Here is a 72,089-nt window from a genome sequence, read left to right as displayed (position 1 = left end):
GGAGAGTCCCGTCGTGTCTCCCGGTGTCACAGGCTTGTCTTAACCCCTGCTGGAATTGCTGGACTGTTTAATGTTGAGTTCTACAGCCTTTAACCCTCCCGAGCTTTGCCTTTATTTTAATGCACCAGCGGAAGAGCAGGCTGACAGTCTCTCCTCTGCATTGTCTGTGCTCCAGCCCATGCTGCAGCCGAGGAGAGGAAATTTCAGCAGAATGAACAGCCCCTGGCATCCAGTCTCACCGGGGCTCTCGTACTTGAAGTAAAAGGCACCTCATTCTTGGTATCTTTAGCCTCCTCGTGCTTCAGTTTCCCCCATGTACCATGCAGGCAACGATGCTTCTTCCTCATGAGGCGCTTCATGTGCTTAATGCCAGGAAGCCTGCAGGTATTAGGAAACGGGGCTGGTAGTCCGGCTGGATTTTTAAACAGCACTTGCAGGCTAAGACGACTGAGGAAATTTCTTTAGTATTAATTTCTCTGGCATATAAAGGAAAGTCTACACATATTAAATAGTTGTAGCTGCTTTGAACTTTCTCTTCTAGAAAACTGTAAATGAAAGTAGGGCTTATAAAAACAAAGATAGGTACCATCTGGGCAGGTGCTGGTAACTGCTCTCAGGCTCTGCCAATTTACCAGACCGTATACTGCAATCTCAGTCTGCAACTACTTGAATTTGGATTCAGGAGGATTTTATCAGATGGCTGCATGGGTTTTGAGGGCCAGACCAATAGTCTCTTTCTTGTGCAAGTTTATCGCCTTTCCTTTGATCATGCTTTATTTTAACATTTAACTGATGAATAGTTTATCGAGGATTAATAAACAACTAACACAAGCTAAACATGTTACAGACCAGAGTGTTATGGGTTATACGTAATGAGAGGAAAAACAGGAGACAGTGATAGGATGGTGTTAAGCAAGTTATGGTTACAGGATTCTGTAATAATCCTGTATTTATTAGAATATATATTAGGAAATAATTATTTATACATCCTGTACAAATGCAATGTAGCTATGCTGCATTTACTTGTGCCCTAAATGGGATTGTGTAGCTAGAAAAACTAATCGCTTTTTCCTGGGCTGCTGAGGGGACACTTCCCTGCCTGCACTTCCATCGGCCCCATGCCAAACCCTGCTGCGCAGTTCCTGTCCTGCCCATGCAGGCTCCGTGGAGGTGGTTGCACACCTGCCTGCACACCTCCCACGAGTCAGCGATGAAAGGCCGGAGTGTATTCACCAACCCCATCGTAAACCCAAGCCCTGTGCTCTGTACTTAGGAGACAGAGCTATTGTAAACAAAATGCTGCATGGAAGAGGGGACCTGCAGGCAGTGTCATTACAAGAGTGGAAGACCAGAGATTTAATAAGATTTCATTATCCCACTACTCAGCATCTGTGGAATTTATTTACCTTTGTGTCAAAGTCCTAAGTGAAGTGTCCAGCGTAAACTCCCTACGATTAATAACACACATAATTAACTTTAAAGCCCCACTAACATAACTACATGCAAACAGCTACACTTAGTGTAGAGTTAGGGTGGAAATTTTTACATGACCGACATCTTGACGGTCAGGTCTGTGCTTCCCCCAGCATCTGTGGCTTCACCCTTTCACACCAACATATTACTTCCTAGGGCTGGAGGGAGTAATAGTAATTCTTCTGTTAGGATGCCTGTGAGTGTGTGGAAGGGAGGATGTGCAGGGAAATCATGTTACAAGCACAAATGCATTCAGTTGTGCATTAGTAGAACCACACGAATGGTCCCACATTAAAACAAATTCAAAGAGCCTGACATTATAGAAGCTGAGAACAAATGTTTTGCCATGTAATCCATAAAGAAAATTCATATAATATATAAAATAATCCAGATCAACTGAAAATATTTATGGACCAGCCATGCAGCTGGTGTAAATCAGCATAGCTCCACTGAAGTCGAGGGAGCGACACCGGTTTTAGGCATATGAAGATTTGGCACCCAAGTAATTTGGATTTTCAGCAAGAAAACCCAGAGCTACTTCTCCTGTGGATTTGATGATTGAACTCCTGTTTAAAAGGTTGTGTTTTGAAATTCTGAATCAAGAAAATCGTATATTACATTCTGGGTTTTGAACAGCTTTTGCTGGCTGTGGAAACATTTAATTCATCACAGTTGGCACTGAGAATTATCTGAGATAGTGTAATGGAAACTTTCAAGGATTGATGAGGTTTTTAACATTTTACATGTGTATTTACCCTTTCTATTTTTTAATACAGGAACAGGATTGTAAGGCATTGGAGTCTGATCCATATTCCATCACATTCAAGAACAGTCTTTTCATTGGCGTCCAAGCACTTTGGGTCATTCCCTTGGTCAGCCAGACTCTTCTAAGCTGAACATATATGTATATCTCATGTATTGTCTATATTTATTTTGTGAGATGGGAAAAATTAACATGCCTACCATTTACTGAGATGTTTGCACATGAACATTACATCACACATTTAAATAAATACAGATGCATTTATTTCAGCATGTGAATATCCAGACGTCTATGCTTGCCTGGCATACATCTGGATAACTGAAGCATACTATTTCCACTTGTTTATAACTCCTTTCTTTCTGAACCAATTTTTTTTCCAACTTATCCAAGCCCACATTTCTCACTGGAGACTCCATGCCAAGTTTGAACTGTTTTCAGTTACCCAAGCACAAGTAAAACATCTGAAACAATTCTTTAAGCATGCTCAAAACCAACCATATGGATTTTTACCAAACTTTCCAAAAGCTACAAAAGTATCAGCCTAAAGGAGGTGGGTTTTTTTTGTGTGTGTATGTTTTTGTGTGTGTGTGTGTGTTTTGTTTGCTTGTTTTTCTGGAAACTTATATAGGGGCTTAGAAAGGAAGTACTTCTTTAACTAGTAAGGAACCCTTAAGTACCAAGTAAGTGTATTCAGAAGTTCTAAAGGTCTGTTTCTGGGTAAACTCATGCCATGCACTGTCTGCTCATGTCAGCCAGGTTGAGTAAATTTTGATCCGAATTCCATCATAGATAAGATTCAGAAAAGTGTCTTTGAAATGTTATGTGGAAACTATAAGTTGGGAATTTGGTCTCAACTTTTGCCAGTCTCTCAGAAGGATTTTCTGACCTGGGAATCCCCACCACCAGTCCAGTGATGTGTCCAATTCGTGCTCCTGAAAGAGCAAGGTGAGGACACATGGACTTCTAGTCCAGCTGAAATTTGGAATGAGACATCAGATCTGCCGTAGCAGGAAATTTATGTTACAGGCTGGTGCGATAGTATCCTGCAGCTGAGGATGGAAAAAGTTATTTGTGTTCAGGCCCAGCTAACGGAAAGTGCAAGCAGAGGACCCTGAGCAGACAAGCCTGTTAACCTAAGCACATCCGCTAGATCCTAAAAAAAAAAATAAAAAAAAAAAAGTAGATAATTTCCATATGCTATGTTTTATGTTTTTATTCTAACAGACTTTGGGTGTCGAAATTTTGGACCTCTCTTTTCTGTTAAGATACGAGACCTTTTTTCAATCAAATAGCAGAAATAAGGTTACCTTTTTCTTTAACATGTAACAGCTGCAGATAGTGCAGTCATCAGGAAGCACTAGTAAAGAACACCTTATGGCCAGGGCTTGGGCTGCACCACTGCTCCTGTCCAAACAGGTCACAGCTGGTGAAATTCAAATCCAGAACTTGCAGCTTCTCTTCTATTTAATTTTGCTTATTTTGCATATTTTGTCAGAACAATAATTTTTAAAAAATCTATTACTACAGCTGGAGGGGAAATTTCCTGCAAGTCACATCAGCATCTCTCACAATTTCTGAGTCATATTTTTGGTCATTCTTAATCTTGGTCATACATGCCCTGCCAAAGGACACTAAAATTTCTGGGATTTGTACTGCTGATCATGAGAAAGGATGACACACAGTCCTCCCTTGTTGAAGCATATTCTAAACTGGTGATGATCAGGCATGATAATGGTACCACAGGGCTCTGCTCTCAGCATAGCTTTTCATGGCTTTACTTCTGTGATCCTAAAATCATGAGAGTTCCCATGAGAAACTACATAGACAGCAAATGTAACAGCAAGTGTAAGCAGTATTTTAAGGACATAGGTGACAGTGAAACACTATCCTGACTCTCCTCCCCATTTAGTCATGCCTTTCAGTCTGCCCTTGCTTGCTGGTGACATGAATTTGATTATCCCAGCTACTCAGCCACCCAGAGAAAAACAGCGGCTCCCATCCAGAAACAAATCGGCATGAAATCAGGCAGTTGACAGTGGTTTCTCAAAAACTGCCTTTAATGTAGTTACACTGGGGACCGGGTTACCTATTTAAACCAAGCTGATCTGTCACATCTGACGTGCAACTGTGCCTGTGTTCATCTCATCCAGTCCTTGCATGTTTTCAGTGCAGTGGGAGGCAAACCTGAGGTGTTTAATGAATACTATTATTTTATAAGCTTCTGTTAAATAGTTAGACAAATATTCTGTAATCCTTCAGGCTCATCTTAGGTCAACCACATAGTTAATGAACAATGATAACAAATAAGTTGAAATTGAAGCTTTGGGGAAAATGCCCCATCCCTTCATCACACGCATGCGTGCACACATGCACAGAGTCTGTTAAGCATTTACATTTTAGTTCAAACTTATTTGCCACACTCAAGAAAAGTAAAATTTCTGCTATTAACAAGAGGATTGAAACCAAAGATCATTTAATCTTTTATGATCAACAAGAATATTTAAATGCTAGAATATATTAAATCTACTCATAGCAATCCCTTGTTACATGAGCTCTGTTTTCTCTGCTAATGATCTGGATGCTTAAAAATAAATTGGTACAAAAATGTTTGCAAAAATATGCTTTATTTCTGAAATGTTTTACAGTTTAAACTGCAGGCATTTCCTATTTTTTACAGCTCAACCTTTCACATGATGCAATTACATCTTAGCTGAAACACAAAATTTCTGCATTCAGAATTGCAATACGATCACAGCATTGTCTCTATTTTTCTATAACCATTGTTTTTCCCAACAAAGGCTAAAATTTATGTCAAAGTATTTAAGCAGAGTGTGATGGAGACACCAAATAGCCTACCTCTTGATGCACTGATTAAACAATACCTAGAAAATGCAAATGATGGGATTTTCATGCTGGAATTGTAATGATTTGCTCTTGTTTTATACCACGCTCAAAAGAATGACAGGCACAGTACAGAAGAAATACAAGCATTTGTCATTAATATCTTACAAAAGCTCCAGTCCTGCAGATGCAATTGGAAATTCTTCAGCTTTATTCAGGTGAGTCCTTTCACATACTGTCTTCCAAAAAAACCTGAATGTATATCCTGACAGCAGAAGCACCAGAGAAACCTGCGGGGTCATCATTTCAAGAAGCTGTGAGTGACAAGCGGTTGGTTTTGGTTTTGGTTTTTCCTTCCTTTAGATTTTTCCTTTATCATTTTTGCATATTGACTTGGTATCCTCTCAAGCAGATGGGATCTTTTTTTTTTTTTTTTCCTAGAATTGTTTAGGATTTTAGGTACCTAAACTTTTACCATCTTCCTGTCATCTTTTCATTGTCAAGAGACAAAGCCCTATGCAGCACTGAAGAAGTTTAAGGAAAATATTTCTCAGCGAGGTCCTGCTGCTGTAAGGTGCTTAGCATCAGATAGAACTGGGCCTTCAGACAGAATCTATTCTGTTTTTAAGTGGTCTGCGAGGGACGCACTTTGCCTGAAATTCATTCCAGCCCAAGATTGTGAACATAGCGTACAATAGATGGATTGGTGTAAAACTATCCCAGATAACTGCTCATACATCTTTCCTCTGTCAGTGAAATTTGCCATGATGTGTTCAAAGCCAAGAGGCATTATTTGTGCTGTCCTGGATCTGTTAAGGAATGGCAGGGGGAGGACAGAGATACTTAGGGATTTAAAAGCAGAGAGAACTCTATGAAAGAGATAAAAGGAGTCAAATGCACAAACCCTATTTGAAGTCCTTAAAGCATAAGAAAAGAAAGTATTAGACTTACCACATAGGGAGAGCTGGAATTTGTGTAGCTCTGGCCCCTGTGAACTGTAGCTGCTATTTTAGGGGTGGTCTGAATGTTTGAAAAGATATCTTGAATTCACAAAACTTTTCCCTGGTACTTATAATGCTCTTTTTATTTTTTTGATAAAAGTTGGTTCTTTTTACTGTTGTTGCGTTTATGAAATATATCCTAGCTGATGTATCTGTTTTCATGTTAGATATCAAAACCGGGAAGTCTACGGAAGCTGGACAATGGAAACGAGTGAAATATATTTTATACTGTAGCTATCTGCATGTAGAAGTATTTTCTTCATCATGCCACCACACTAGGTCTCAGACAGCCATGGCTGACATAATTTTCCCTGCAAGCATTCTTCGTGTTTACTACCTCCTCTCTCATATAATATATTTTTATCATTAAACCTTCTTTTTCTTTCTCCTCTTTTTTTTTTTTTTTTACCAATTTTCTCTCCTAAGCAATAACTAGCCCAACATCAATCAAGTCAGTTTTCAAAACCAGTGTGTTCCTGTGAATATCTACTTTGGTAATTTCTCTTTTATTCAATGGCTTTAATATTTACAGGGTCTTTTTTTGGTTTAATATCCACACTGAGGTCCTCACTACACTATTGTTCATTTCAAGTTGCCAGCAGCAAAGATCAGGGAAGAGCTCAAAAGATATTGTTTGCTGAGCTGCCTTTCAGAGGCCTGTCTTAGCCCTACAATTGTATAATAAGGGAAATCCAAATTATTCTGCTCATTGGACTTCGAACATTGTGCTGGAAATCTCACGATAAGATGCTGACCAAGTAGATTCTGTGTGTTTCCTATCTCCTGTCAGCTACAAATATGGTGGGGAAAGACCCTTAATTTACCATAGTTTGTCAAGTGTACTGTGTATCCCAGAACACAGTGTTGGAAAAGCTGCAGAGATGAAAATAAGAGGTGAGAGGGATGTCCTTCAGGCATGCCACATATTCCAAGTGAGGGTTTCTCTAAGTGTCAGAAGGATGATGCTGTGAATATCTTCTGACTAGAAAATCAGCGTCTGTGTTCCTAATGACTTTCAGCATTGCACAAAAAAAAGAGCCAAATTCATGAGGTTCTTTTCCAAATCTGAACAGCCAGTTCCTAAGATAATTCATACCTGTAGCCCTTTCACAATCATCTTCTGTGTGCCTGTTTTGTACCAGTACTATAAGAACGGTGAAAAACCAAGAGTGACAAAGACTTCGTTGTAGGATTGGTGTTAGGAGTATAGTTTCAGGACATACACCAGCAAATCAGGCAGATCTTCAGAATTTTGACACCTGCAATATGATAACTATGTTTCAGGAGAGATGGCTATCCAAAGGAAAAAAAAAAAAAAAAAGAGGTTTGGCAATAGTCATCTTGCAGAGATGTCATCTGAAGTCCGCAGGTGCACTTGCTGTGACTCTGGATGTGCAAAACAAGAAGCTGAGAGCTTTGTTAATGGCACCAAGAGCTTGTCTGTCTGTGTCTGAACTCATTACAGCCCCAGGCTGTCCATGACCAGAGCAAGCTCTACAACTCATGACCAGAACTATTTGCAAATATCACACATGAAGATATTCTCCTTTGGGAAGACTTGGTTTCGAGAAGATCACTCATGAAGCTCACTGCAATCTGTCTAAGTGTAGATCTAAGAGTCAGGCCCACATGTTCTTAGCACGCCTTCAAAAGTGACTTAAATGAATCATTTGAGTAATTGAACCATGTGAATTTAAAAAATCAAAGAACAAGGACATTCTTCCTTTACACCTGCTTTATGTCTCTTGACATATTTTTGTGTGGAAAATCCAATAGTAGGGCTGTAAATCCAGTCAGATCCTTATGCAACTTCAGCAATGAACAGGGTCGCCCCTGGGAAGACCAACAAGAAGAGCAGTTGTCTATCAGGCCCACCACAAAGAGAAGGTGTCAGCAGAGATACCACACAGTTGCTGCCCTTGACTGATGCCTGCTGTTCCTCAGCCAAAGGTCAGAACTGCTCTGGTGATGGCATTCACTCCATTCAGACAGACTTGCTTAAATCTCTTCCAGAGATCTTGTTTAATGTGGCTAGGCAGGTAGTTACCATTGGTCTGAAGTAGCTTCTCTTCAGCGCATAGTCAAATTAATAATAATGTGTAGATGTGAAATTGGTGGATGAATATAAGCCCAAATTTAGACAGGAAAAAAACATTTACTTTTCTGAATTTTAGCACTTCTGTAGATGCTCAATTATATCTCATTAGCATCATTCACCACTAGACATGTTTCATCTAAGATTCAGAGAAACTCTTTTCTAATGATTAATCTGAGATCAAGCAATTTGTAAAAGAGAGAAATAATTGAGAATCCTATTTAATTTCTGGGGACATGTGGTTTGCAGGAAGGTCCCGATCCTGAGACACAATTTCGTTGAGTGATCACACTGGAATCCCACATCTTCTCAGCTGGGCAGTATATGTCAAGGAACATAGCCATAACCGCAGATGCTTCCTTACAGGCATAATGTTCAAGTTCCAGCTTTGTCTCCTTCATTTACCAGAGACTGCACCGTGTGGAAGTCAATGCACAGGGACAACTAGTGAACGAACACTATATCCAAGTAAATCTGCCATATGAGCCTTTTGACATTCAATCTCATAGTGTTTTTTTGTTGTGAGTGCTACTCAACAGGTATCATGAGTCAAGCTTGAGTCTTTGCCCTTTTGGTTTCCATGAGCAGGACCAATAAAAGGTTCTACAAAACACTAGATTATAGGCTGAGTATGTTGGATGCAGAAGCCAAATTAACAACCTGCCATGGTGTAGAAAGCTGCAGATTTGCTCTGATGAATGGAGCTCATAGTAATTTTTTTTTTTTGAGTGCGAATTGAAACATTATTGTACAACCATTAGTTTCCAGGAAAAAAATGTAATTGCTTCTAGATGCTGCTCGCTGTTTTCAAGAGCTCTTTAACCTTTAACTTTTTCAGTACAAAGGAAGCCTTGCTGTGCAGTGAATCTAACAAGACCATCATTTATAGTTGGCAGAGTTCATTAGTCAGTCGTAACAGTTTAATTATTAGCATTTTAATGCATGAGTGTTTAACTAGACAGAACAACAGTCTTTTAGGTACAGCATGAGACTTCTTAAAAGAAAACAAATTAATTGGTGCTGTTGTTTATACTGTGGCTCATTACTAAAATTAGACGAATAAAATTCAGGAAATTTTGAGTTAGATTTTGTCACCAATTAAATTAACGTTGTATTTGATGGACTTTTCAGTACATTTCAGCTTTAATGAAAATATTTCTCTTTATGAGAATAAAAACTCTTTTGTGTTTTAAGTCTTAAAATATAGTTGTGGTGAACTGGATGAAGCCAATTTCTTCACTTCTGTCCCTGCCTCAGAGTCTGTTTTTGCTGTAAGTTGGTTTCTCTCTGAGCTACCTCTGCTTCAGAGCTGCTAATGAAGCCAGTGTGTCAGCCATGAGACAGGTCACTAGATGCCTGATGTAAATGAATAGTCTAAAAATTGAAAAGCTTAACATTATACAAAGAATAGACATTTTCATTAAAAAATTTACATCAGACCATTTTCACTTTTTAGAAAAGATTTGATTACAACTTTCTCCTCTCCAATTTTAAATGATTCTCTAGGATTTTATTAATTTTCTAGATTATAATTTTAATCCATGTAGGAGCTTTTTTTTTTGCCTTTTTTTTTTTTTTTAATAGATTGCTGAAAATAACAGCTGTGTGGGAGCTAGAGGTCTGAAGGCAGATCTTTGGGAAACGGTTGGATTGCTTGGGAGATCAAAGGAAGAGAATTAAAAATATGTGGATGCTTATCAGAACAGCATTTCCGGACTGTCAAAGAATCTAATTTCTAACTGTGGACCAAAGGAAAGTATGTGAACGTGGGTTATCTTCACTATCTTGGCATGGCAAGCTAATGGTGCTGGCAGAATACGCACTAAGAAATCCCATAGTGTTAAATCATCCCATGGTGATGATGCTACTAAACAGTGTTCCCTGACACACTCTTTTTATAGTTTTTACAGCCTGCATGTGCTGAGGGATAACTTCTATTAATGCTTCTCAACCTCTTGTGCCCTATGACCAGCAAATGAGGTATGACACAGCTCCCTCCCTTCATCCAGACTTGTTCTGCTTCCCCTCTGATCCTTCCTTTCTCCTTCCTCTCCCTCTGCCTTCTGGAGTATGATGTCCTTCATGGATTAAAGCAAGATTTGGACTAAAAAGCCCGAGGAACATTGGCTTGGAGCATTTTGATGGGGAAGAAAGAAGCACATCTTACACTGAGGATGGTGACTGGCTTCTGCAAATTAAGGAATGCTCTGAGTGCTAGTAAAGTACGTGATTTTAGGAGCCTGCCCCTCAGTCACTTGCTTCTCCATAATCTGAAAAGTGATAGTGGAGGTCAAGAAAACTTTTGCAGAGTCTTAGTGGAACTGTTAGGAGATGCTACCGGCGATTTTTATTTATTTTTTTTTAAGATTTCCTGTAAAACTGACTGTCTCTCTGTGGCATTCCTGTATTTTTCAGATGATGAAATGTGTTGCAACAAGACTTAACGATAATTTTAAAATTGACACTTCTTACAATTTATTGCAAGCAGAAGTGTTACATCATACTTACGATGCTAATTTAGAAGGCTTTATTTAAGCAAGAAATACCTATTTGGGTCTAGAGTATAATGATGCCTACCCAGTTTCAGTATTATTCTCTTTGTACTCATTAATTTTAGCAGGATATTTATAATCAGGAATAAACATTTGATGTGGAAATGCCTTTTCCTCAACATTTCCAGACACAGTATGTCTTTAGCCAGACAAAGGGTTTTTATTTTCAAGGAATGGTATTTCTGAGCTGGAAATGCCAGCTCCCTGGTGCTGAGATGTAGTTTCTGGAAGTCTCTTCCAGATGTGAAGCTTTAAGGAATTAAGTTATATTGGGAAAATGGATTATCCCTAGTGGAGAGCATTTTATCGCCTTGTTAGGTTTAGGAAGCCCAAGTGATATGGAAGAGTGGGGAAAAGAGATGCTAGTACAAAATGCTTCAAATCACAGAACAACTGCCACTGATAACATCCTGATACCGCTGTAAAGTCTTTCTGAGAGCTATTGCATGCTTAATATGTTATCATTCAATCAGGTGTATGGAGAAGAACAAAAAGACAGAGCAAGTCTGGACTGTCCCTGTGCAGCACACTGGAGTTGCCAAACAAATGGAAATGTTTGGATGGAAGAGTGCCTCTGTATATCCGGCCAGCTTGCTGACAAAGGAATGCCACCTGATCTCTCAGAAGTGCATTTTTTACACTATTTCTGTAGCTGTTTTTCTCTTGATTTCTGCTTGCACTGCCCGTCTGACTCTGTTTTGCTTCTCTGTGTGTGTGTGTGAGAGTGTGTGTTTTGTACATATCATCAGATTTGAGCTTGCCCTCTGAGGATATCAGTGCCCTAATTAGCACATCAGTATTATGCAAAAGCTAGCAGCACTTCTGGTTCCCTTTAGATGCAGAGGGCTTGCTTATCCTACACAGCCTTGTCTCAGAACAAGGGAAGTTTGTTTCTGGTGCACCTCTTTGGTGTCCTCTCCCTGTGAATGGGACGCGAATTCCTCCCGGGAATCCCTCTCGAGTTTTAAATAAAGTGGCAGCCTGTTTTTTTATAACCCTATTTACATCTGTGGCATCACTCGCTTGCTGCTGGAGTCAAGGGCTACAGGTAACACAGGAACACAGACTCCGGTGCACTAAGATTTTTGAAATATACTGCTTATCCATCACATTTACCTGTGCACAAGGGTGAGCTGGGGGTGTCTGCACTGGAGTCCCTCATTTAAAACATGGTTAAAGCTTGTTAGGGTTGTACAGCACAACGCTCAGAAATCAAGGAATGTCAAAGCCACAGCTCGTTTATAAATTCATCCCTCTTTAAAATATGAATAACAGTGTAGGCAGCTTTTAATTACATAGCCATGTTCTGTTTTTCCTGGATTTATGCATGAGCGAGAGAGCACCTCGGTGTGCACATATATAGAGCTATGTAGTCTGGGAGAGCATATATTAAGCCGCTTTTTCTTACCCATAAATAGAGATGATTCCAACCCAAAGCCCTAGCTTCAAGCTAGCTACGGACCTTAGGGAGTTCAAAATCAGAATCTGGATTTGGATCTGAATTTAGCAGCTTAGGCCCATCTGCAATAAATACATACAGGATGAAATGTAGATAACTGAGATATAAGGCTATATAGACTTCAAAGTGCCTCTGATAAAATCATGATAACCACAAGAAAGAAGTGGTATGTGATCTCAGATGAGATATCCCCAAGATGTCTATACAGCTTAATTTTCCCACATTGTGTCCTTTTATCTTCAATGGATAAAAGGTGAATTATTATTATTATAGGCAGAGGAGTAGTAACGCCTGTTATTCAGGTTGTCTAACACTTTCCATTGTTCCTCCTCTCGTCATTCACTTACAACTTTTGCAGACTTGAACCCTTAGAGACAAAGTTTCCCATACTTGATGCTTGCCTCAGGTCGAATTTGATCAAGAATAGGTATTCCACCTTCAAGACTGTAGCAATAGTGCTGGCAATAAATCATGTCAACATTTGCTTCTGCATTTGTAAACTGTCATTTTAAGGTAGCTGGAGAGCGGACAGGAGAGCAAGCAAACAGACAGCTTTAAAAGCCTGCACTGTCATACTCACCTTATCAACTGAGCGATCATGTTAAATCTCAAATGACAGAAAGTCAGACAGCAGGTGGGCGTGCAATGGAAAAGAAAATGGCATTTCTCACATGATGGTACCTGTGCTTTCCTTCTCACAGGAGCAGCCCCTGCCTGAATACAGCAATCCACCTGCTTCAATATCTGCAGGACTCAGTTTTCACATAGCAATGGAAAAAATAAAAGAGGCCTAAGTATGTGAAATCCGCGCACCCCAAGAGCTGTCCCACATTCCCCACCCAATCAGCAGATAGGAGCTCTGCTCAGCGAACCTGCCATGGTAGCTGATAATTATTGTTGTATTAATTGGTGCTGTCCAGACTAGACAGAATGTAAAAGATCCCACTGTGTCCAATAATTAATGTTTTTCCCTCACTGCAATGTCATTAATAAGGGGTTCCTCCAAGAAACGAGTAATTGGATGGTTCAGCTTCATTAGGGTATTTTTAGATAAGGTTTGGTCTAGAGACACATAGGAAAGCTTATTATGTTTATTTAGACTGTATTATCTATTGCTAATGTGTTATACTGATTTTGTATCTTCCACATTCTCTGGGATTGTAATGATAAAAGGAATGCACAAATTATGATTTAAATGAACAGAAATACCACCTTTAATTCTGTTATATTACAGTGATGAAAAAATGTCATCTCAAAATAAATATCACCAATATCCTATAAATCTCCCCTTCTCTCAGAGACACACAAAGCTATTGTCACAGGAAGACAAAAGTCAGATTTTACTAATTAGAGATGAGTGTAGTGGAGCGTTCTTGTTTTGGCAATTATCTGAGCAGCTTTTGAAAATGGAATGTGTAAATCTGGTTTTGGAAATAACTTTGAAAAGAAGACTAAGGGGCTTTTTCAGGGGTATCGTTTACACGGTCATGTATGACTTTATTATTCTGCAAAGATGCCTTGGGAATCTGACTTACATGAAAACTTGATATGCAAGTGAGCTATAGACCAGGATGTGGCGGATTTACACAGGAAACATATATGGCTAGTCAAAACAGCTCTGTTTTACCACAAAGGAGCTTTGCACATGCTTTGCGAGGATTTTATGTGGGAGCTTATTCTTGAACACAGCACATAGCCAGTTTTTCACAACCCATAGTTACTCTAGTTAAATTTTTAGGGCAACGTAGCCAAACTGGTCCCTTTCACAGCTGCATCCTCTTAATCTCATCACAAGACACAGATCTCCCACTAGGAAATGATAATCCACAGTTTAGTGTCTGTATTATACTTATTGCAAACACAAGAGACCACATTCATCCCCAAGTAATTCTCTAAATGTGAGAGATCTTGTTACAACAGGGATGCACTTGGCCCACAGGGTGTCAGTGAAATGGACTCATCACACCACGCTAAATAAAAGTGAAGAAAAACATCATCAGGGAAAGTACTCGGAGAGCTAGGTAATTTTAGTTGATCCTTATTAAACTATTGTGTAAGTCAATGTTTTCAGTAGGTTCTTGCTGGAGAAGGGATGCTGAGCCAGAATCTGATCTCAGGTATTTACAAATCTAGAGAAAAGAATATGCCTCCTCCCTCCTCCTCCCAGATACTTCTCTGCCACAAATCCTGCATATTGACAGCTTTATGCAAACTGCTAGCATTACTACTATTTTAAAAACAAGAATTCCTATGAAAAACATGCAGGACACGTTCAGACAAATGTCTAGATGTGCCACACTAAGTTCATCTCAAGTAAAAGTTAATATGGCTCCAGAAAAATCACATTGTAAAATACTTTTCTAATATTTGCAATTTTAAGTAACATATCTCTTTAGAATAAATGATCTTAAATAGATACACAGAATTTTGTTTCCGGTTCGTTTCCTATCACAATGCCACAGGACCCATGTCTACTCTAGGATAGCACAGAGTAAATCACACATAATTCTGCTGAAGTCAGGGGTGTTACACCAGCATAAGTCATAGTACAATAACATCCTCGGTGTCCCAGGTTCCTCAATAAGATTCACAAAAGTAAATTCCATTAGCATGTGTAGAAATGTATCTTTCTCGTAATGATATGACTATAAACTTTTGTACTTGAGAATAGTAGTAGAGAGACCCCTCAAAAGCCAGATATTGATAGCTTGCTTTATGTTTAAAGATGTCAACAGAATACAATGGTTCTCAGCATCCATATTAGTTATCTTTAGTAAGAGAGAAGAAGATTTAAAGTAGGGGAATGAGGTTTGCAATGTAACAAGATAAAGTCATCTCCAGCAGCCTAGAGGATTTCTTTAATCTTATTTTTAGAGGAGAGCTGAGGAGCTTTTGCAAAACCGCCTTGTTTGGATTCAGTTTCTATTTTATCTCATCCACGAAAGTTTAGAGTTGAAGAGGGAAACAGATAAAAGTTTTGAGCAAACTGAGATGGTTTTACATTGGTCTCATCAACCTTTCTAATCTAGGTTTGATTTTGCAAAACCTGTCTTAATCCAGATCTCTCATTATCAGCCTACCAAAACACACACAAAAATAGAAGTTTCAAATTAAGAAGCATTTTTAAATGTCGTATTTTCTTCTAGCTTGCATTTAGATAATTGCCACCTTTTTTTTTCCTTTTTTTTTTCCATTGACAATACTGTATGTCCGCAACAAGGGTTTGATAATTGTAAGTAGAAATATTTCATCTAATTTCTTTCATGAGGACATTTCTCCAAAATTATCTTTGCCCAAGGAAAATTTCAGCATTAGACAAGGCCCTCTTTTTCTTTACATGATTTTTTTTTTTTTAATCTTAAAATATTATCCAATACTATACCAATCTGAATACTCTGAATGTAAACAAGAAAAGACATTTTCAGGGTTCAAGAGTGTGCCTGTATTTTGCTTTTCAGTCTCATGATCTTGATAGACACATTCAGTCCACAGAAATAATATAAACGACAACCAGGATACATTATTTTGACTCCGTGTCATGTATGTGTCCACCAACATAATAAAAGTTTTATCACTGAAAATATCTTCTTGCATGAAGTAATTAGTTATCTGCTCTGAAATATGCAATAGTCCTATCAGCAGAACAACAAAAAAGATCACTTGATATATATATATATATATATTTTTCTGAATTGCCAATTCCTGGTTGCCAGTGTTATGGTTCCTCACAGTCAGCCTGATCAAATTTGCAATAGGGAACATTATTCCACGCTCCTGGAACTAGCAGAGAATACTAAACCTCTGCGTTTTCCACCAGGCATCAGAACTGCCACATGAAACACAAAAGATCATCCGTTTTACTGCAGTCATTCACCATGGCCTTTGAGCTGGATCAAAGTTTAGATTAAATAAATAAATAAATAACCAACTAACTAGTCATTTTCCTTGGGTGTCCCCTCCTTCTCTTCAGGTAAAAAGCAGATAAAAGACCTATTTTTCTGGAGTGTTTTGCAGCATTTGATTCATTCAATACTGACAAATATTTTTGTCCTGTCTCCAAAAAGCTTCTGGGGATAAACATTAAAGTCCTGAAAGACCTCAGGCATTTCCCTAAAGACTGAGCATTCTTATCATTTGTCCCTACATCTCTAAAGTTCCTGCAGGTAAATATTTACAAGCTCTGTCCTTTGCCTCATATTGCTTAACAAGAAGGCTGCTGGAAGAACAAGAAAGACAAAGTGGTTAGAAATGCCAGGAGTGAGAAGATTATACTTACTTGTACATCTCCTTGCTATCACATACAACATCTTACACATTTGTCAAAGTCCAGCTGCAACAAACCTGGATTCACATCTGCTGGGACCCACGGACTGACAGTGAGAAGGGAAGTGCTCAACAGGACTTGTTCCCATAATGGTCAAGGGACTTTGCCTTTGAACTGCAAAGTCAGTCTCGGCTGACTTTCAGTGTACTTACAAAGACACACATTTGGCTTGTAGAGCCAAACATAGCAATGACAACCAAAATCAACCATGTCTGACTGCACCAGGCCCAAAGGGTGTGATCCACTCTAGCAGACTTGGATCTAGCCATGGTGATTCAGAAGCTGATGAGCTCCAGGCAAGATTGCTATAATTTCTAAAAAGAAATAAAGACACAAATGTCATTACGAACCATAATTCAACAATGTTTACTTAACAGGACAGGTCAGCTCTCAACACCAGATGCACAGAGCAATCTAGTTTAAGGTTCTGTCTTGCTATTCAAAATTACCTCTAATTCTTCAAGCAAAACATTAGCTTCCACAATAACTGACTCACTAGAAAGTAGCAATAAAGAATAATCTGAAAACAAATAAACTAAGTGACTTCTCATGCAAAGATCTGGTTTCTGTTCATTTCCCAGCATACCTGGGATCCTCTCCAGCACTGCCCACGGGGTCTGGGTACCTGGACTGGCAGTAATTCTGCAGCATCACTCACCAAGTGCTCTAAAAACAGAAAGCCTGTGTAAACAGGTTGTGCTTTTCTCTCCGCTGTGTTGAGCTGCTGTGTCACTGTGAGGAAAAGGTATTTTGATCATCAGTGGATTGCGATTGACCTGCTTTTTTTGTTGTTTGTTTGTTGCAGCTTAAACTGAAACTGGGTGAGCCAATCTTACAGCTATCACGCAACCAGACTGACTGCTTTGAAAATTTGCTCAAAAACAAATCCTTGGTGCCTTGGGCAATCTGGACACCAGCACCAATGGTTAAGAGAAAAGAAAGAAACTTAGGAGGGAACATCTCCTTGTGCTCACTGCCAGCCCTTGAATTACTGGGAAGGCTTTCCTAGAAAAAGGGCCTCCAGTCAAGGCAGTGAATGGCAGCACTGCCTCCAGAAAAATCAATTCTGTGTGGTAAGAGCCCAGTGCTTCTGTTCTGGAGGCCTTCCTTCTTTGAAGCTGAAATATCAAATGAAGCTTCAAAACTTCATCTCAGCTCTAAATTGTCGTAAATCTTATTTGTGCTATGAAAGGAAACAAAATACGCTGAATGGGTAATCAATCGGTGATATGCCCTGGAAGTCCTGCTACTTCTGAGTACAAGGAAAATCCCTTCCCTGTCTCCAGAAGGTTTGGGGGGGGGTTGGTGTTTTTTTTTTTTGTTTTGTTTTGTTTTTTATCTATTTTTTTTTCATTGCTCGGGGTGTTCCTAATTTTGCACAAAGAGGGGAATATCACATGCTGACACTTGTGGAATCATTTTCATTCAAACATGACTTGATTGGAAAATGAGCCAGCTTTATTTCAAGGGGATAGGCAACACTAGGAGGAAAAAGTAAGTGGGGATAAAAACCACGCTGATTGTGAATACAATAAATGATACACACGCACACACACAAAAAGGAAATTGGAGAATGGAATCTGACCCTCCTTGAAATGTAAACTGTGTACAGATTTACTTTTAAAAATGAACAGATGTTTTTGAGATTAGGGGAAACTGCTGTATAAAACCTCTGCTGGGTGCCTAATATTTTAGATTCCGCAGTCCAAGTTTTCTTAAAGCTGACATTTCAGAGCTCTCTACTTTCTAGTAAACCATGAAGCAGTCCAAACGATTCACAATTTCTGCACCTCTCCAGTTCCTGATTTTATATTTAGTTCTCAGTGCTATCAGAGATCGCTTACTGGCACGAGACCCAGTGATCTGTCATGTTGCTCTGTAACGCTGCATAACGTTATTGTTGGCAGCCCTGGAAAAGAGACAGCCGATGTGATGAATAGCACACATTTTTCCTCCAGCAAAGTATGCACGGTTGAATCCTTCATGAAACATCAAACATGGCTGCAGCTCATGCATGGTACTAGACTGATTTTTTGTGTTATCCACAGTGGATAAAGAAACTGCAGAAGGGAACATGCAATATTTTACCTTGTCACCCATCTTTTGAATGGCAGCAGGCTGGAAGCCACAGCCTTCAGCCATTTACTGACTCCCTATTAAAGAGGGTTTATAAAATGTTTTACCCATTTCATACATGCCCAGTGCCTGAGAGAGGCTCTTCAGTATCAATTTTAAATCTGCTGCTCAGTTCTCAAGTACCCACTTAGGGGCATGAAAGTACTTGATGGATTTTGTGTTTTTTTTTTAAAGAGATGTTTCCACATAGAGCATTATTATAGTACCTTTCAACCACGATCTCCACAAGAAAAGGTTTCAATTAGTAAAATATATGTTAGATTGAACTGCCAAGGGATTTGGGATGTAGCTTGTTGGGATGCCTTCACCTTTGCATTTATTCAATGCCTGATGATAGAGCAGCAAGTAACACTTCTATATTCCTATTTCTAATGATTGGAGAGGTCCTAGACTCATGGGTTCAAGAAGAATTTGTGTGCATCTCAAAAATCCCATATTTTGCATGGAGAGGTAAGAAGTGTTCTGTCTTATGCAGTGATGTGAAACCATGGCTTTCAAATGTATCAGAAGCAGCAGAATGTACTGGTCCTATTTTCACAACGGTCCTGTCTGTCTTCAGAGAACTGCAAAATTCAGTTAGCCACTTACGGTTTCCACACCTAGCAACTTTCAAAGCAATATAGAACACATGCTTATCCAGATGTGTACATATATACATACACATGCACACAAAAGAGGAGTCATACTTTTTTTGGTCAATTAGCTCATTCTTAAAATTACTTTTTTAATTAAATGAAGCAAGTCAATTTGGGAGCTATCATATGCAATTTAGAATTCTTCATACACCTCAGATGTTAGTTTCAACTCCAAAGAATATCAGCTGTGCCTGAAATGTGTTTGTAGTGTTTGTGCAACAACGCTGGCCACAGTTGTGGTGGCTAATGAAGAGATAAGCCATGAAATACAAAGCTCTGTGGAGTCCTGCAAAAATTAGACTGTGAATCTGTGATGAGTCCAGAGGAGGCAAAAAGAGATGCTTCTTCATGCCTATAGTGGACTGACTTGTTAGTTATTGTATTTAAATTCTTACACTAGCTGATTTCTGGCTTTGCATCATATTTACAACACAGTTGAATGCAACTCTGTATTGACAATTCTGTGATTAAAGGATACCGTTTTAATGATAATAGAAATATTTACTGATGTATGCAGCTAAATATTTTCTCTTCCCTTTATTTTGCATTCTATATTTGTAACCAAATAAGATCTTCAGCTAGATTGAATATGCTGAAACTGCCACACCAGCTGAAAACTGGGTGGTCCATAATATGTAGAATTAATAAAGCTATAAGTGTAAGCCAAAGACCACAAAAGTATCTTCAAACCCCTTAAATGACTTAAAGGGGGTTTGGATCAGGCCTGGAATTGAGGGGTAGAACTTCATCTCAAATGATTTGAGAGACTCTTTCATATTCCCCCTCCTCTTTCTCTTCTAGGACTCTTTGAAATCAGTGGGTAGCCAAAAAATAGAGACAGAGAATGAAAATGTTGAACAAAAGTGTGTTTGGGGTATTTAGAAATCAAAACATTGGTCTAAAGCACGTATAAGAACAAAGAGCACCTGTGCACATCAGTACTACAAGGCAGGTACCTAATGAAAAGTGTACTGTGTTGTGAATTTATTCTGAAGCTTCTTGTCTATTTATAGCCTTCAAAGTACTTTCATTAAGGTGTGAGGCACCACAGTTTGATTACCTTTTTATGTGCATTACATATGCAGTGCAAAATGATGTAATTACTTGATTGTTCCTATTAGACTTTTATAATATATATGTATATGGCCTTATTGTAAAATGTAGCAGGCAAACAATTGACATTAGAACCTTTATTTTAATTCACACACACACACACCAATGAATCCAATGCAAAGGTGGTGCCAACACCATTTCTTGTCTCGTGATCTGATTTACATTCTCCATGCTGTGCCTGGTATATATGAGTAGGGGCAAAATGGCTGATGTTTGTAAATGCCCGAAAGGCTAATAAAGATCACCCTGCTCCCAGCATGCTCTCTGCTGTCAGAAACCAGCAATTAACTTAATAGGGTTCCTGAAATGCGGTAGATCCATGAGATGCGGCATGTGTTGACATTCTCCAGCTGATCTAAACAACCTCCCATCTCTGAGTAGCAGGATATGTTTGCTATTTGAATTATTTAGGAGCTTGTTATGTGAATTATAAAGCAGCACTTTGCAGTATTAAGTCTAATATTTTATGATCTTCAATTGATTAGGTAGGCTTTCAGGATTACCTATAAAGGTTAGGATAAAACAATCCAGATTCTGGCAATTTGTGTTCAGGGCTGGAGTTTCAAGCTATATGCAGCAAAAGCTGGGGAAAATAAGTCCTTTTCTCTTATGCTTTCTTCTAAAAACACTATTTTATACACACAGTAGCCACAGTATACACACAGTAGGTTTGTTCTTAGATGTCCAAAGGCAATAACAGAATTGACTCCTTCAGTGGGATAGAGCATCATTGATATTTTTATGAGTTTCAGTAGGTATTCATGCAGAGGTTTATGTAAGGAAGGAAACTTTCGTGTGCAAGTACTATGGAAGAGGAAAAAACAAAGCACATTGGATTTGCACAAGAGGAAACCAGCAGTTCTGAGACAGTCAAACAAAGGCAGTAGGTGACATGGAAGAAATCACAAAAGCAAGAATGAGAGAAACAGAAGGAGACAAAGGAGCAAATCTAAGACAAGGTGCAGAGGGAGAGTGAAAAAGAAAATATAGGATAAAGAAAAAAAAAAAGGCAAAATTTTCAAAAGAATTAAGAATAATCCATGAGGCCTCGCAAAGCCTGTGGTTGATCCTGCTTATTTCTTCTTGCTCCTTGCTTCTCCAGTCCTGTGCTACTGGCTATGGCTTCTAACAATAGATGTAGGAATATTGGCTCACTATAAACGTAATTAGCAGATTTGTTTCTGCCGCTGCAGGGAAGAATAAGAAATCTCTGATCTTTTCTGACTGGCCTTTTAGTGAAGCATAGGAATGAAATCTATCAGGCCTTCAAAAGGTGAGCAGCTCCCATTAAAAGCCACATTTGCATTTATTTTAAGAGATGAGGCTCAACCAAATATCACTTTCTCGGACCTTGTGATGGTCACCGTTTTGAGATCATAATGCAATATGTATCTCAAAATTACATGAAACTTCACAATGATGAATTAACTTACTCAGCAACACCAAAACAGACACTTTTCAGAGTATAATAAGCTGGACAGAGGCCCTGGAAAATTATTCTACAATATTTTCAGTAGATGTTTTTTTCTTTATAGTTTCGGACTTGAAAATTATGTTTGTGGTCTTGACTTTATATTGAAGATGGATTTTCATTTTAAAAAGGGGATTGGCCTTGGACCAAAGGGCTGCCTTTCCCAGTACAAGTCCCATGTCCTGTGGGAGGCATCACCCTGAAAAGAGAGCAGAGCACTCCCTGCTGAAAGGGGATACAGCTTTTGAAGTCAATGGTACAGCTGCTAGGAAATATACACCCTCACCAAGTAGGAGGAAAGCTATTTGGAGAGGAGTGGAGTCTATCTGGGGGGAGACTGGGCTGCTTGAGAATCAGAATTTGTCTGATCCAGCCACTGACTCAACATCGGTGTTAGTGTCTCAGACCATCTGCTCCTCTGTGTCATGTACGTGTATTGGAGATTTCTTCCATCACTGCATAGATACAGCAAAGGAACAAAGTTCCTCAGCATTGCTGGGTGGAGCTGTACAGAGCTACAAATGTTGGTGTCCATGAGAGCAACCGAGTGCAGGCATTCCTTGGAGCTGAGCAGAGGACATTCAGTCAGACTCTGTAAATTCTGCAGGCAAATCTGGCTTCTTTAGCCCGACCACAATTCAGCATCATTCCTGCACCTACAACCCATTAGAGTCAACAAGTTCTCCTTTTCGACTTGAAGACAACCCAACCCTCACTTTGTGCTCTACAATCAGTACTGGTGTGAAGAACTCAGATAGCAGTCGTATGGCTTTTAACACCACCCAGAAAATCAGCCTGAAGTCAACGGCTGGTGCAGGGAAGCTGCACCGTGCACGACAGCACCCTGCTGCGTCCTGGTGCAGTGCTTGGGACACAGCCCAGGTGCTGCACCCACACACCAATCAAGCAGCCCGATCCCCTTAAATGCATGGTGATACCTGGAGACTTTCCCATAATTACACGATATGGTGCAAAGCAAGAGAGCATCACAGAGGAGGCCAGCCCCTCGCTCCTCCCCGGCCCCTCCACACCACGCCGCAGGCAGGGAAGCACAGGGAGGGGGGGTGAGAGCCTGCACGCCCTTGGTGTTCTCTGCACCAAAACGCATCCATCTCCTCATTTCTGAATAACGAAATTGTAAATGTCAGCGTCTTATCTTTACTCAGCAAACAGTTTACTAAATGCAGCTCGTAATATTTATGGAGGGCACTAATCGTGTTCCCAGACACGGCGATGGGAGCAGTGGTGTAATATAAGGGAGAACAAAACAGGGCAGGATAGTACAGAACTCGTTTAATTTATACCAGTCACAGCATTACATCCAGCAGCCTTAGATTAACGTGACGTAAATTATTGTGCGCTACTCCTTTCGCATATGCATGTTTTTTTTTCTGAACAATTATTTATTTTTAACTGCTCCCCACTGTTCTGAATGTGGTTATTGACAAGTAACAAGGTATGGATTGTTATTGCTTTTCTTGTCATAAATCCCTGCAGACATTTACTTAGTGGGAATTAAATCACAATCATGTGTCATTTATTTTGCATAAAATGAGACATAAGTAGTCTTAATCATATAGCTGTAGAAAGAACAACCACACCATTGTTTTCTATATTTGAACAATAATTCTATATTTAAACTTAAATATTATAATTAGCAGCTTTGTTTGCCTTGCTTAGAAGTGAGATAGGTAAGATTGACACCTCACTTTTGACACCAGACATTAGATTTAATAAGCATAATTTTCATTTAGTTAAGTCTAGACTGATTTTTTATCAATGTATTTATTGTAGAAAGCAAATGTACATAAAGAAAGTTGGCATATTTATGAAGAAAGCTGAAATGACTTTTATGTGCTGCTTTGTCCAACTGATAAAATACCTACTGGCAAGAAAATACCTATAACAAGAGCTGAAATCACACCAAACTGTAATTGACATGTGATTTTAAAAAATGCTCAAAGTAACAATATACTATCTCCTAAGTAAAGATTCTTCTGTTCACACTTTATCCATTTCCAAGAATCTTTTTGTCATGTAAATTTGCATTGATTAGTTTTTAATTTGAGTTTCTAAAAATGTGCTCTGAATACTTAATTCCAGCAAAAGTACTTTTTTTTCTTTTTTCTTTTTTTTTTCTAGTATTAATAACAATAATTGCAGTCCACAAATGTGGAGCCAGGATGGATATTTTTCACTACCCACAAACATCAGCTGCTTCAATCATCTTTAGTTTCACCGAGAGCCCAATATTAGTTACCTGTGCTGGTGAACTTGCATTGTTTGATCAAGCGTTGCTATTCAAAAAGAGCAAAGGTACGAAGTCCCAGCCCTGCTCTGCTTATGCAAGCAAAACTGCTGACTGCTAAGCAGGCCAAAAATTGCAGCGCAGAGCGTGGCAGGATTTGACACTCGAGCAAATGAGAATTTTGTCGCGAGCACGATCTGCAAGTGGGAATTCACCGCGGCCCTGATTGAAAGTCCTCTGCCAGCCCGGGGACCTGCCCTGGATGAGGGGTTTAGCAGCAGGCCCTGGAGAACAGCGTTTCCCTGGGGTTCCTCAGATTTGGCCAGGAGCAGCTCCTCGGCCAGCACAACTCGCTCTGGGAGCAGGGGGCTTCGCCGCCCGCTGCGGGGACAGATGCAGATGGAGCGGGTGGCTGGGGAGGGCAGAGGCTGGGCTGCAGGCAACATCACAAACACCAGAGCGTGCTTCCAAAATTAACAACAAACCCGATGACAGAAAGTCCTTCGTCAAACAAGAGAGGCAAGGGAAAAAAAAAACTGTACAGTAAGCTTTAAGACTTAGCAGAGGGTAAAAAAGAAGGTAAAATGAAATAATATTTTAGCCAAATATAGATTAATAGGCATTTGTGCAAAGTTTGGGTTTTCCTCCAACAATACCTTAAAAATACAGATTTTATTCTTTTATTATAATTTCTGTTTAATATGTTAAAAAATGCTTCACAAGAAATATTAGTTTTGGATGGATTTTTTTGAAATAAAGGTAGACAATTAATTTCCTTACGTCTTTTTATAAAACTGCATTTATAACCATAATTTTTATTGTTCATACATTACTTTTGAAGCAAGCTTTTTATTTCTTTCCTCCTTTAAACCAAAAGCATATCAAATATTACAGTATAAGCATAAAAACAAATCATGTTTGAAATAATCTAAAGATTAAACTTTATTTTTCTTAGCTGATTGCATTATTTGAACAATAATATTTTCCCCCCAAAAAATTATTCATCTGACTGATGAAAGAAATTACCTGATACATATTTTTATTCAAATATTACTCCCGTGGAATATTGGCAACATTTTATGTTTCAGCCTAAGCTACAAATTCCTTCAGAACAAATCAAATGTCTTTAAAGAATATTTCTGTTTGAAAAGGAATTAAGCTTTCCTGAAAGAATTTTAAAGGTTGTGATATTCGCAGTCTGATAAAGCAGCACCTTTAATGAAATTCTAATTAGCAATTTCATGCACTTTGCTATTAGTCATATCAGATTAGTGCACATTTTCACAGCCTTCCTTTAATTAAGTGCACTTATTCCAAGTTTCAAACACTTTCCTTATAAGATGAAAACTGTGCTGAAATGTTATTTAGTAAACAGCAGACGTGTGAAATTAAAGGTGTGTATCTGTGTGCTGATGGACATTTTTAAACTGTCCACAGGTTTATACATTTATACTGCTTGCCAGCTGGTTTGTGGGATTTGTTTTGTGTTATTTGTTTGGAATCACATGCCCTTAAAAAAATGTGTGGAGATGATGTCCAGGTTTTCAGCTGGCTCAGAAGATACCCAAAGTTTTTAGTGGTTGACTTGTGCACAAATTTCAGAGTCGGGCAATAAAAGCAAGATTTTATTAAAAAAAATAAAAAATCAGCGCAAGCTTAAGCACCCAGGTTATTCTCCACCGCATCACACTGCGCAATCGCAGCAGGGCCCTTGGTGTAGATAACGCCTTGTGGACCCGATATTTTACCCACCCAAACCATCAGCAAAATGCCCGGATACCTTAGTGGGAGGAGGTTAGGCCTTATCTCTTGTGTAAGGATATTGCATTGCAAAGGCAAATACTTCTAAAATACTGTACATAACACTCATTTCTGCGCAAGCTGATTAACTTATGGTCAGCATTGTAAAAGGTGAGAGATTACAAACAGTGCATTAATTCACAGCGCACCTTGTTTTGCATGATAGGAGAAACACAGGGAATGATTTAACGCACATAATGATAAGCAAGCCTATTATGTACATGCAGATAAAGAATATAACGCGTTTCTTGCTCTTTCCATAGTGCACGGCTATAAAAACCCCAACGCAACAATTTTTCACATTTCCCACATTTTCTCAGAGATCCATGTACATTTTCTAGCTCTCCAGAGCAGAAGGTTTTGGTCCGTTTTGCTTTCAGGCGCTCCTTACCAGGTAGGGCTCCTCGGGACTGCTCTGTTCCAGGATTTGCATTTTATTGCATTAGCTAATTGCATGTGTTTTTAAACACATGTTCTCTTGCTGATGTCATTCATTTAGACTGTAGCATTTCTGACATTTTTAGGTAGTCCCCCAGGCCTCGTAGCCCTCTTAGCAGGGTCTTTTCAGTGAGGGGTGTTTGCTTTATGATTACTGACTGACATCTCAATAACGTGGAACATATTGAGTAGTGCATGTCTATCGAGCAGCTTTTTTAAATGCATGGTCCACTTTGTCAAGTCATGTGCGAGCCATAATTTAGGCTAATAATTACCAGACATGAATGCTATGAAACATTGATGTCTACACTTTTTTCCCCCTCTAAGTACTGAATTTTAATACATTCAGAAAAGGTTTTCCAAAGGCCAAGATAAGCCCCCCAAAAAGCTCATATGGAAGCACTTTAAAAGTGATAAATGATTTGGAATCTACACTGTCTACTGATGTACGTCTCAGGAAAGAAAATTAGAGCTAACAGGTGTTAGATAGGGAATGGTGAAGCATTTTAATAGAATTGTCAAAATGTTGTTCCCAGATGCTGACATTAATGCATGCAACAAGGAATGTAATGCTGCACTGCCATTAAATGATTATTTGTTTAAATTTCAAGTCAATGGCAGGAAATCCTAACTTTGTCCACTACTTCTCTGTACAGGCCATCCCTCCTGTGCTTTCCTCTATGATTTGCATCAAAGTGTAATGGTTATATGGCTCACATCTGCATGCTTTAAATAATCCATGCCTGTCAAATTTCATTTTTTCCCCTCAGATCAGAACCATCATAACCCCTTCCCCACCAGCCTTGAAGTCAGTATAAATATATTTGTACATTTGGTAGAAAATAATTTAAATATTGCAAGTTATGGGATAATTAATCTTTGAACTATTTTCTTACTTCAAATGTATTTACTAAGTAATCTACATTAACGTGCGATTATTGCGTATTTGGAAGGTATTTTCCATGTAATCACAAAGTAGTTACATGGTCATACAAATCTTGTAAATTATAATGATACCGGGGGGAAGGGGCATGAGGGGGTTGCTCTGCTGTCTGCATTAAAAAGCTTTTCCAGAAATCTTTGGAATTCTCTTCAGTGAGGTAGCCTGAGAAGGCAGAAAAAGCACGTCCTTTAGAGATTACTAGAATTTCTGCCAACAAAAGGGATCCAATATCCATGTACAGTTCAGCTGGATGAAGGAGGAGAAGGGAGTGGAGATAGCGACGTTATTTTTCTTATCCCTTGTTTTAACAGTAAATCATTAATTTAAAAGTTGCTGTTATTTTTCAGAGGAATTGCTGCAGTTTGCAGACTGCTGAAAGCTCAGCAGCCATTCGTGCTTCAAAGACAAAAGCGAGATTTCTCTTTTTAATCTTTGCAGAAGCCTAAATAGGATGTAGCCTGTAGTCAGCCCATCTCCGGCTGTAATCTTGCCAGAGCTGCGCACACATGCACAGGCGTGCTCACAAGCACACGTGCGCACGGAGCCTTGCAGCCCGGGCGTTAATAAAGCTATTGCTCCGGCACGGAGGAAAGCCAGTGAGAAAGCTGGGTGATTATTGCCTTTTTTAAATACTTGGGAGACAATAAACACACCTTAGGAGAAACGAACGGATTAGAAGTGAGCACAAGGGTGGGTGAGACGAGGAACATGGGGTGGAAGAGCCTGGGCTGTGCAGTCATCAGGGGAAACCTCCTGTGTTATAAGCACAGGGCTGGGGAGTCCACAACCAGCGCTCTTATCTCTCTGCAGAGCCCGCAGTTAAAAGCCAATGCCTTTTTGGAAGCTTTTCCTTACAGATGAGATATAAAACCAATGCCTGCCTAACCACTTATGTACATTAATGATCCCACAGTGCTCTACAAAAGAGGAAAAATATTAACCCAGGCATCATAATAATATTCTGCTTACTTATAAGCCCCACACAATTTAAATTCAATCTGGTGTTGTGTTATTTTTGACTTCCTGACCCAAATTGGCGTGCGTGCAGCTCTGAGCTGTTAAGCAGATGATTGTTCCATCCCAGCAGCAGACCCATCTCTCTGATGCCTTGGAAGGGATTTCATAGCCTGCGTTTCAGTGAGCGTCTTCTGGAAAATGTGCCATATGTAAAACCATTGGCTGAACACGACACAGCATCCACAGGGCCATTTTTACTGTACACACACATCCTTCATCTACGAATACACCATTGCCAGAGACTGCAGATGAAGAAAGGCTCTCAAATCCCTCTGTTGGTAAAAAGGTGAAAATGCTCCAGCAAGATTTTCCTCTCCTTTTCCATCTACCCACAGCTCCTTCAGACAGTGCCCACGCAGCAAAGCACGGTGCTGTGAATGCCAGAACCAGGCAACAGGCTCTCACTTTACCACTAAAATCTTGGGAGCAGAAGGGAGAGAAGCCCTCCTGGTTCCTGTCCTGCATGGGTTTTCCTGGGAGAGCCTCGGTGCCTGCGGACCTGCACCCCCTGAAGCTGTTTGCACCCTGCATGCTCCACAAATTAGCAGAGACAAAGCAGATGCTGCAAATGGTTGGTGAAACAAAACAGACAGCTCCCTGGAGGCTGCAAAAACACCGCCCCGGCTCAGCAGAGTGGGAGAGGGGCTGAGCGGTGAAGGGAGGAGGCGTGGTGTGGCACTCCACTTCTGGGCAGCTGGAAAAAATCCCCTGGAAGCTGAAGGTGCTGGAAGAGCAGACTGGTGACTGACTTCCTGCACATATTGCCCTCCTGAGCTTGTCATTGCCCTCCCTTTCTTCAATGATACTGAGTGCTCGCGAATCAGGATGTTCTGCCTGAGAAGGCCACCTGAAGGTGAGGCCACCAGATTCCAGCGCACAGGCTGGAGCCAGTGTAGTCACTAGTCAGGAAAAACTCATACAACACTTAACCCAGCTCTCTTTGCTGCTGCTGAGCACCTGCAGAGGGTTCCTTGTACAACTGCACGCAAACACGCCACACTGCAGCTCTGCACTCACATGTGTGATGTCCTGGTGTTGTCCAGGGAGCTAAACGAAGCAGAAGGTGTTCAAGAGCTGTTCTAGGTATGTGTTAGGGTGTGAAAGAGACACCTGTTTGTCATGTCTTCATCAGAAATTTCAATAGACTCACTTCAGTGGGAAGTTCTGATAAGCTGAATGGCATGAAGTATCTTGTCATCATTCCTTCAGAAAGTAACATGGTCCTCCCCAGTCTGTGGTCCTGAGCAGACATAGGAGTTTGCTTGCTGTCACATGATCGTGTGCAATGACATGAGCTCCAGTCTCCATTTACAAGTTTTTGCAGTCAATAGCATTGTGAAAGATTGCTTGATAACTATGCTTGCAAATTTCTGTTTCTTACTGTCATAACAAGCAGCAATGAGATGTTTTTAGTTGCACATGTTTTGCAGTAAAAATGCTGGATTTGTGCATATATTTCAGTATTATTAGTGCAGGCAGCTCCTATCATTTTAGAATTTTTTTTGCGGTATTTGCAGCCAACAATTTTTCCATGTTGTTTTTCCTTCCTCTTTATAAAGGTAGTATAGCTCTTGGTATAATTCATGTTAACTAGAAATGAGCCCAGGCGGAGATCAGATTTTGGATCCCTCAAGCCCAATGACATGAAGGTCTGTGTTTTTGAAACTTCCTAAAGATTAATTTGGAGCCTGTATCCTGTCCTGTCAAATTCCCTGAGGTGTTGTTCAGACCTATTGCTAAAACTAACTCAAGAGGGTAGTATTTTCAGTGGCCTACTCACCTGTGCTGTCATGGTCCCCTTACCCAACCAAGATCCGTTCCCACCCAAGTAACAAATTGTATATAATGGATGGACAGCTATCAAAGGTAGAGCCATCAGGCCTCCTTGTCTAAGAAACACCAATTCAAGATGGAATGGGTCAGGGATGGGTTGCAAAGATACTTCCCTGCATGAGAGAAGATGACAATTTTTTCCTTGCCCAGCTTTGGAAAATGTGAAGTTGAAGGTATTGTTGCCTGCACCACTACAGGATGAAATAGACAACAATGTTTAAAGAAAAAGAAACTAATATAAAGCTAGTCATGAATAAATAAGTGGAGGCTTGGAGTATGAAGGAACCTAGCTCCAAAAGGAGCAAGCTTCTCTGTCAATCTTCCAATTATTGGTTGCAAAGAAATGCAATCACTTTCAGCTATAATGCACTGGAAAGCAATGAGACACTCAGTCCCTGGTACACAGGATGTGTTTTCCTGTAGGGAGTGCTTTACAAAGAACAGATATAATCACGCAGCAGAAAAAGTAGTTTGATGAGTATTCTAAGGTCCAATGTGACAAGAAATAGAGAACATAGTAGATATGCTCTCACCTGAGCTGCCATAGAGCACATACTCATTTCTTTTATTTCATTATTCTTACTTCAGGGCAGAATCCCCCTCTCAGTCCTTTCTGGTAACAACAACATACCAGAGAGGTGATGAGAAATTGTCGTGTCTCTGAAAGAACCATCTCACTGGGACCAGTCACACCAAGAGAACCACAGATTATCCTACTAAAGAAGTGGAGGGAGTCTTGTTTTCATTTCTTTTCCAGAACCAATTCAGAACATTTGCCACAAATGTTCAAATGTGGAAATTTGCCACAAATGCAAAGAGAGGTGAAGGAGCATGTAGACAGGGAGTAGGAGATTCAAACATTTTGACCAGTTCATCACATTTGTTAAAATTTTTACCTTTCTTTTCTTTTTTTTTTATTTAAATTTGAATGCCCAATACATAGTGATTGAAACAAAATGCCTTTTAGAAAATAAAATACCTCTGAGCATGAAAGACTTTCTAGGAATGCTCCAATCTGACATTTCACGGTGGCTGTGTAAATCACTTCTGTGAAGCTTTTACATTTGAAGGAAACAGCCGACTGGGATGGAAAATGTCACCTCGGCCCTTCTTCCCCTGAGTGTCCAGGTAGGGGTGTCCTGGGACAGTGTGGTCCTTGCCCCTGGGCTCTGATGCTGGCCAGACCCTGCCCTCACCCGCTACCTCCCAGACCCAGCTCAGATTCAGAGGATGGGTTGCCGTTGATAACAGCCCTGGTAGGGAAGTTCTGGTTAACCAGCGCCCACCCCTGTAGCTGTTGATGGGGTCAGCTGGGAACATTTCCGAGGGCCTGTCCTTCCCTGTGAATGCTTGAGGTAGTGGGGGTTATTCTAAATACTCGCCTTGGGATGAGAGAAAGAGAAGGTAATTAAGTGTGGCAAGACATCCTTCTGCAGACAGGCAGATCATTGGGGAAAACAGGTGACCTCAGAGGCCATGAGAATATATCAGAAGTGTCTCCGCTTGTGTAGGAGAAGACACGGACCTGGAGCAGACCCTCAGCTGCTGCAGAGAGGCTCTGGCAATTCACCTCAGCTGAGGAACCCCTTCACCCCCCTTGTGTAACAACAATGCTGCTCCCTGCGTGGAGCTGAATAAACTTTCTCCCAGCAACTCTTTTTTCTGCCAATATTGAAGCATGCCCTGACCCCAGGATCACTCCTGCACTAGCAGAGAAACCTCCCTCAGCTCAGCCAAGGAACGTGCACATGAGCCCTGCATAAAAGAAGTATTTCACCCAGACAATATTTCTTGCTTAAAGTAGTCGTTCTCCCCACAGCATTGCCACTTACCCAGTACGTGAATGCTTTTCATTAAACGCAAATAACATATTTTCTATCGACTCAAGCCTACGCTCTTTGTACCATTCATCATTATGCATACCTAATATATTTTGCAAACCCCCAATTCTCCAGCTTTCTGCCTTTTGAGGCATTTCTGAAATCAAATAAAAATATTACACCCCTGTTTACTTTTAGACATGTATTTTTTTCAAAGCAAATGCATTCTGTGTTGTAAGTAAGATACCACCATGTATTTATGGGAGTTTAATAAGTTCTTCCATTAATAACATAGACAAACTAATTTACCAGAACGTGTCTGTTTTAAACTTTGGGAACAAAGAGTGGGAGTATGAAAATCAATCTTTCCTTTGTACTTGAGCCACTGACCCATTAAAGCTTTGAAGATCATTTCTTTAAGAAATTGTGAGGAGTTATTTAACTACAAACAGCAGCTACCTTCCCATTCCAGCTGCGTAATCAAGCGTAATAAATTAGAGGAAAAAAATAAAGGTTCACTCCATTTTTTTTTTATAACTGAAAATTCTTAATAGCACTTTGACAAATCGGCCCACAGCAGAAAGAAACCAGCATTCTTCCTAAGACGGCTGTTTAGCACAAGTTAAAACATTGCTTAAAAGGTGTTTTTTGTCTTTAATGAAGGTTCAAAAATGTTCTTAGTTGCCTAAGCTTAATTATTTAACTCAAATTAATTGTAAAAGTTAGCCATCACTGGGAAAAGTTAGCAAACCTGTGAACTACAAAATTGTTATTGTCTGCATGCATGAAAATGTAAAGCAATTCTTTTTTGCTTGAGAAATGAACTCCTAACGGCATTACTTATTGTTAGTTATCATTAATAACTATTTCACAGTTTAGCACTGATAATATGCTCTGTTATACAAGAGTGGAAATATAAATTAATCTTCATCTTAAAGGGCTTAAGCAATCTACATACTAAACAATTATAATGATGTTCTAGTTATCAAAAACTTATATGAGAAATGTCTAAGTGGGATGTCACTAAAACCTGCCTCAGAGAGGTGGAAAAGTGTGAGGCTTTTTTAAAGATCTAAAATATGGCCAGCGTAATGATGATTTAAACAAAACTGAAAAAAAAAAAATCTGTTTCCTCAATGCTGAAGGAGTCTATAAAATACACAAGAGATTTCAAAGGACTCAGATAACCTAAAATAACACCTTGCTGCAAGAAAGCTGGTCAGGATCTGAGTACAGTGCTCTAGGAAGGAGTGCCAGTGGTTAACTCTGCAGCATTCCCCATTCCCAAAGCTTAAAGGACTACATGGAAAAAATCAGAATTATTGCCTGCTTTTCTGAAGGGTGTTTGCTAAATCTGCATGGATTGATACGTTTTCCAAACATCAAAATCAGAAGTCCTTTTCCCAGCCCACTCAAGACACACAGGGAAGTCTGTGACAGAAGAATAGCTTAATAAATATTTTACAATTCCATAACATAGGACACAATGCAATTTGCATTTTCAGAGATGGACACGTGAGGGTTTGTCACAAAGTGTAAATGCAGTTTATACTTAGGAGGTCAGTCACTGAACACAGACCCAGCACTGCCCACACCATACCCGGGCAGGCACTTCACTGGGTATTTTTTTGCACAAGATTATGTGTTTCTAAGCAAGCCTGCAGTCATTGGCTGTCATTTTTTGCCCTCAAACTGGACGAGTATTAACATTCACTTAACACATTCAATTATCTTTTAACTTACATGCTTCAGTTGGGTCTATTTTAATTAGAATTGCCACTTAGTTTGTATTTTCGTGTCTACATATATATAATATATATAAGGCATTCATATTTGCCCAACAAGCAGGCCTGCTTATTGTTGAGAGATACTCAGTCCAGCTGCAACACTTTGCAAGTCTATTGTAGGTTTTTCTTTGTAGAAGTATCCCAAAATGCATATCCTGCACAGGTGTTAACACAGTGTATGGATCCACTGGCCCAAGGTCCAGTTCCTTGGGGGTATTTAGAGGAATATATTTTATTGACTGAAGGATTAAGTTCCTTTGAGAGTCTCAGCTGAAATCCTCAGCTTCACAGACTTCAGAGAAATGATGCCCTTTATTACTACTGTGGGTCAAGTAGTTGACTCCAGGGCCCATTTTGACCAGCTCAGTGTTCCACTTCTAGGTTGCTCTAAAACCACCCCAATTATGCAAACCTTTCCATTAAGGCAAACCACACCTGCAATTCTCATGAGAACAGCTTCTCCCAGAACATTTCACTGATTTCTGCTCTTGGAACTGGTTGAACATATCTGCTGGAATCTCATTAATTATTATTTTTTTACTGGTTTTGTTTGGCTAAACAAGTTCCTTGGATTTGGTAAAAGAGTATGGTCACATAACAGTCAGACAACGGGTTGCCTGTGAACTCTCCATGTTCAACTATTTGCTAATCGTTATTCACGACATACATTAGTCACCCTGAAGCTCTACAGCATGTGCTCATCCTCCAGGGAGCGAGTGCTGTCTTCAGCAGAAACTCAATGAAATCCAGTGGAATTCACCTCGCAAGCAAGGAAATCCCCTGCAGACCGAGTAATCCCATGGTGTGTCATCTGTGAAAAATGTACGAGACCCTGAGCACCAAAGGTCTGCCAGTGACCATGACATACACTGAAGGTAACACCAGGAACAAGGAGAAAGACTCCACAAACAAAGCATTGTCTATCCAGGAGATTACAACTTCTGCTTCTTGATCAAATCCCAAAGTTCTTCATTCAGTAATGTATTTAAGGACTTGTTTGAGGGTTTCTTACAGCAAATAGTGTACCTGTGTGCTGATTTTCTTTTTAACATACAAGTTAACAGCAAATGAACAACAAAATGACTTTCATTCTTGCAGTAAAATTATCATCCTTTTAATAGTTAATGAGACCTGGGGATTCCCAAGTGTTGCCAAAACCAAACATCCTGATTACCCAGTACCCAGATAGTACCAGAGAGGAAAAAGTGTCAGGAACAGCATAAAATATGGTGGATAAGAGTTTCAAAAGCATCATAGTCACTGAGGAGCTCAGCCCCCATGGACATACCAAAACAAGTGCCTAAAATGCTTCTGAAAAAAAGGCCTGTACTAGAAATATCTTTGTTCTCATAGTTTCTTCTGTTGATAAACTAAATGCATGGTAAAGAAAAAAAAAAAAAGAAAAAGAAAAAGACAAAGTCCCTTTTTTTCAAATCACTGTAATTTCTCCTAAAGTATTCTTCTGATTTAGCTGGGATTCAGTGCATAACATCATTAGAACAACACATTTCTGTGTCAATTATTAATGTACTAAGAGGTCTGCCCTAGCAACTAAGTCAACATATTCTCCACCAATAGAGATCATGAAATACAGACAGCAATAGTGTTAAAAAACAAGCTTTTAGATCCATTTTACTTTGTTGCAACACTGCTTTGCAGATACTGAATTAGAGCCCATTTAAACCATTCAAGCATATAATCAAATTTCAGTAATGAGTTATTAATTAAGCAGGGGCATCCAATTCTGTGCTAACTGCCTCATAAACAATCGACAGGAGATTTGTGAATTTTGACTTCCTGACACTATTAAACAAATCAATATTAGGTTTCAGACACAGCAATTCAGACAGTTTTCCCTGTTATTTGGCAATCGTCTGCCTGGAATACTAATGAAAGAATTAAGAGCTGTAGATTTTGCATGTGTTCCATCAAAAAGATCCTTATCTGTGGGGAATTGGGGCCTGATTTGCATGGCAGAAGACTTTGCTTTTGTAGGTACAATTTTTCTCAATATGTCACTCATTAGTATTTATAAACTACTGAGCAGTGAAGCCTTCAGCCCCTATTCATAATGAACAGTCATATCCCTGCTGGAGATACAACGGAACAAAGCCAATTTTTTATTTATTTAGTGGTCCTTTTAATTTATGGCTAGCCTAACCTGCGGAAAACTCACATCTAAGCATATCTTTGAGCAACTTACATGTAATTTATTTGGAGGGAGGCAATACATATATGTGTGTGTGCACGTATATATGTACATATGCATGTATACACAATGAGCTTATTAGCAATTGGCTGTATAAGCAAAGAATTTATTTACATGCGGGAAATTCAGCACCCAACTATTACTTCTGAGAAAAAAAAATAAATAAATCAATATCTCTTGCAGATTTACCTCTCCTTTCACTCTCCCTCTGTGCCAAGCCTGCCCTCGCGTAGCCAAGCTGGGGAGTGAAGCAGGGGCTGCGGCGTTTTGCTGAATTAGGGATTAGTGCTGTGCGCCGTGCTGGGCTAGCCGTGCTGCAGGAGGGAGCCCGGGGAGCCAGCACAATAGGGATGCCTCTTCCGCTGGCTGCCCTTCCAGTTGAACTTCACCTTGGGATCAGCGAGGGTTTAGCTTCCATAATCGCACAGTCCTTGGCCCCTTAATGAAGCAGACAGTGGGGGCCACCAGCACCTGTTGAGGTGGCAGCTTTTGCCAGGAGGATTATCCGCGGCAGAGAACCGGGCTGAGACAGCACGTGTCCGTCTCTCAGAGTGGCTCGTTCCAGTGGTTTCGATGGTTTTACTGGAGATTTCTGGACGTTCTTTCCAGAACTGGGTGAAGCAAAACTATGGCCCAAAATTCTGCCCTAAATTTTCTCCTCCATTAGTGCTGTGATTCAATATTCTGCTCAAACTCTTTGTGGCTTAGAGACTCTATGGGAGGCTGTTTTCTCATGTCCGTTTGCTATTCCCCAGGCTCTAAATACATTTTTCCTTGGCTTCAGTGTCTCCAGCTCATTCCCAGCTGCAAGAAAAATGCAGAAAGGTATACCGGACTTAAAATGAAGTTCATGTTTCTATTACATGCACCTTCATTTCTAACACAAAGCTGTCTCCTGCCAACAAAAATATTGAATCTTGTTTGGTTAGTAAAACTTGTGCTGTATTTACATAAACAAGTATCCAACAATTTAAAGGATAAAAGCCTCACTAGCACAGAAATCATTGTGAAAATAGGTCAGAGACCAAGTCTTTTACAAACAAGTGGTGAGGAAGGATAAAAGTACTGTAGAGTGATCACTCCCAAAGTGGGTCAGGATTTCTTCTGAAGGAACAAGCCTCCTCTGACATTATTTCTCCTTTAGGGTACTGATGTGCAGGCTCTATCCCAGGACTCCCTTGTTCTAAGCACAGAGCAAAAAATGGTCTCTGGCCCAAATAGCTCATAGTCAAAAGGAAAAAGTAAATGGCAATGGATACACATAGTCAGGAAATGTCAAATTACAACACAGGGAAATTAAGCTGCTTACTAAACGACAGGGGGAATGTGGGATTGAATGCATCTTAGGTCTGAGTTTTGTTTTATTTAGCTTTTCCACCAGCCTCTCTCTCTTCTCTCTCTTTCTTTATTTCCTTCTCTCTAGGATCTTAAGACATCTAACTCATTAAAAATCTTCTTTTTAATTATCTGCCAGGAAAGAAAATTAGCATAATTAAGGACATTTAAATTTAGATTAACAACCAACCTAATACGTGGCACTGCTTCCAAGAAAAGAACATTTCTTTTAAATGGCCATAGAAAAACCAAGGATTTGATTTCAGTTTCTGTTTTGATTTCTGTTCAACATAGCACTGAAACTGTATTTCACTGCACTGAACATATCACTTGATCTGTTTAAGCAGTGTGCTCTCATTTTCGTGTTGTGTTCAGCTCCTTTTAAAAACACTTGCCTCAACGCTGTTCCCTGTGGTGGGCCCCACTTCTAAAAGGATAACTTCAACATGAAACATAAGTAGGTCTGTAGTTCATGAAACTGATTGATGTAATGTTCCCTTAAATATTAACCTCAAATCTACAAAATAAATTCAGTTTCTAAAATCACTCTAGAAGTCATTTCAGGCATGACAATTGCCTTCCTTGGTGTTTGCCCTGTGGGGGACAGCAAGGATGTTTGGTTTTGCAGACACACAAAAGCTTATTTTTTTCTTCCCCAAAGAACCACCCAACCAGGTGGAGCTCCACAATCTATCTGAGATGTGCTCAGAGACCTATTCCTGCTTGGGTCCCTGCTGCAACAGAAACGATGAGTGGCACTGTACATTGGCATGGCTGTTTGTGATGACTTTCCACAATATTCAGCAGCAGGCATTGTATCTGCTTTAAGGTCTCACTGACCTGAGTTAAATGGAGGACTCACCCCCTTAGCAAAGGACACTGAACCCTGCTGCCTCTAGCTGGAGACTGGACTTCTGAGGCTTGCTTGCTGTATCATCAGTACTAAAATGACTAGGGTTCAGGTGTTTAGCAGTCTGAATACCTCAAAATGAGCAGAAAGCAAGTTTTGAAGACTCGGGGAGAGCGGAGAGAGCAAAGGTGAAACCACACAGGGAGGGATGCAGACTGGGCTGAAGGTCAGGTAGCGGAGGAACGTGCTGTGCAGGAAAACCCAGACAAAAACATGGGATGAGCACCACCAGGGACTGGATGGGGATTGTTGGTTTGTGCTACATTTCCATCCAGTAAAATAGAGGTGTTCTACTGTGCCACAATGGCAGTGTGTTAAATAACCCGAATAGCCAGTGTACCCCTGTGACTGGACCAGGTCAGACCTTCTGTACATGCTGTATGTATCTGCACCCATTCAGTGAGCTCTGGCATTGTTCTGGGCATCCAGAAACCCTAAACAAGCACAACTGCCCAAGCAGCAGAGACAAAGCATCCTTAGCACTTTCTAAGCAAATCCCAAATCTGCCCGTAGTGCCCCAAATGGGGGAAGCTACAGCAGGTGGGCATTCCCCACGGACCCTCAGTGATCTGCAAGGCTGAGCTCAGCCCCCAGCCACAAAGCTTAGAGGAAACCGGGTTTCATCAGCTCTGCCACTCACATGGCTGCTCTGCTCTTAAGGTGAGAATATCCCTTCAGTGCGGAAAAATATGAAGCCTGAATAAATTAAAAATGGGAGCTGTGTTACACGTTACTGTCATTTAATTAACATCTCATAATGTGTTGCTTAAGGAATCAAGGCTCTATCAGGATGAAGCCTATAAGCATTTTCCTTGTTTAATCAAAAATGTTGATCTCATCACATTTTATTTCTTTTAAAAATTACATACTTACTGAGAAAGCTATGATTAAAATTTATATTAAGAGCCATTTCTCTGAATTAATTCTTCTCCTAAAAATTCAGTGTCAAAGAGGAACATGGAAATTAGTGTATAAAATTTCAAAATCTGTAAGGATAGATGGATGGGTTCATTTGACTTTATTACATTTCATTCATAATGTGCTGATAATGTCTTGTCTGTATTTATCCCTGTAATACTATATATATGAATATATACTGACACTGCATCTTGGGCTGTTGACCTCTTGTTTAGATGGCTTAGCAGTTCATAATATGAGAAAGACTTTTTTTTTTTCAGTTTTCCCTTTCTTTTCCTTTTCTTTTCATTTTCCTTTTCCTTTTCCTTTACTGTTACTGCCCTTAAGAAAAACACATCCATTTGGGACAATTTTCAAGCCCTCAGAAACCAAGGTCACTTACTGCAGATGCAGGTTTTTAGCAGCTGTGGGTTTCATCCCACAAGAACAAGACAAGGTGTCTTCCAGCTCACTGCTGAGCAGAGCTCCAAGGAGCCAAAAAATGTGTTGGGACCCAGTGCTGGAGACCAGCCCACAGAAGCAATTCTCCTGCACGCTCAGCCATTGATTGTTCAGCCCAGACACATTCAAATTCAAGAAAAAAACCTTCAGAGCCACAGAGAAAAGGGGAAAGAGGTGGCTAGAGCAGAAGCAAGGACAGAAAATTTGGACAAGTTGTACAAGGACGGAAGCATAGACATTAAAGCTAAGGTGGCTGAGGAGGAGACATGGATTCAATAATTTGGGGATTTTGTCTCTTTTAATCTTGATAGAAAATAGGGAAATGCATGCCAAGAAGCTGTGCTGGAATACAAAGTAAATGCAAGCTTTTTAAAGTTGAGCAATATCAGGATTAAAGTTGCCTGGGAGGTGTAATTTGTTTCTCAAGCATAGACAGAACAATACAGTCTTTAACTAAGTGGCAAAATGTTATTTTTCTCCTCACGACCCCTGTGTGAGACACATTCAGTGTCCAGAGACTTACTCAGAGGACAAACTTGTATTGTTTGCTGGAGGAGGGAAGAATCTGACAGGCTGTAGGACAAGGAAGGAGGCAAGGAGAAGAACAGTGATCTTAGACTTAAAGCAGGTGAGATACCCTGGAAAATGGCATGCTGTCCTTGTCTCCACTGCTTCCCTGCTAGATATCAGGCAGCTGTTGTCAAAGGTGCTCCCTGTGTGTGGCTCCCCTTTTCTGGGTGCCAAATGAGGGACCGAGCCCAACCTGCAAAGCTCAGCGCACTCCTGGTTGGAGCTGGCACAAAGAGGAGCTGGGCTTTAGGCACCACATGCATAATTTCAATGTCTTCTTAAAATTCAAACCTTTCAAACTTGTCAGCTAAATTAGTGGACGTTTTGCTGTCATATTCTCAGCATTTAAGTTCCTATTTTGAAGCACCCTCTCCTCTCACAGACACACTCTGCAAATAAATTCACTGATGTTTGTGAAGCAACTAAATCAGCAGAGCACTGAAGCCACAAACTCACATCCGAGGACAGCTATCAGTCACTTTTCAGAGGAAAATTTGAATGGAATACAGTAAATTAGGTATGGGACCCACATCGAGTGAAGAAAATACAGTACTTAATAACTACCTAATAGGTGAGTGCGGGGCATTCTGTGCCCCAAATGAGGCCAGAGGTTTGTGAGAAAGAATTGCGTGTGACAATATAATTAGAGGCTGTGCCGCAATGCCTGAAATACACTTCTGAGCATGTGATTACAACCCTACTGCCTCTCTTTCACATGCAGAAGGAGACTGTGAGCTTGAAGGGCCAGTACAATGCGATGGGATGCTGGGTTAATGTTTGTAACTGATGTCTTTTTCCCCCATGTGACATCAATGGCAAAATTGTGTACCACTTCACCTGGGAAAGTAATGCGAGTAGTTTTATTACCCTGTTCTCTGAAAGGAAAGGACAAGTTGGCCTGCAACACAGTAAAATGCTAGGCTGATCATTTTCTAAGCGCTTAATTAAGTTATACTAATCTGAATTTGTATGGAGTTGTGACTGACCTTATTAAATCAAGTGTAATGAGACTGCATTAAACCTTTGCCCTTTACCTGGCCAGACATTGCAGAACAACATGAATTATCTCCCAATAGCTCTAAATATGTACTACTGATTACAGAAGTCTAATATATTATAGAACTAATGATAAGAATAAAAATCAGTCCTTCAGTCTTAAAAAAAAATCATCCTTGCTCTAGCTGTTTTATTTTCAAAATATAAATCAGGCAGCTAGGGCTTGATTTTATGCATCACCTAAGCTTTTCTTGAAACTCGGACCAGGTAGAAATAAGAGTCTTGAAAGCTAAATTATAGGGAAACAGCAGTTCTTTGGGGAAGAAAACAATCAATCTTCTCAAAGTTACCGCCTCCTTTCAAGGCTCGCTGGCATTCGCTCTCAGCAGTGTGGTGTGTCTGTTTGCTTGGGAGAGGGTATGGCTATAGGCAGATATCATGCCTGGAGCTAGAAAAACAGGCACTTCATTTGTGAGCTCTCCCAGAACCAGACTGTGGTGGATAAGCTGGTCCGTGCCTGGACTCTGAAGGTGCAGAGCCTCTCCCAGGAAGCTGCCTGAGACCTTCCCTGGTAGCTGTTGGCAGGTCCCTCAGCCCCATCCATGCCTCTGGCCACAGACGTAGGAATATTGATGTTTGCCCATCCGGGGGAAATCTTGCACAGATGTGTTCATGCATGTCTGACGTGGACTCAGTCGTCCTGACTTTTGAAAAAAGAGACTAAGCAGGCAATTCTCTGGCAGGTACTCCCACCTTAACTGATGCATGCAATTGAGTTGGTATGACTGACATCTGGTGAATACAATTAAGAATAATTACCTTTCCATATTTCAGCACAGCTGTTTTACTCCACAAGTCACTCTTCAGAAGCCAGTATTCAGTTTCTTTGGTAGGACACCGTGGAGTCCACCAACTAATTGTAATGACAACTGCTGGACTGTGCCCTTGTGATTCCAGCCTTCATCCACATGTCCAGTCCAGCATACACTCCTGGAGATATCCTGCTGAGAAGAACCAGCAGGTTTCTCTGACGGTTCAGCAGAGCTCTGGCAACTCAGCAGAATTCTGGCTGGTCTGATGCTAAACATGACTGATCCTGAGCTCTAAAGTTAGAGGTCAGAGAAATTTAAATAAAAATATACTGTAGGAGGTTTACTACATATGTATCAAAGTTTAACATGGATAAATACCTGGTTAAATATATTCAATTAGATGAGGAAAAAAATAAGAAAATCTCCTGTAATTGCCTTAGCCCGCACAGCACATTTACCATTGAGTAGGAAAGAAAATCCTGGATTCTGTGGGGCTAAGGAAAAAAAGTTTGTGGACAATGGTAACAGTTATGGGCAATCCCTGTGTACTCAGGACACTTGAAAAAATCTCATTCCATAATCATTGTGTGACACATCAGACCCAACAGACACCTATATAATGAGAACTTTCCAAGCCTCTCTTAGATGATTAGTTGTTAATGTATTCAAGAAAAGGAACTGTAGACATATCCCAGTAAATATAATTTTGTTTTAGAAGTTACTACATATATCAGGTGAAGGAAATTAATCAATTTGGTGATCATATCTGACAGAGTGATAAAGGTCACTTAATACCTTTTGAGCTTTTTATGTTTTTGATATCATATCTCATTTTCAGCATGAATGGAAAATTCAATTGATTTAAAGAAATCTGAGCTTTAATTTACAGCAGATGAAGCTTAGATCATCAGATATCCACATTTCCAACAATCATTAAAATTGTATAGTTGGTAGCCACCTTTCTAGACATTGGCAGACTCAGCACGTAAACACATGAACAGTGCAGATTTCTGAGTGCTTAGCCATTAATTTAATTCTGAACCTTGTGCTTGGCTGCCTGCACAAAGGGGAACAGCATTCAGGTGGAGCTGGAGATAAACTTCAGATTTATGCTCCAATCTGCACATGCCCACCCACATATTTCTCAGTAAAGTAATATAGGGCTAAATCCTATGGGTGGAAAGAGTAACACTACACAGTTTTTGGCAAGGTTCTCCATTTCAGTACAGTACCGTTTCCTTACAAAAGAGCAGTTGTTGCTTTTCAGCATATAATACAAAAACTAGTAACAACTCGTGTATAGCTGCGGGTACTCATAGCCATTTTGGGCAGCTGGGCACTGTCATCATTTCAACTGAAATATTACAAACCATGCAATGGCAAACCTAAGGCAAATCAAGCTACCACACTTCAAACAAGATCTGGACATATATATAGTAAGAAAAACCTTTTCCTGGATGAATCATAGCTCTGTTTGTCCTGATTTCCACCATTTACTTTTCATAGTACTTTCCAAGACTTTTTCATCCCTTCTAATGTAAGGGGTCCTTCCTTTACATGCAGCTGCCCCTGTCTCAGGTTTACTACTCAAGCTTTTCTTCACCACACCAGAGCACCTCATCCTGACACACTGCCTCACTATATCCCTGTGCCAGCCTGTGATTTGCAGCTGAGCTAAGAAACTGAGAAGTGACTCCCTAGAAGACAAGCACAAAGGCACTTAGCACTGCCCTGAGCTCAGAGACTCTGAGACCAAACTACTTTCCCGCTCTGAGGCATGATTTGAAACCATTTCTATGTCTATTGCTTCCACCAAACACTAATGTTAGCAACAATATTCTGGGCTAGGATATTGCAGAACTAAGAGAACCAGAGAAACCTGTACTTGAGCATTTTTGAGCTGGAAGGCTAACAGCTAATGGTATGTCAGGCATCAGCATGCAATGACAGTCAAAATATTCCAATATGGCTTACGTCAACATATGTCAAAGTTTTAAGTTCCATGTGGACTACTATAGTCTTACATGGTTGGAAGAACGTCGTCCCTTCCTCTTGCTTTCACTTAAAAATGAAAAGAATACTTGTGTCCTGTGTGAAAACCTCTAATGGTACCAAAAAAAAAAAAAAAAAAAAAAAGTCCTATGCCCTAAAGGCCAAAGATCCCCAAGGATTTCTTTGGGTAGCTGAAAAAGAAAGAGAGTTCTGAATTTCTCCTGGAAAATGAGCTTGTTAAAGGGCTGTTAAAATCTGGTTTTGGATAACAAAAGATCATCAAAGTGGAAAGATTTGTAATATGGTCTCTAGAGTGGTCATATTCTGGATTTGTATAATCTCCTTTTGAACTTTGTACCAAAGATGGGCTATGTCCTTCTTTGTTCATCAATTTGTTTTCCTGTAAATGTTCTGTAAATTCTGCTTATAAATTGTCTGGAGGCTGAGAGAGAGAGGTTCTAGAAACAGACAGACAACTCAAGAGTGTAGTCTTAAAATTTAAGCTGCACTACATCTCCTGAAAACTGATTCTTTGGTTTAAGCCTCAGACTTTGTTTGGAGGGTTATGCTTGTTATAATGTTATTTACATAGCAATGCAAACACGAACAAGGTTTTGCAGATGGCTAGAGATAAATTCTGTAGGCAGGAGGTGATTTAAATATAAGCAAAAAGCACTATAAATTCAACCTTTCTATAGTTAATAACAGTCTTTAAATGAATACCTCATTTGCAAAAAGGATGATGGTAAACCACATTAGCTATCGAGTTTTGTTGATAGCATTCTCCTTGGCTAATGCACATACATCTTATAGTGGAGGAGTGTGCACATGCATTAAAATGTTAGGAATATTCTGGTTTACCCAGTTCTGACACAGCATTCGACTCGCCAGGAATGTTCCGCTTTGCATGAGAAAGGCGCAGCTTTTGTGGAGCTTCAGATATTGCCTTGTTTTAACAACATTTGCAGAAACAAATCACGATAACGATCACGCCTTATTGTGCATGAATAACTGCACTTTTCACGCTTTCATGGGAGTCTGGGAAAGGAAGAGGACGATCATAGCTGAATGAGAGAGGCATCCGCCCACGTGTTCCGCAGGAATTACGAGCATCAGCAGCACGGCTTACGTGTTCACAGCAGGACCTAGGTACAACAGAGACAGCAAAGTCCGAAATTGTGATTAAGAAGCCCACTTATCCACTGCCTGCCAATTCTGGAAGCACCTGAACTCTGGAGGTGTCTTGCAGCTCAACTCAGCCCTCATACTTGCTTTGGGCTGCATCTCTGTGCACCCCAGAACTGCCTCACAGTCCCAACCCCTGCAGCCCAGGCTGAACCCTGATATTGCCCCAAAATAACATTTAGCCAGACAATAAAAGTACATTTGGAACTGGATGAATGTTAATTCCCACACCTGAGGAGTCATTGAACTGCACTTATTCATAAAGACATCACCTCACCTCTGTTTACGCTCCTACAAAAAATAAGAATAAATAAATAAAATAAAAGGTCCTTAAAATTCTGGTAGTCTGCTTGAAAATTGTGACCTATTAGGCTACAGTAATACAGCTGATGTTATGCCTCAAGACAGGAATTTAGGAGGAGATTTTCAAAGGCAGAGGGCAGTTAGTTTCCCAGTAGCATTTAACTTTCATAGTGTATGGGAGCTAACTTCTAACATGCCTGGGAACAACGTCGTCTTCGGTGTTGTTTAGTTGGCTCACACCCCTTTCCAGAAAAAAAGGAAAACAATTCTGGTCATTTAGAAAAACTTAATTCTAAATGGATTCTAAAGTTTTGCTAAACATCAAACTTTAAGAGAAAATCATATTACTTTTGAGTATTTCTTGAGACTATATCAATTCCAGACTCCTTGTTATTGTGCCATAGCTCTGGAAAACAATTCGCAAATGCTAAAACAATCTAACAGAAATAAATGAAGTAAGGATGAAAGAGAATAGCTTTGGACTGGGGGGTTGCTTCCACAGTTCCCATTTCCCCATGTCATATGCAGCTCATGATTAGCATTTGGCTGTGTGTTTTGTTATTATTTTCAGCACAGTAGTAGAGTGTGCATTAATTGGGCTAATTATTGTGAGCTGTAATTTAACTCAGTAATCAAACTCATAAACCAAGCATTATCAAATTTATAAAATCAGCATGCTCAAGTGTCCTTAACGATAATGAAGTTGCTGAGTCAGATTATTCCCTTTCAATTGTTGATAATGTTGGAAAGAAATTTGGACTGTCTTGCAATAAGTATTTCCTACTGCTGTGTTACATGGACAAATAAAAATAGCCAATACTTGAGAACAGAATCCTCAACGTGCTCAATATTTTTTTTAGCATAAAGCAGCAACCACTTTTTTTTTTTTTTTCTTGTTTTAACCTCGCAAGATGGGTTTGTTTTGATTTTTACTCCAGTGGCAATGAAACCTTTTGTGGCTTTGCATACTTCAGTCTCTTCCTCATAATCATCCTTGGGTAAGACAAACAAGTATCTGGTATCTACAGAACTTTATTTCTACGGATTCAGAAAATTTTGGCCTCTTTACACAGGTCAAATGTTGTGCCAACAGAAGCAGGGCTGACTTCCTAACATTGTTGTATTAACATACCTCAATTTTAGCCTGAGGGAGAGGGAAATGATGTTGTTTGGAATGAGATGGTAATTTACTTTCCATGCTTTCTCAGTCCTAAGGCATCTTTTCAGGACGAGACAGCCAGCTGTGTAAATTGAAATTGGTGAACAATTGTCCACTGGAGGCTCTAACATCTGAAAAGCAGAGTTATATGTTCTTCTCTGTCCATGTAGAATATGGTGTTTTCATTTTACAGGGATAAGGGATTTACTGTTAAATTAATGGACATTTCAAACTCCAGTGGCAACACATGTTAGTGCCTGCATTACTGGGAAATAACTTGCATCTGTGCAAGTTATCACTTGGAAACAACAGCTTCCGGTTACTTTGTGATGGCACGAGAAAATAACACATCCGACCGGCGTGCCAGGGGAAATGAGGTCACAGCTCCCTCTGAACGCCGTGCAAGTGGATATCTCATGTACAAGTTAGGACAGGCATTAAATTGGTTATGCTTCAACTTCTGATTTTTGTTTTCATTAACATCTGCACTCTTCGGTGGCCTGGAGCATTTTGGCCTTTTTGTAGCCTTCCTCAGTAAAGCCACGGAAAGCTGATCTCAAATTCACTTTAAAGGCCTTGGATTTTCAGGTCATTCCTGACAGCAAAGGCTCAGTTCTGTTGCTTTTCTCATGGTGTGACACCCACACCCCAGTGGAAACCCTCACCTTCACAGCCTATCTTCACATTACTGTTTTCAGCTGTACTTGGTTAAATCACGAGGTCTTCCTGCTGAGTAACTTAAAGCTAAGTGCTTCTAGGCCAAAAGGATCAGAAAGCTACCAAACTGTGAGCCACATACTACGGATTAAAGGTCATTAATGGTCGTTTACCCTACACACCACCAAAAACTGAAGTCTGTATAGAGTCTTCAAGGTTTGCATGTGATCCTATGCTCTGTCTGATCCCTGAGCTCATCCCATCTTCCTGAGCTGAGAGCAGGATAAATAATAGGACTTTTCTCGTTCTTGTGCAGGAAGGTCCTGTAATTTTCAGGGAGTAATCACAGTGCTTATATGTACGTGTAAGGCAAAGTTTCTGAAAAAAATGCCTTTCTTCCAGTGCCTAGGTTTGAATGGCAGCAGAATCTGTTAGAATTCACTGAGCACCTATATAACTGCAAGCTGTTGGTATAAGGACACAAAATTATTGAACGTAGATGAAAATAATAGTGGAGCCAAAAACCTGAGGTTCCTCATTCACCCTTCATTCGGATCCTCTTTCCCTTCAGAGTAGCAGTGGTGTCTTCTCTGTGTGCAGCAAAGCTGAGGGGTGCATGCCCACAAGCCAGGCAGTGAACTTCTTACCCTGAGAAGAGAGAAATTTTGCTGTGAACTGAGTGAAGCTTTCCTATGAAAGTTTTTTTGTTGTTGTTGTTTTTGCTTTTGTTTTTTTTAAGTACACTGATACCACTGAAGCAATTCAGAACTTTTGCCCCATCCCAGGGTAAGCAAACACTGCTCTAGAAGCTTGTTCACTACAAGCCATTTTAACCCCAGCATAAATGTTTATTTTTCCCTTGTCTTACTGTGCTTTGCCGGGTATAAGAAAAGACCATGTGGTGATACTGATACCTTGTCAATCAGATGAATCAGATGACAGGCTGTCATTTTTTATTTAGATGTGGTAGTAAGTGACTTTGAGGGGTAAAAGATAGGTTATATTTCTGAAAACTGGCAAAGCATTGAAAAATAGTACCCATACATTGGGAAATTCTCTTAAGGATTACTAAAAATGATAAATCCTAATTTTCTCAAGACTAATGCTGAGATATATTTTGTACACATAACTGCCAAGGTCAAAAGAAGATAAAAGACCTGGAAAATACCCTAAGTCCCTTGCATATATCATTGTTTATTCCTTTTTTAATAAAGGAATTTCAAGAAACGAAAACATATCATTATGACTTAACTGATTCTCCCATAATAACTGCTTTTGATTTAGAAGATAAAATTAAATTAGCAGATAAGCTCTTTTATTTCTGCTCAGCCACTAGTGTATTCAAATGGGTGCAACTTGTCCCTTTAGAAGGCACAGGAACAAAAACAAAGTGTAAGGCAGTCACCTGGTAATCTCTGTTTCTGCATAACTATTTTGAAATTCTGTTTTGCTAACATTATTTAAAGCTCATAAACAAGACATAGAGTCAGTGATTCCCGTGACTGGAATTCATGGGAATTGTCTAAACAAAACGTATTCACTCCTCTTATGTGTAACCAAATGCATAAATGTTGTTGTCTTTTTATGCCTTACAGATGGTTTGTATCTCCAGAGATTTACAGAAGAATTCATAAATTGGCATCACTGGTATGTCAGCAATGTGAAGCAGCCTCTGCTCTCATTGTTGCCTGACTATGAACCTGCCACTGGCTGAAAGAGTTTGCTTGAAATATCAAACTCGCGGTACAGCGCCAGTGTGATGTGAAGCTGAACCTCCCCTGCTTTGGGAGCTCCTTAGAACCAAATATACAGCTTGATAAGTATGAATTGTCATCTCTTTAGGTCATCTATTTCTACATCTTTCATTCTCTTACCCTGGCACTGCAGGCTAAGTAGACAGGAGATATTGATTAAGTAACTCAAAGGAAATGATTGTAACCAAATGCTCTGCTGAGTGCACCCGCAAAGAGCTCCAAAATCATAATAAGTGAGCTGGTGCACTTGTCGTCAGGAGCAACATATTCATCCAACAGTGACCTGTCAAATTGACTTGTTAGCATGGCTGATAATACTCCAGCATTTCCACTGCTAGAGAAGAGCAGGGAACATCACATATGCTTTCAAATATGTTACGAAGAGCATCAGAAAAAATGCGTTACTCGTACTTTCACAGACGATTTGTGGAAAGGCTGGGAATTGAATCCAGATTGCCTGATTGCTTATGCGGGGCCTTATGCACAAGACCAACCCCCCCTTTTGAAGCTTGACATTCTGGTCTTTCTCTATTTGACAGTCCTTTCCCTTGTTCTCATTTGTCTTTTGGATGCGCTGAGTTGCTCATGTGAAGATTGCTAAAATCACAGCACACAAGATTTTGCCAGATATGATTTCTAAAACCTGTGTTGCATATATGTAATATCACACAGGTCCAATGTAAATATGTACAGTGCTTTAGAAGTAGATTAATATGAGACTGCCCACAGGAAACTTACTTGTGGAAGAGCAGCTCACTCAGAATGAATCCAGGCTGGACCAAACGAACACTAGTTCTGAGAAATTCCCAAGACTTGTCTTACACACTATTGTGGTATCACAGAGCTTTCCCTGCAGGATTAATAACAACATCTTTTGTACATTTCCCTCTCCTTGATCAAATACAGAAGCAATATGGAGAAAGGGAGGCAAACCCAGTCTTTTTGGAAGAATTAAAGTGAGTTTGAGTATTGGACGAATCGCTTACAATGGAAGTATTTTCTCAAGGAAAAAAGTCCTGAAATATTTTCAAAAAAAAAAAGAAAAAAGAAAAGGTTTAAAATTTGGATTGACCTCATCTTTTTTTGTTGTTGTTGTTGTTAATTTGCCCCATAAATTTGATCCCTACAACTGTGAAAACACTGTCCCAAATCTCTGATGTTTCATAATTTGTCTTGTCTCAAAAAAGATGCATTTATCAAAATGATTCCTAGATATATATTCACCTTATGATCTACATGATTGTACATTAATTTGTTAAGACCTTAAGAGACCTTAAGACAAACGCCTAAATGTGGAATCCACTAGACAGCGACCTTGAACCTGTGGAGAAACTGAGGATCATAGCCTGGAGCAGGATAAATACCGTTTCATTAAAAAAGCAATCCAGCCTGGGTGCAACTGATATGTGGACTTCTATAGCCAGGTAAATGAAACATCTAAAGTGGGACTTGTCTTGGAAACTGAAGATAACTTTTCATCCAAGTTTAGAGACAAGTCAAGGTCGTTCTAAAATTTCACTCTAGTTGAATTTTGTATATGTCCAAAAGGAGATAGGAACATCCTTTTGAACATCTTCCCCATTTTGGCTGGTTCAACTAGGGCCTTGAGAAGTTATTGCTGAATTCACTGATTTCCCACAGACATTCTGACAGTTTAGTTACGGCAACACTTGCAATGGTCAAGAAGTCGCTTTAACTGAGCATCTCCAAGAGTTAAGAGGAGTCTGAGCAGCTGTGAGGGAGTCCATGGGACCAAGAAAGAGCTAAATCCTGATTTCATCCATGAGATTCCAGAGAGCAGGCGTGTAGCTTGATTTACAGGGAGGTGCAAACTCTCGGCAGGAGAATGCAGAAGGAAGAGCCTCAGGGGGATCTTTGATGAGAGAAAACAATCTAGACATAAATAAAGACTTCAATGGATTTGTCCCTTCATTATTTTGGAGCCTGCTTGAAAGCCTCACTAAGTCAAGAGAAGAATTCCAGCTGGGGTTTAGGTGAAGAACCAAGGGTGCAATTTACATACAACTCATGTCATTCAGGAACATTTCTGCATTGCAGGGAAATATGCTTGTTAAAGTACTGAGCTGACACTGAGAAGCATTTGGCTATTACAGGATATTCTTTCATTGAGTTACTTGTTGCTGTCCAATAAAATAAAATATAGGAAACCCTTTAGTGTTTCATCAAATTCTTGCTCATTTCAAAGAGTACCAATATTTCTGTGTCTGGCTCACATATTAAAAAGTTTGCCTGCATATTAAGTTTCTTTTTTTTTTTTTTCTTTTTTCTCTTTTTTTTTTTTTGTCATAGGCTTAGCTTCAGATCTTTCTATGACTTTTACTAGGGGCTATTTTTGAAGGATTTGATTCTCTTTTGCCAGTATAACCTTCAATTTCTAATGAGTGTTATTTCAAAAGAAATTTTTCCATTGGTAGGTAGGAGAAAATAAATTTACCTTGAAATTTAATAAGTGTTATTTACTTTGTATCTATTAATAAATCCCATCATACATCCTGCTTCTCAAAATGCTAGAGGTTATGATCTCTTCCTATTTGCTGTCCAGAAGTTAAAGAAACATTTAATTACTTCACTTAAGGTAATCTTAGACTTTTATTTTTCTACCTTTTGATTTTTCACTAGTATAGCCGGGTGACACTGTTACTATCACTAATTCTTAAAGTTTTAGAAACATATTGCAATTTTTCATCCTGTTCACTCAGTCAAGCATTCTCCTTCCAATATTATGAAGATATGATCATATTTTAACCACAACATACAGATGTTTCTCATTTCTTCAAGGCCCAGTACAAACCCAATTACAATTAGTGCAAAGGTTTTCCCTGGACAGAATAGATTTTAGATAAGAAGTAAAGCATGCTGTAAATTCATATTCATATGCATTGTGTGTGTATGTGTGAGCACATAAATACCTTGTAAACAGTGTTAGGTTTCTTGGTAAACATACACTATTATTATCACTATTATTATGATACGTTAATAACAATACACATATATATGCATATATACTCCATTAGCCCATTGACATCAATATGATTTTTAAAATCAGCAACAGAAATAAATCTGTATCTATAGCTTTAGTGACCCTAATACATTACTATTATTCATGTCGTTCTGCTTTCTGTTGAATTATACCATAACAGACCTCTAGGTTGTATTTTTTACATTCAGTTACGTTATAATAATTGCCCTGCAATACCTGGGAGACAATTGAATGAAATTAGTACATGCAGTTCTGTGGCATGAAATATTTCTCCCCTTGAACTGGGATCCTTTTAGTGCTGTTTTACTGTTAATAAATACACAAGCAGCTTTGTCAGTTTAAGGAACAATTTTTTTTTTAAGTCATGCAAATTAGGTATCTTTGGGGAGGTTTTGAAAATGTGTTTGAAGAACTAATTAAAAGGCTGTTACAAACAATAATAACCAGCTTTTGCCAAATTGCTTTCAATTCATTAATGCAACTTAAACCATTTTTATTTGCTTAAAAAAAAAAAAGAAAAAACATGTTTCAGCCCAAAGTTTCTTCTTCCACCTTACATCACTAGTTAGATATTAAATATATTACACACATAAAAACATAAACAACAACACACAGTATCTTTCTCTTTTAATCATTTTAAATTTTGTTATTAATTCTTTAATTTTCCTCACTCTGTGTGTGTGTGTGTGTGTGTATGCGTATGAGTGCACGCATGTGCCTCTGATCTGGCTTATACACTGTACTAAATTGTTCAGTAAATACACTGCAGCAGGATAAGGTCTAACTGGAAGAAAATTGTTGTGAGTTACAGGAAATTAAAAAATTCCTGCAATACCAACCCACTACTCAAAGTCAATCTGTGGTATCCCACAATCCACTCGGCTCTGAAGTCAAGCCAGAATGATTTTTGAAGAGTAATTTCAAGCCTTATAAAGGGTCACATCATGTATTAAAGCCATATTTGCTTCTGTGTTTTGTAAATTTTGAACTCATTACTAAACCTTTGTCTCTTATACTGTACGTCTGGCTCTGAACTCTCCTTCATCAATCTGATCCTTAAAACTCCAACAAAAAAAAAACATGCAACACATTTTCCATGTGAAAAAGTGGTAAAACATAAATAGTTACAATCTCAAGGTGAAAGCATTTAAGAAAGGCTCTAAGAAGCTTATCATTTTTTTTCTACTCAAGATAGCAAAATCTTGAGCAAGAGGTTGCCCCAAACTGATATTTTCTGACCACCTTTGGGAAGTGCTGAGTGCCCTCAACTCCTGTTGACTTCACAAGAGATTAAGAAAGCTCAGCACCTCCCAGTATCGGTCCCACAGATATATATCTATATCTATTCACATACACACACACATATATAATGAACTGCTAACAAATAGTGGATCATCTACTCCTTTCCCTAGCCAAATTCTTTGTGAAAGGATCAGACCCAAGGTTAGAGGTAAAACCATATGCAATTTACAATAAGCAAAACGTGTCTATAAACAAAATACAATTGGAAATCTGGGAATCATTTATATAGAAAGTGCTGGCAAAGTGCAGGCATATGTGTACAGAACAGTGCAGCACCTCTACAGATTTCAACAGCCCCATTTCTGAAGTTGCTAAGCTGAACCTTTGTCGTAACTTGGGACTGGGAAAAAACACAGCATTAGTTAAAGAAAAGGGTTTTACCCTCACAGCACCTTCAGAAATGGGGTGACACTGTACATCTAGAAACCCAAGAAAACGGTGTGCACAGCTTGGGATTTGGTTCTTCCAGCCCATCTCCCCTTAATGGTTCTGTCATTGATCTGTTCTCGCTCAAGGATACCCACAGTATTTCATTATGTGCCTACATCACATATTTACACTGACTGGTCCAAATCCCTTCTATTTTCCCTGAATACATCCTTTTTTTTCCATGGTAATAGTCCTGAAGTGATTCAGCTAGAAGAATCTGGAACAATCTAAACAGACATTCAAGGAAGATACCCAGGAAAGTGGTTCCAAAGCTAGGATGAGATGCAGTTTAGGCAGGGACCACAGCCCCCAAGAGCACACATGAGGAACCACATGAGAAAACTCACCCATCATGTGGCTTTCCTCTCTCTGTGACATGGATGGCCCAGCCAGGTCTGGATGTGGGCAAGGAGAAAGAAGGACATATTTTGGCCATGCTTTTCCACCATGTGGAACACATTGATAGTCAGAGCTGCTCAGGCAGACAGTGGGTCAGAAACTAACCACTCCTGGTCTGGCAGTCACGTAGGCTTTCTTAAGAAGTCAGAAGATGCTTAGATAGCTACACAGACATCAGGCTGGATCTGGATGAAACACCAAGCTCTGCTGAAGATCCAACATGTCTTGACAAGTAGAAATACCCATGTATTTCCAATGCCTGTACATTTTCACCTGAGCTGCAAGCTCCAAGAGACTTGTGACTTGGTCCATTGGAAACACAATAGCATGGACAAGAATAACAAGAAAGGATGGCTGGTTTAGTATCCAACAGGTCACTGAGACTAAGGGAAGAAGAATCCACCACTGTATTTCAGCATCAGGCAGTGGTTTCACTGTGCGAAGAGTTAGTACAATAACTATGATACCATCCTGAGACTGTGGGTCCTCAATCAATTCCTTTTTCTGCCCTGGATGTCTTATGAGGTGATGTGCAGCTCATTTGAGCTATTTCTTCACTGAAAAGACACTTCTACTAGTGGAAGAGTGGTGTGGCTGGTCAGTGACAAATAAGCTGCAATGCATGATAAGAGTAAGGACAGAGCAATGTTATCTCAAGCCTTTTGGCACACCGGATAATGGAAGTAAGAAGTTCCACTGTGTTTAAGTGAAGTGCTTTGGGTTTTAATTGTTAGCATGAAGATAAACCTTTCATCTCTGTAACCACTATTCAGCCTGTATTGGTCTTAGGAATCTATTTTGGTACAAGAGGACAATGAATTATTTAGACTACCCAGTCTCCAGTACTGTCAAATTCTGGTTCTGTCTACTGTTAATGTAAAGTAGCCTTGGTGTTTAAATTAGCAACTTGAATAGGAAGCTTAAATACAACCTTAGTTTCCCACCTACAAAACTGGGACAATGACATTCATGATACTCTGTAGGTGTGGAGAAGAGAAATATTTTGAAAAAGACCGTGAGATTATCTCACAATATTATGATATGGGACATAATAACATTATAAATCAAGAGAACTGAGACTGAACCAGAAGTGGTCCAAATTAAATTATGGAGGTTGCACAGGAAACCTGTTGCAACACGCGAGATACTAACTTTGCTCTGAGACAAATGACAAGAATTCTTGTGTCTGATAAGACAAGACAGGTGAGTGATGTATATGATCTCCATGAAAAAATGGCTATCTCAGGCTGGAAATGGCACTCTATTTACTACTTGAAGAGAGAAATTTCACAAGAAAATGAAGACAAGGCATTAAAGGTAAAAGAACTACCAGATAAAATATATTTGTATGTTTTCCAATAAGCATCAGGATAGTGTTATAGCATCTGGTCAAATACACATGAAAATGCAAGAAGAGAAGTGGAGGTTTATACTGTTTTCATTGAAATTGTATTGCATAGAAAACAGCATGTTGGTGTCACAGTACTTAAAGGATTTAAATGTATTAATTGTTGATGTACATCCATTAACATAGACGTGCTCAAAAAATATTGCATACTCTCTGTCTCTACCAGCATTTATCACAATAGCTCTGCTTCTAGTGGAACACAGAATCCTCTAAGTCCCAATAAAATACATGCTAAATGACATAAAACAGTTAACATAACCTGTGCCATAATTATACATGTGGTTGTTATAAAATTATGTTGATAAATTTCTCTAAAACTGTACAACTCACATTTGGGGGCTTGGTTTGAGGTAACATGCATCAGAACCACGAAATGAAGGAAGAGGCGTGCTTGGAAGTTCTGTGTGTCTAATTTAGAAATTTATTCAACTGAAAGAAGTCTCCTTGGAGGCCAATAGAGAGACGGTCTGCAAATTTCCTCTGCAGGAACATATACATATGTCAGAAAAGGCATCGCTCCAGTATGATCATTACAGCCCCATGAGCACTCCACGTTAATTTGACGGCAGACCGGGTGACTCCACCCACATCCAGGAATCAGATTCTTTGGAACAACTTTAAAATCGCTGTATGAACAAATGCAGCATCCCCCAAAAGCTTAGTTCTTTTGCAAATCCAGTGGCTGGGAAGATTCTAAAGATGCCTTGAAGAAGCAAATATACAGCAAGTTATGTTTATAAATCAGACCTTCAGCCTTCTATGAGTGGAAAAATAAATATAAGGGCTCCAACTCTATCACAAATCACATCTTTGTTTCAATATACATCCCCTCTTCTGACTCCTTTTATGAATAATAATAATAAAAATAAAAAAAACACAGAGAACTCAAGCGTGATGGAATATAACTCTACCACTCTCCTTCTACATTATATATCTCAGGAAACAGAAATACCTAATTCACAGGAGCAGTTTTAGGATATTTTGCTGTGGTACCCAATGCTTATGTACTATGGAGAAATGCACTGCAGGAAACCTGAATTAAAATGGTGGAAAGAAACATAGTTTATTTAAACATTTTCAGTACTGATACAGATATGATTTTCTCTGATGAATATAGAAAGAAGAAAAAAAAAAAAGACAGAAATGAGCAGAAGGAAAAGTGGCAGTTTATAATGGGACAGTGGCAGCTCTACCATAACTGTGGTTAGGATTGTTTCCATTATAAATCCAGGCATGCACTCCCACTGCTACAAATCACAATAAAATATTTTCAGCTTCAAATATGGCATACATGGCCCCTGGCCAGTAAATTGTTTGGGCAAATTTGAGGTCATATGTCAGATATCAAATTTTTTTTTTTTTGAAAATGAGTCATAGTTCATGCATTTCTATTTTCACTATTTAGTCACACCCCAAATAGCTGCTGTACCACATGGCTCATCCAGAACACATAAAACAAGGCTAATTAAAAATATACTCCTGAGATATTGTACATAAGATCAAGTCTAAGATATGAAAATTATATTTTAAAATTCCTCTCATGATTCAGAAATACAAGATTGGTTAATGCAGAAATGTTTGAGATTTTCAGCAAACAGGACATTTTTCATGATGATGAGATATATAAAAGGTGACTTCATCAGAAATGTCAGCCTATGCATCAGCATTGGCACTACATCGTGTCCATCCCAGGACTGAATGAGTGGGTACTCTCTTTGGATAAGTGTATGAAAAAGCATGAGAAAGTAAGTCATATCACAGTGAAACGTAGTTCACCATAGGGAAACTAGTCTAAGTACTAGTAGTGGCAAAAAGGAAATTTGGTTGTATTTTGGGCAGTTTACGTAGAAATATTTGAGGTTCTCAGTCAGATATCCAGTGTAAGAATACTGAATATATTAACCAACAGCCTTAAGCCAGATGATCAAATGACCCTGGAGGCTGGATCTGTTGTGGTGGTTTTAGAAGGAGAGTGCCTAGTTCAGGACAAAGGAGTCTTGGGCCAAATCCTGACTTTCACCGAAGCCAGTGAAGACATCACCACTGAAACCAGTAAGCACAGCATTTAATACATGCCAGTTTGGTTGTGCCCACTCTTCATGGTTGTGCCTACACTTTGCGGCCCAGGCACACAATGGTGCACTGTATTCATCTGCTGACTGCAGGGCAAAGAAATCTTGGGCTGTGCCATTCTCTTTGGAGAGAAATTCATGCAAAGGGACAGAGGGAGCTTCAGTAAACTCCAATGGATGTTTTGGATCAGAACAGATGTGAGGACAGCATCAGATGCCACCCCAGAAAACATCTCCAGGACAGACAGTCCTAGAGGCCATTAAATATTTCCAGTTTTCCAGCTTAAATTGAGAGTGCCTCCTCTTTTGTATGAAACCAAGTAATAGAGAGGACTAAAATTATGTAAATTCTCTGATGCATTTTAAGAAACTATGTATTATAGCTTTTTCTTTAAAAGAAATCCTCTTTTTAAACGTGCCTTTGCATCGTGTAACTCAATGTGCATAGAGAAGTATTCATAACCAAAGTTAACTTCTTCTTCACAATAGAACATGTGCATATCATCATGTGGAATTTGGGCATCGCTATAGTGACTAACATATTTGTGGCACCGCTCCTCCAGGAATTTGATTCCTAGCAATATAAGATCAGGTTCATTTGATGTTTATATTGAATCTTGCCATTGGTTTGGCCATAATTGAGTTGCTTTTGATAATCCATTAAACAGTTTCTGGAAAGTATTCAAGTGCTAAAATATCTTTTTATTAAGCTAATGAAAATCACTAGTCTGATATAAAGAGATGCAATTATGAAATCCACCCTGAAATAGCTTAACATCTTTTATTTCATCCTGGTAAGATTACAATACAGACGTACTTTTAAATAGGAACCCTTCTTTTAAAGGGTTACAACTGAGTGTTTTAGGTTAGCTGTAAATGTTGGCAATAACTTAGGGAAGTTCCAAATGCAAACAGATACTTGATACAAATGTACCAAGCTTCAAAAGAATCACTAGAATTTCCTTCAAAAAATAGCAACCAAATTAATATATAATAAAATTATTATGTTTCTATATGGAATGAGAAGACACGTAAATTATCAACCTCCATTTTCCAAAAGCCACAAGAAGAAAAAAAAAAATTCTGCTTTTATCATACTTTCCAAAAGTCTTAGATGAATTGAGAATTGAGGGCTGAATTAGCCTCTTACAGAAAAGATGTTTCCATCCCAGTGGTGACATATGTCCTGGGGGTGCGCTTTTATGGCCATTTTCTCAGCAGAGCAACTGCAGAGCCTGAACATGTTCATGGAGCAAAGCTAGACCTCCACGTGAGATCTGCTACCTGTACTACGCTGTGCTTATTTGACGGATTTATATGATATCTGACTCAGCATGGTGATTTTCTGGCCACTTTCTGAAAACGTAATCCAAAGAACATACATGGCAGCAAAGGCCTCCCTACTAACTTCAGTAGTACTTGGATTAGGCCCCACCTACAATTAAAACTCTGACAGATAGGGGCCGGTAGTGCCGCTACAAGAAATGCATGACAAAGCGTGCACCTTAGGGGAGAAGGTTTCAAATCTTTGCAGATTCAGGTCCGTAAGTTATCCAGTGTGTAGGTTGGCATGACCTCTGTGCACTGTCTACTGAGTTACTGTGGCTCCACTAGCATCTCCTGCCTGTCCTTAGAGGACTCTTAATCCTTTTTCCACTTGCCCTGCCATGTTTGCCATGGCACCAAGCTCTGGAACAGAGCACAAGGACTCTGCCTGTCCCCTGTGCATTGTTAGAACCAGAAGAAATTATCTCTTTTGAAGCTTTGCTTTATTCTTCAAGGTAAAGATACATGGACAGAGACATCTAAAAACAATTATCCCTCTTTCACTAAGGTCTTCTTGTTAAGAAATGTATTTGAAAAAGCCAAACTCACTATAATATCTTCCAAAAGGGCAGACCAGATGTTTTTTCTATTTAAAACCATTTTTAATTTCCAATTTTCCTTCACTTTTATTGAAAAATAAGTGTTGAAATTAAATATGAAAAATCTCATACACATCCAGTATAATTGTGTTCCATCTGGCCAAGTAAAATACTTTTACCCATAAAAAGTTTGTTTTTTCAATCCCTCAGAATTTCAGCAACAAAAACTAAGAATATCCTTTTATTTACACAGTTTTTAAACAATGATTTTGCTTGTTTGTTTTGGAGTTGCTGGCAAGCCAAGAAATCAGTTTTGTTCTTGGTGATTTCCCCACTGTTAGAAGGCAGCATGAGAGGGAAACTGCCATTGTGCTATGTGAGAAATGAAAAACCAAGGAGCAAGACTGGGAAAGAAAAGAGAAGAGATAGAAGTTGGAGAGAGGAAAGGGTGAAGATAAAGGCAAGAAACCAGGAGTGAGAGATGATTTCCTCCTTGCCACATCCAAGGAGTCAGTATGGAAGATCAACAATATCCTCAGTAGGAAGGATAATGAAAGTAGCTAGAAGCCCAGAGCCAAAGAGTAAATGGTAATACGAAGCCCCCAGCAACAATTATAACTGACAGCGCATTATTTTTGAACAGATCTCAGAACTGGAGAGTGGAAGGATGTTCAATTTTTCAACAAGTCAAAATTCCATGGAAAGCAGATATTGCTGGGGGCAGAGGGGTTGAAGAAGGTAAAGAGAAATCATTCAACCAAATCCAACTTTCTGTCAGAAATTTCTTTGTTGGAAGATAGTCAATTTTGTTTAGGGCATATTCTTAAACTTGAGACCATGTACATTTGTTAAAACTTTGCATTCCCATCTCCCCATATAACGTAAGTCTTGAAGCTCAGTTAAATCTGAATTCCTATAAGTTACAACAGCTCTCTTAGAGTAGGAAGGGATGTTCGTAATATGGACATGAGAGCTGGGGTTTAATACGAAAGGAAGCAGAGTCTGTGAAAAGGTTACTTCAGTCATAAAGGAGAACATCAGAATATTGATATACGTATGTATATTTGAAAGTGATCACACACCAAAAAAAAAAAAATCATTGCATAAAACAAATACATGTTTATTTGGAGCTGAGTGACTCAGTCATCTCCAGTAGAAGTAAGTTGGTAGTTGTTCTGAGTTCTCCACAATCCAGCCTTTCAAATCACAAAGTAGCACAGAAATGCCCAAGCTGAAATCCCATGCCTGCCTTCTCTTCCCCACTGCCCCTTAAGCCCAGGCCAGCACCTCCCCATGAGGAACCTCATGGTCCTTGTATCTCTCCCCTTCAGTGACATTTACTCAAGTGTTAAAATCTTACATTTCATTTATATCTATGGACATTAGGCGTTGTCCAAATGCATTTGTCTTGCAGTTGGAGCACAGCCCTCTTTGAGCATATCAGTTACAGGACAGGTAGTGAAGAGCACATCTCAGCCTGGTGTCTCAGCTCCCAGCAGGTATGTTATTTCACAGCATTTTATCACAGCACTACAACAGGTGCAGGTCATAGCTTTCTGTCCAGGCATTTCATCTAGTGCAAGGCATAACATCTTGGCAATAGGCAAAACTCTTTCTGGGGAATGTTTTATAGCATACACATAGAAAGGCACTGAGAGAGTAAACAGCAATTTTGGAAAAGGCTAAGAACACTGTTAACCCCCTAAAGTTCCAAGTAATCATTGCCAAAGTCTATTTATTCTACTGTGGAATTTGTGTACAACCACAGGGGATATAAAATGGAATTGAAATCCCAGAAAGACCTTGACTATGACTCTAACATAACAAGACAGAGCTACTTTGTTCATCCTAGTAAAGGCAACCGTGCCCCATGAACCACACAGGATAGCAGCATCTCAGTGTGTGACACCACTGAACATCTTGTTAGATTTCTCTTCACCTTTTTAAATTAACTCACAGTCAACTCCCTCTGCTGCACCTGCTCATGGAACAACGATGTGTTTTCTGAAATAAGGACCCTTCAAATGCAAGCTGCATGCTGCTTGTAACTTGCCCCTGCAAATGTGGGCAACCAAGAAGCCACCATAAATCTCCTGTCATTGACCATCAATCATAAAGCTCTGCGACAATACACAAATAGAATCACAGAATGGCTGAAGTTTGAAGGGACCTCTGAAGATCACCCAGTCCAATCCCCCTGCCAAGCAGGATCACCTAGAGCACATTGTGCAGAATGGCATCCAGGCAGGTTTTAAATATCTTCACAGAAGGAGACTCCACAACCTCTCTGAGCAACCTGTCCCAGTGCTCTGTCACCTCACAGTAAAGAAGTGCCCCCTTATATTGGGATGGCGAATAGACAAATTAAACAGGAAAGGCAAAATGAGAAAACCTACAGTCTCCACTCCCTGTGGTAGCAAAGGCTATGGTGAGGGCAATCACACTTGAGGAGGTAAAACATCATGTCTTTTCAAGAAATGATAAATGAACAAATACCATCAGACTCTTGCTAATGACTTCCAACAGGCTCTGTACATCTCTCAAACAGTGAGGTGTCAGAGCTGGGATCTATATCAGCCTTCCCAGGTCTGGCAGACATGGGCAAGGAGAGGTGACACAGTCCGAGAAATGGGACATGAACCTTCACCTCCAGGTCCTTGCCTTGGAGCAAGCAGTGCAGAGCTCAGCAGAGACCTAAAGGCATATAAAGCTAACAAGGCACCTTCTGGGAGGGAAAACACAAAACACAGTGAGCTTCAAATGCACAGAGGTTCTAACGCACAACAGTAACAAGTTCTTTCTCGCTCTACCTCCACAGAAGATGTAGACACTGAGTGCCCGGCTCCCAACACAGCAAACTTCCAGAGCTACCATCCAGCAGCTGCACAGCACATTAGCTACACGTTGTTTCCCTGTCTTAGTAGGGGCAGTAGGAAAAGACAGAAATATTTAGCTTTATATTTAGGCAAGGGGTCATGCCAGCATCGCCATCCAGCTTTCAGACCAGAGCTGACTGGTATTTGCCAGCTCCCACAGAGGAGGCTCCCTGTCTGTGAGCAATGCAGAGCTCTAACAAGTGCAACCATGAGCACCATGTAAAGACATGGACACTCTTGTTGATTTTGGTTTTACAGTGTTGTGCTACTCATGTTAAGCTTCTGAAATATTTAATGACTACTGTTGATCCAAAACTTGCATACCTTCTATATGTGTTAATGTGCTGGTGCTTGCACGTTTCAGGTTTCCATTTGTTAGAAGAAAGGAAGATATCTAGCAAAACTTTTAAAACAAAAAAATTCCATGAAAGCATACTCTCTAGCCACAGAAACACATTTCTCAACCACAAAGATGTGCATACTGTAGCATAAGAATATGCATAGAAAATTTAAAGCAATATTCCCTTGAAATTCAATACTATAAAATATTAAATATCACAAGTTAAATCTGAATTCAATTTTTCTTCAAAATCACTAACCTGCATCTCTGTCTATGCAATATTTCTTTACACGATTCTGTATGACATCCTTCTCAAAAATACATTGGAATACCAAGATCCATTCCATTAATTATTTACCTGTGCAGATTCTTTTATCTTCAAGAAATATTCTTACTCCTAATTTCTTTTTTTTTTTTTCTCTTTGGAATCAGTAAAATTAATGCAAGTTTAACTCAGTCTTATTGAGAACAATAAATTTCTCCTATATTTACACCAAACAGCAAGTACATCTCTGCAAGTTCATTAACTTCCATAGAGACTAACTTATTTGATCTGGAGAAAGACAGGGGCAAGGTGTAGCAGCTCAGCACCTGGAGGGCTGTGAAGTGTTCACCAGTGACATCATTACTAACAGCTGAGGGCTGCTGATAGCAGAATCAGCTGCTTAGAAACTGGTGTGCCTAAAAAGCCAGTTTACGGGCTGCCCCATAGCTTTTGGGGAAGGTGGAGGGGGGAAGAAATAAGAGGGTTTTATAGTGCTTCAGCTGCCTTTGATCCTGTGTTTTAGGGTGTGTTTGCTAAAGAAATCAATTTCTTTTGATTTAAAACCAAAAGTAGGGTTAAACTCATGCCTGATGTAACTCTTATGGAGTTACACTAGTGATTAATATTTTAGGGCAGTGGTGCAAGCTATTTTAGGTGCTGTGCTTTCTTTCAAGCACCTCTGAATGTATATATGAAATTCATGGGTACCATAAACTAAACAATATTAGGAGTTGTAAATAGAGTCTGCGAAAACAGCAGAAGAATCTAGTAACACAAAAAAGGTGTTTTAGTCAGGAACAAATCCCATAGAGTTCAAGACAGAAAGATGTCACCATCACTGTAAAGGTCTTTTTCATAAGGATAACAGGAAAAAAATTAGAAAAGGCACAGATGATGGGATGCCATTTTTATGACTCTGGAAAACATCCAGAACCTAAGTTGAGGAATATATTGAGCTTTCATTTTTACATAGATAGATCCCTGTGAAGTGTAACCTATACCCCTGCTGCTTTGTGTGCAATGGATTTCCAAGGGACTCTTTGGGGAGAGCATGAGATTATTGGCTGGACTCAAAGCAGATTTCAAGTTTGAGAGGTGTCTAAATAAAACAGGGGAGAAGCACTTCTAAAACGGAGGCTCCTCTGATATTAAGGAAATACCTTTTAAACAGTTCAGCTTTCCTCCAGTACTAATCTTTTACTCCTCCAATACTAATCTTTTCCTCAGAGAAGGATGACTTAGAGACTTATTGCTATTTTCACAAATCATTTTATCGTATTTCCTTGAGGTTTAATAGGTGAAACTGCTATAGGTTGTGTGATACAGTGCAACCGAAGGATATTGTAAAGCCAAATCACATCTTTTCTTATCTCTTTGCTGTATCAAATTAGACAACTGAAAATATTTCTCTTTTCATGAGTATTAAAAAAGATGTTTAGTGTTCTAACAGTATAACTTTATAGAAATGCAATTCTGTAAAATACATATAATTAGAACCAGAAGTATTCTTTTGGAAGAGAAATAGGTCTGCTTAGAGTTCTTTAGAAAAAAAAATTAGTCTGCATTCACCAGCAATTCCAGAGAATTTTTTCAATCTAGCAACTTTTTCAAGCAATAAATCATCGTTACTTTATATTACTTTACATAGAGAGATAACTTATACTCTGGCTGATCGACAACTTTCTTATTCAGCCTTTGACATCAATTATCTATTATCTATTCTTCTGTCAATATCTGCTTGCTAAATCTCACGCAAAAGAATTACACATTTGCAGAGGAAAAAGTGCCTTTACTAACAACAGAACTATCCAACATGTGAATGACTACATTTATTCAGTGTTCAATAGGACTGGGCAAATAATTTAATCGGCTCAAAGCCACCCCAAATTTGTTGGAGTTAATGAGTTTTTGCAAGTCAAAACTTGAGCATCTTTACTGTTCCCTTGGGAAGTAGGGTCCCTGGGCAGGATCGTCTCTGTATGCAGTTCTCCAGGCTGCTTTGCAGGGGTGTGCAGGGGATTTGAGGAACACTCTGAGATATGTTCCTGTGCCTTGCAAATGCCCAGCTGCTGTTACAGCCCCTTGGAAGCATGGCCAGCTGAATAAGCAGGCTTCAGGCTACCGTAATTTAAGGAAATAACTTGAGTGTTTTCATGTTTGCAAAGAATCACGTATCTAGTCTTTGTTTTTGTTCAAACTCTGGGACTTTTCAGGAAAAAAAAAAAGCACCAAAGTGTTCATGTCCTCCTGGACACAGGATTGGTTGGACAAGAGGGAGACAAGATGCAGAACCCACTTCCACAGCAGGTGTGCTGAACATGGGCTGCCCTAGGCACTGCAAGGACGTCTGGGGCCTGAGCATGGACCATTGGAAATGATAACTGGACAGCCCTAGCTATGTTACTGCAGAGTGGGATTGCAACATTTCATACAGAGTTATTAATTTCAAGAAGTGGATGCTGGTCAACAAAATACTCAAAAGAAAAACAAAAGCACTTTACTAAAGAAAAAGCAAGGAAAAGCATGTACACTAATACAGCAGTTGTGGGATGGGTTGAATGGACACTATGGGAGTGGTTCAGGTCTACTGAACATATAATATGCATTTAGGAAGACCAATTAATTTAATCTCTTTCTAATCTTCCAGAGAACTTTCCAGTCTTGGGAACATTAATAACCTTGCTCGGTGAAAGAGGACGCATATATTTAAGGTGGAGCTGAGGTTTTCAAATTTTATATTTTTTTTCTTCTGAAAGATATTCTTTAAATAATCAATACCTTTTTGTTTTTGTTAAAAAACTGAAGTAATATTGTATCTATTCCACTTTTTTTGAACATCCACAAACTTAGCTGAGATGCTTTGGATGCTCAGCAACAGGTTTACATCTGCCATGGAAACAAAAAACCTGCCAGCAAATTCTCAGTTAAAGCAGCCACCACTCTTCATGGCTTTTCCTTCAGGCTGATGCTAGCTCAGAGTCAGGGTGACCCAGCTTTGTCATTGTGTGTTTTAAAGCAAAATTCAATCACAGTTCTCTCCAGTGTCATTGTTTCCACTTTATTTTCCAGCATTGTTATTTGAACAGTGACATACTTCCAGAAATCTGGAAGGACAGAAGCTGACAACTTGGATTTTGAACAAATGTCTTATAAAATGACAAATGAAAAGGTGAAATTAACCAAAAGCCCAGGCATTTGCCACAGCAAATGATGCAGCAGGATATACTAGGACTTCTTCGCAGCCATTTAAAGAAGAAAAGTGGTGATCTGTAGTAGGACAGGTCTATCCATTTAAAGTTATTTTGGTTCTCCCCAGAGTTGCCCAAATGGCTGTTCTGGAGACTGGGAGCTCCATTTTGCACTCAGATGTTGACCTTTGTGCAGCAAAGTGGGAAGGTGCTTCTAAGCTGCTTTTCTGATGTGTCCAGCTGTGTCTACTGAGTCCAACCAAAAAAACACCAAGGTGGAAAATGGCTGGAACAAGTTCTCCCAGGCACTGGGGCACTCTACATACCCTGTTCTGCAGAGGTTGTGGACACCAAGCACCACGCTGTGCATCCTCCTGCCCTACATCCTGCCATTCTAAGGAAATCCCTCAGTTTTTGGCGTCTTTCTGAAGCGGCCCCTGTCAGAAGTTAGGGTTTTCCATTTGACGCATGAAGCTGATGTCATCTTTGCATTTCTCAAGATGTTAGTAAAGATGGCATTAATGCTCATAAAGACCATCTGGAATTCTTTCCGTATAGTAAGGATGTACATCACACGTTCAGATCAGATATTAACCAATATCTTAAGTTGGTCTGCTCTCTGTGTATTACACAGTTATATAAAGAAAGACTGCAAAATTTTCTAGGAAGGTACTCTCTTCTTTGTCTACAACATCTATGAACTGCTGCCTGAGTCCTTCAGGAGTTAACAAGTTAAAATATTAACAGATAATAGTTAAAGCTCTGCCTGCCTGCTGTTGGAGACACGGCAAGTAAATCCCTTCACAACCCTTAGCAGAATTTTGGAAAGACCTTCCTTCCTCACTGGCCCTTATAATGCCCTGACTTTGATTCAGGAAACACCAATAGTTGTTATGTGAATATCCAACTTCATGATCCGGCTCCAGTGCTCTCATGGCAGATTAGACCCAAATTTTATGTTGACGTCAAACATGCTGCAGTTTTCTGGACACACACACTTCTACTACAGCTTTGGAGAATTTTTAATGGAGATTTTACCAAATTAAATACAGTATATTTACTGATAACACAGTGCGATAGTCTCTGTACTATTTCATTTGATGCTACATTCAATTCAGTATGCAGAATCTGAGCATTTTCTGACCCCAATGCGTTAGTTTGTTGTCTTTAGTCAACACAGCTCAAAATGGTCAGAAAAGCCAAAGCTGGACTGTTTTCTATTCCTTGTGTGTTATTCAGTTAAAAGCTGAGATTCTGAGCAACAGTTCAGAAACAAGGGGGAGAATTTCATTGCAAATTCTACAATCACAGAATACAGGCGCAGACTTATGCACCTTTCAATTATATCTTTTTGGTTTTCTTTTCAAAAAAAAAAAAAAAGTGACAAGGGGCACTAAGGCCCATCCTGGAGACTCAGCTCTGGCCTGTTTTCACAGCAGCAAACAGAAGTTGAGATTAATAGATCTAGAGCTCTTCAGAAAAAGAAAACCCCTGCCAGTTGTAACTTTTGCCACCAGCCCCAAAATAGCTTTCTGTATTATTTTTCAGTGCTTTTACCTCCCAGTCCTTCAAGGAAGGTTTATGTTTCACAAAGACACAGACACTGCATATCTCTAAAAGGGGAAGTGTACACCACATAACAAGGTGGTTTGAGGTTTAATGGGTGATTATTTCATTTTTTCACTTTTTTTTTTGTCTACAATCGTTCACTTTTTTCTTCTAAATATTGGCCTGATCATAATATCCAAGCCAAGAAAAGGCAAAAATAATCTCAGCCCCTGGGAATAAGATCAGTGGCTGTTTACCTGTGAGTTTTCTTCTTATGGGTGGCAAGAATGAAAAGCCTTATTGTTCAAAGGCAGATAAATAAAACCCCATATGCTGTAGACATTGAGGGAGTATACATATCTATACACCGCACAGAACTCTGCCATTAGCTAATAATAGCATTAACAGTTCAGAAGTTTAAAAAAAAAAAAAAAGTCTCTAATACTTAGTCTTAGCAGCTGATAATGTAAAATAGGGTGGCATTTGGAAGCATAGGATGATGCCAGTCCCTGGGGAGAGAAAGGTGTTAACTTCTAATAGCTTTTCAGTAATAGCCAAGCATCTGCAGTCCCCCATAAAAAAGGGTTTTTAAAAATTAATAGAGCTGAATGTGCTTCACACTGAGGAGAATGCCAGATTAATAAGCGCATTAAGGACCGCTTTGGATTGGAAATAATTATGGAAGATGACAAGGAGCAGAGGTGGCATTGGTGGTGCTTTCAGGAATGCATTTTAAAAAGCAGTTTAAAGAGCCTTCAGATGTTGGTATTATCCTGCGTGACCAAATTAAGAGCAAATGAGAAAAGTTTATCTGGCATTTTGGAGTATTGAAAGGGCTTAGTGTTATAAATTATACAGTATGAGGATAGGCAGTGGTGAGTAAATTCATGTTAAACATTATTGGCAGTTTAAATAGCAACTGCTTTATAAAGCACTAAATGTATTAATTTGGAAGTAAAAGTATATTCACTCCCCTTCCAAAAAAAAAGGGTATTTGACTTATTTATTTGCTAGCACAATCATTAGACATTTTCTCAGTGAGGAATTAGTGTATATTGTTCCCAATTGGCTATTGTAACTGTAGAACAATAGCGATGGGTTATAGGTTTAGAACTGATTTAGAGCTTTACTGATGAAAAAGTTGAAAGCCACAATGACATCTTAATCTTTAGCTGCAGGCTAGGCTGTACGCATTCAAGGCTATTTCCAAATGGGTCTAGTGTTTATCAATATTTAATCGTCTTGTTTCAGCTCCGTTTTACTACTTGCTCTTTCAGCCATTACAGGACAGATATCTTCACACCGTGTTTCTTGATGTCATTGATACAAACCAAATCAGGCTGGGTTTTTTACGATGTTAATACAAACCAAATTGAGTTTGGTTTCTTGATGATATTAACACCAACCAAGGCTTCCAAGTTTTACTGTCTATATGATTCTCTAACTCAGCAGGGACTTTGTGCATACATTAGAGCTTTTGCAATCCTACCCAATGGGTGGTTAGTACAAAGACTGCCATCCACAAACCACACTAGGCAGGACACAGTCCTTCCATACCAACGAAAGCAACAACAAAGTGCTATTTCATGTCTGTTTAACGATCAGTTTCTAAATACCAAAATATTAATGAAAAAAAATAAAATTAATTTTTTTTAAAAAAGCTTTTATATAAAGACAGAAGTCTGTGCAGATTTCCAAATTGTTTTTAAAACTTTTTTCTGTTATAATCTAAACGTGTATTGTTGTTTTGTTTTTGTTTGTTTGTTTGTTTGTTTGTTTTCCTTTTACCTGATTAGGTATTTACAAGAAGCTACAAAAAGAATGCTGTTAATATCCGGTATTCTAATAATCACCTTTGGGGAAAAAAAAAAAAACAAAACCTATATTTAAATACCTTCTAGGTGTGAGTGATACTTGCACTGAGACCAACCCCACAATTATAGCAGCATCTTCCATTAAACAGTTCTAAGTGTCGTATATGCAACATGCTGGAGACTCATTATTTCAAATCCAACTTCTCAAAGATTTATTTTTCTTTTGAAACAATTTCTGACAGCTTTTGATCTTCTAAACTGAAAAAAATCAAAGAAATCTGTTTCTCTGGCATATTAATAGCAAAGGAATTTCTGGATGCTGCAAAGTAGGAACTGAATATAATAGCATCTCAGTTTTATTCATCTTCAAAGAAAACCAAATATATTTTTGAGACTAAAAAAATAGGATACCCTACAGATTTTGAAGGGATGGGATAAACCTCTTTTCACAAGAAAAGATGACAAGAAATTCATCTTGAAGGACATTCACTATGCCTCTGTCCATTTAATACATTTACAAGCCAGCTGCCATGAGTTAATCTGGCTTTTACATCTAAAGCAAAATTATTTTATAATTTGGAGCTCATATGCCTAAGAGATTATTTTCTTTTTCCAAATTCTTTCGATATTGTAGATCAACATGCTAACAGACATGGCACTAGAGTGAACACTGCTATCTAAAATTTATGCAATGGGTTCATTAAAAATCATTTTGTAAAAGTTATAGATCTTAAAATCTTAAAATCTTTTGTCTGTGGTTTCACCACTCCAACTCTTTGAAGGTGTAAAATAAAATAATTAATAACAATGGATTAGGCGATTATCAGGATGTGTGTGTGTTTTATGTGCACATATCTGTCTATATATAGATATATATAATAATACAACTAATATACATTTAAATAATTAAGAAAGAAATACCTTAAATCCACATTTTACAAAGGTTTATAAATTTTTGTAATCTCAGAGAGATTTTCTTGTACAACTGACTGGTCAAATATTATGTTTCCTTAATACCATTCAGCCAGCTGAGTAGGTCCAAAATATTCATCACATACAGTCATGACCTTAGCTATGGCTGCTAAGGAATGCTGCCATAGGAAGTTGCAATCCTCTAATGTGTTGTGATGCTTACAGTGCCCAAGCTTGTCAAGATGAGGTCAATGTAAGTGATATCTCAAAGAAGGGACTGGCCATTAAAAATTGATAGAGGATGCTGATTTCAATAGATAAATTATACATTTTTAAAAATAAATAAATAAAGAGAGAATTTAGGCTATAGAGAATGAAGAGAGTGAAGAGAAGGTAGACACTGCAAAGAAACTGCAAACTGTGATAGGGCTGGAAAATCTTGCTCTGAAAACTGATTACACATCCTAGGTAATGAAAATCATAACACATGCATGTCATTAGTGTCCAAAGAGAAAAGAACAAAATAAGGAATTAAGCACACTAATGTACACAAAGTAAATTTTAAAACCTGCAGCTTGGTTATTTAATGTGTATTAGCCAATTGAATCTTCCTATATTTTGTAGAAGCAATTTATGAATACCATAAATACTGTTTTCCAAAAGACCTTGCCTTCATATGTATAGAGAAAAGTCTGATAGTTTGATTTTATCTTAAATAACAGCAAGAAACAAACTTTGATAGAAATGCTTAGCTAACATAAATTCATTTTTACTAGTTTGTGGCAAATTATAAAAGCTAAGATTAAAAGGATTCCAAAGATGGCACTGCTTTCTGCATAATCAGGCTTGAAGTCATAATAGAGGTTATCATAATAAAATGATGACATTTGGAAGTCTACATTTTAAGAAAAATAAAGGAGAACAGGCATTTCAGAAATCACACCTAAGAAAAAAATATATATGTTTGACTTTGCATGAAGTGGATTCCAGATTCATACAAACCCCCACCAGTTATGTTTTCTCATGTCTTATTATTCCCTAGAAAGTCTCTCTATAAACATCAGATTTGTTTATTTACAAAATAAATGAATAAATAAATAAATAAATAAATAAACCTATCTTCTGGCAACTTCTCATACTTCACTACAGCCATTTAATCAATGATTTCTACATGGGTAATTCTAACACTTATTTGCTGGATTTCATTACAGAAAAAATATATATATATATTATTCCTTATAATCTATGACACACGTACACATGGGATGGTAGAATAATATTGCTAATTTCAATCCAAAGATTGGAGGCACTGAAACTGACACTGAAGATTTAAAAAATAGTCTAAAATATCATGTTAACATGTGTGATTATATATTGGCAATGTTTGTTGTAGAGTGACTAAACTTTCCATGAATCGTTCATCATGACTAAAATAAGGAGGAACTAGAGTGTCAAGTCTTGACCTGGATGCAGATCTTTTAAAATATTCCAAGGATACAGTTTATGTATCCCTGGTTTTGGTCAGACAGCTGCAGAAAGTAGATTTTTTTTTTCCTCTGAGTTAAGAGCTAAGATTTTTGTTTGGAACATCTTATGACTTCACCACAAATTATCTACTTAGGATGGGTAAAAAACATGCTGAACAAATGAGGTTCTTCAAAATTCACATAGTTCTAAAGA

The 72,089-nt window shown here is 39.1% G+C and overlaps 1 long non-coding RNA gene across 5 annotated transcripts; it reads right to left on the bottom strand.

Annotated features, from left to right (window-relative positions):
• Positions 1-32,743: 32,743 nt before the first annotated feature.
• Positions 32,744-64,201, bottom strand: LOC308197660. 5 transcript variants are annotated; one of them, XR_013953209.1, is made up of 5 exons: positions 63,041-64,201; positions 47,762-47,884; positions 44,794-45,077; positions 41,948-42,231; positions 32,744-36,762 (listed from the first exon to the last, which is right to left on the bottom strand). It is a non-coding gene; the product is annotated as an uncharacterized lncRNA (long non-coding RNA). The 5 variants fall into 5 exon arrangements; XR_013953210.1 differs by lacking the exon at positions 32,744-36,762 and adding an exon at positions 38,194-41,848; XR_013953211.1 differs by lacking the exon at positions 32,744-36,762 and adding an exon at positions 38,194-41,832 and having other exon boundaries at positions 63,041-64,199.
• Positions 64,202-72,089: the final 7,888 nt, after the last annotated feature.

Source organism: Anser brachyrhynchus (assembly GCF_964034855.1).
Source record: "Anser brachyrhynchus genome assembly, chromosome: 6".
NCBI lineage: Eukaryota > Metazoa > Chordata > Aves > Anseriformes > Anatidae > Anser > Anser brachyrhynchus.
The sequence above is the reverse complement of the archived record's forward strand: the minus strand, read 5'-3'. Positions and strand labels throughout refer to the sequence as shown.